We start from the raw sequence: 72,089 nt of genomic DNA on the forward strand, positions 1-72,089 counted from the left end.
CAGTTGATAGGCAGTGAAATGACTGTTAAACTCTCATAACTGCTAGCTGCTACCTGGTAACTGCTCACTGCTGCCTGGTAACTGCTCACTGAGTGCGTAATTCAGCTGCCTGTGGAAAACGTTCCTTAGATGTACCCATAGTTAAACTGCATAGGGATGGATGTTCTTGTTTCCTGCCTGTACCCTCTACAAGTACTCTTACCAAGGACTAATTTTGATTTCTATTTAACAGCTACTCTACAGCTATATGCCAAGTTTAGTTAAAATGCATCTTTGGTGTAATAAAAAAAAAAAAAAAAAGGAACGCTAATGCTTTAAAGTTAGTGTCCCAACACATTGTCCGTTTAATAAGATTTACTGGAACCTCGTATCAACTGGGATCAGGTGCATAGATTTGCCCCCTGGCAGACAATGTCCATGGCCTTTTCTATATCAGGTTTAGAAAAGACAAAGCTTTTTCTGCAAAATGGCAGGGCTGCACACTGGAACCCAGCAGATATGTGGCCCCGGGGAGTCTTACTATACAGACAACATACTGGGGCATTCACCTTTTGTGCAAAAAAAGTCCTGTATGTAGGCAGTTTATTTATAGTTTATGGTATAAATCTGTAATATAACTACATTAGTATATTTGGTTGCCTGAGGCTATATAAAGGTTGTCTTTTGAATTAAGAATACATGACCCTGAAGACCTGAGGAGATAGTGTATATTACCAGATGCATCCCAAACCATATGCTCATTCTTGTCTGGAGACTTTTAGGTACCTTGGCCATGAAAGCATTCTGGGAATGCTAAATATTTAACAAAGAATGTTAGTACTGCAGTGAATAGTGTTTCAAGCAGAATTAAAGTCAAAGGCCCCTAGAAAACAAGGTAATAATGTTTCTAAACTTTCCATTAAACATAACAAGGTTTCATAAAAAATTTCCAGAAACATCTGAGGAACGTTTTTTTTTTTTTTTTTTATATGAATATATGTTGCTGTATAACCTATCCCTCTTATGTGTGTGTGTCCTTTTCATCGTGTGTTACCAGATATGCACAATTTCAGTGTAGGTATTGGCAAAATTCTCCTACTTTGAAACATGGCTACACCTGGAAAGGCAAAATTGTGTTTTAAAATCACTGAACTCGTTAACCAAGCTGCTAGTTAACTCGCTCTTATACTAGATTCTGTGATTTGCTAACTTTGGCCTTTTAATTGGAACATAATATTATTATTATTGATTTATAAAGCGTCAACATATTCTGTGGCGCTGTACAAAGTAAGAAACGGACATGGGGTACATAATAATACAGACAATGGTTTACACCAATGTACAAAAAACTTAAGTGGTGACAAAATACAAAATCAATAAAATACAGAATTGGTGATGACCATGATGAAAGTAACATGATGAATAAAATGTGTAATGAATTCCAAGACACAAAGAGGGAGAGAGTCCTGCCCTTGCAAGCTTACAGTCTAGAGAAATGGCGGGAAACGAGGGGTGGGGTAGTATACAATAAACATATAGAGGTAGTGTGTTTTAGGATATCTAGTAGGAGTGCAATTTGGTCTTAGGACAAAGAAGAAGTGGCCTAAGGTAGAGCATATATGCTTGTCGGTACAAGTTAGTTTTTAGAGAGCGTTTAAAGGTAACATAGATTGGAGAGTGACAAATGTGTTGTGGGAGGGCTTTCCAGAGGATGGGTGAAGCACGTGCAAAATCTTGTAAACGCGAATGTGAGGAGGTAATTCTAAAGGAGGATAACAGAAGATCATGTGCAGATCTGATATTGCGTTTGGGCTGGTATCCGGAAATTAGTGAGATGAACAGGGGAGAGATTGTGGAGAGCTTTGTAGATTAGGGTTAAGAGTTTTTAAACTGGATCCTCTAGTTAATTTATAGCCAATGAAGAGTTTGATAGAGAGGGGCAGCAGAGGAAGATTGAGAAGAAAGATAAATGAGATGAGCAGCTGAGTTCAGTACAAATTGGGGCGGTGCTAGTCTGTTAGTTGGTAGTCCACAAAGTAGTATGTTGCAATAGCCCAGACAAGATTTTATAAGAGCATGTATTAACATTTTAGTTGTGCCTTCAGTTAGAAAAGGTCTGATGCAACATATGTTTTTGAGTTGGAGATGAGGAGCTGGTTAGGGAGTGAACGTGCGGAATAAAAGAGAGAGGATTCAAATATTACCCATAAGCACCGTGCTTTGGAACTGAAGTTATGGGAGTGTTATTAACATTTTGTTATTTCAGGCAGAGTGGTGGACAGCGATGGTGGAAAAATGATTAGTTATGTTTTACTCATATTAAGTTTTAAGAAGCAAGGGGACATGGAGGAGGGATGTAGCAGACAAGCAGTCAGGAACACGTGTGAGGTGGGAATTAAGATCTGGGGCTGAGAGATACAGTTGTGTATCATCTGCATACAGGTGAGATTGAAACCCAAATTAGTTTATCAAGTTGCCAAGACTGTGCACGTAGATGGAAAAGAGGAGGGGGCCAAGAACAGAGCCTTGAGGAACCCCCACAGACAAAGGATGAGGAGAAGAGATCTGATCTGAGTAAGAGACAGTGAAGGACCTTCCAGAGAGATAGGAAGATAACCAAGAGAGAGCGAGGCCCTTTATGCCTACAGATGAAAGTATCTGTAGGAGTAAGGTGTGGTCAACCGTATCAAATGCTGGATGTAGCTGTGACATATGCGCATATTAGGTGAATATTTTCTTATCTACTCCATTAATATTTTTGTGTTTAGTTTTTTTTGTTTTTTTTGTAGACCTCCAAAGCTCTACTAAATGACAAGTTTTAGTAAGGCTCCTTTTCCACTTGAATGCTGCATCCATAGAGCCGGATTTGTATTTTTTACCGCCCAAGGCCCACTCTCACCAGCTGTCCCATGATAAACCGCTTCCTACCTCTCTTCCCCCATACCACATACACACACAGGTCGGAACTCAGAAACCGGATTTCGACATGAATACCGCATTACCGCAACTCGGAAGCATTGGACCAATCAGAGAATGCAGAGTCAACTCAGAATCAGAGAGTGTAAGATCCTCTGGGGACAATAAGTGACATGACTGCAGGGATTAGATTGTAAACTCCTCTGAGGGCAGCTAGTGACATGACTGCAGGGTCCTCTGGAGACAGTAATGTGACTAAGGGATTAGATTGTAAATCCTTTGAGGGCAGCTAGTGCCATGACTGCAGGGTCCTCTGGAGACAGTAATGTGACTGAGGTATTAGATTGTAAATCCTTTGAGGGCAGCTAGTGCCATGACTGCAGGGTCCTCTGGAGACAGTTAGTAATGTGACTGAGGAATTAGATTGTAAGTCCCTCTGAGGGCAGTTAGTTACCATAACTGCACACTGCAACATCCCTTAAATGCTGCAGCCAAGCCCCTGGTCTCCATCGGTCGGCTGTGTTGGCAGCACACACAGATCTATGCTGCACTGCCTGCACAGTCCGGGTCTCCCTCTGCTCTGCTGTTCTGTCCACCCTTTACCGCTTTCCGCCTGCATACACAAGCAGACCTCCCGATCAGCGGCGGGCCACATGGATGAGAGAGGTGTGCAGTGACGTGACATATGACATCACTGCTCACTTCCTGTATTTAAAGCATACGGCATGTCACCGCTTATCTCTTTCCTTTCTCATCCTTGTGGCCGCCGATTGGGAGGTCTGACAGAGTGCAGGCAGCCAGTGGGAATAGAGAGGCTGGATGGTAGCGCAGGTAGAGGGAGACGTGGTGGAGGTAGCGTAGTTGGAGACCCAGCGGACTGGCAGCGCAGATCTGTGTGGACAAGCCACCTGGGCTGGGAGGCTAAAAACTAGTAATTGTCCCAGGCTTCCCAGCGCCCTAGGCTCTGGCCAAGTGGCCTGCCCTCAAATCTAGCCCTTTGCATCCATCTAGGTGACAGCCTATGCTGCTCTGAATTTGAGTGCAAAAGCAATTGGGATGCGGATCCGATTTCTGTAAAAATGCAGCAGGGATGTTTTTTGGGGGTTTTTTTCAGCACACCAATGGGTAGTCTATTGATCCCAATAGACTGTCATTTCAGTTCCATTTTTGTGTGCTGGGAAAACTAAGCAATTTGGCCCTAGTGGAAACGGGCCCTTAGAGTTCCTACAATGCAATGTAACAATGAGATGAGGCTATTTATTGCAAAACACTTTCTAGATTATCTCAGGACAGTACCCATGAAAAATGACCTCTGCATCCCATATTTACTGGAAATGGAATAAAATTAGTATCCGTATAAATAGTGCCTTCCCACACACTCAGTTAACTTCCTGCCTGCATAGGAGAAGGATCACTGGGCTGTCAGGCAGCAAGAGCAATTTTTTTCATGAAAACTTGTGTTGATGCAAGATACTAAGACAGACTGTGACAGGCTGCAAGGTCACTTCATCACATTGGTAGTACAAGTGCCCCCCCCCCCCCCCCCCTTATGATGATGAGGGTGTAGCTTAAGATCTTAAAAGCGATCTGAGCAGTATTATTTAAAAAAAAAAGTCAAACCTCCCCTTAAGGGAAGTTTGTAAACTGTGCACAACTTGGAGGATAAAGCAGGCATTTAATTACCTGGGGGGGGGGGGGGGGGGGGCTGCTCCGTAGCCCTCTGTGCCCATATAGAAGCCTCCAGTTTTTTCTCTCCTGCCACACAGCTGCAGGATCCTGCTGGTTATTTGTATGTCCCCAGCCATGCAATGCAGTGTAGTGTCTATTGATGTAGTTACAGATGTAACCACATCCAGCAGTATACAGTAACTAGCTGCAAACTGCAGATTGTGTGGCAGGGGGGAGAGAAAATGCCTGTTTTTATCCCCCACAGCATTCACAGTTTATAAACCACCCTTAGGGGAAAGTTTGTTTTACAGTTATTTTAAATACTGTTAAGATCCCTTTAAACCTGGTCTGAGGTCTGCTGAATGTGAACATTCTTTTGCCCTTAGATCCAGCTGGTCTTTCTTTCTCCTAGGATATCAGGCAATCTGGTTTCGTTACATTTCTGATAATCAGAAATCGTGTATGGAGGCTCCTTGCTTCCATTTCACTGTGTGGTTAATATCTTTTTCCACTGTATTGTTTACTTTGTCTTGCCAGCCTCAAAAAGATGCATAAAGCAGACAAGGTAGGAAAGAGTGGTATACACTTGTGTTCAAAATTATTCAACCCCCACTGAAATTGAGTGTTTTGGCCAGTTTGACATTGATTTTGATCATTTCAGTCATCTTACAATTAAATCAAAGAGGCACTTGTAAGTCAGACAAATATAACATTTATAATGAAATAACCACAAATGTCTTTTCTGTGCTCACATCTTTATCAGTTTTATTCACCCCCCCCCCCCCCCCCCAAGTGACATTCATTCTTAGCACTTAGTACAACATCCTTTTCCAGTTATAACAACTTTTAAACGTGAAGCATAGCTTGACACAAGTGTCTTGCAGCGATCTATGGGTATCTTAGCCCATTCTTCATGAGCAAAAGCCTCCAGTTCAGTCACATTCTTAAGCTTGCCCGCTGCAACTGCTTTCTTTAAGTCCCACCAGAGGTTCTTAATCGGATTTAAGTCTGGTGACTGCGATGGCCACTCCAAAATGTTCCAGCCTTTAATCTGCAACCATGCTCTAGTGGACTTGGAGGTACGCTTGGGATCATTGTCCTTTTGAAAGGTCCAACGTCTCCCAAGCCTCAGGTTTGTGACGGACTGCATCACATTTTCATCCAATATCTCCTGGTACTGAAGAGAATTCATGGGGTACCTGCAGAAGCAAAACAACCCCAATGCATGATTGACCTGCACGCCATGCTTCACAGTAGGCAAGGTGTTCTTTTCTTCATGGGCCTTGTTCTTCCTCCAAACATAGCATTGATCCATGTGCCCAAACAGTTCTAATTTTGTTTCATCAGTCCACAGAACACTATCCCAAAACTTTTGTGGTTTGTCCACATGACTTTTGGCATACTGCAGTCGACTCTTCTTATTCTTTGGAGACAGCAAAGGGGGGGGGGGGGGGGGTGCACCTGGGAGTTCTGGCATGGAGGCCTTCATTACGCAGTGTGCACCTTACTGTCTGAGCTGAAACTTCAGTACCTGCATCTGACAAATCTTTTTTTCAGTTCCTCAGCAGTCACACAGGGACTTTTCTTCACTTTGCGCTTCAGGTAGCGCACAGCATCTTCTTTCTGCCACAACCAGGTAGCGTTTCAACAGTGCCCTTTGTCTTGAATTTGCGAATGAGGCTTCCTATGGTGTCTCTTGGTATGTTTAACATCTTTGCAATCTTCTTATAGCCATTGCCCTTCCTGTGAAGAGAAATCACCTCTTCTCTTGTCTTCCTGGACCATTCTCTTGACTTCACCATTTTTGTAAACACACCAGTAAATGTCTAGCAGGAGCTGAGTATCAGTCATTTTAAATCTGCCTAATTGGTGCTTATTATGCTTGATTGCTGCTCTTTAACATCCACTGGTGTTCTCAATACCTGATCGACAACCCTTGAATGAACCTCTGTTCTTAAGAGTGGTAGTCGTTAAGGGGTTGAATAATTGTGTCGATGAAGAAATCACACGAAAAAACATTACTGTATTACAAAAACAATTTGTCATTTTAGTTGCATTTGGTTCAGTAAAAGAGTCGAGGAGTCGGGGCCATTTTGAGTACCCGGAGTCGGAGTCGTGATTTCATAAACTAAGGAGTAAACCCCTTTACAGCATTGGGGGTTGAATAATTTTGAAAACAACGGTACGTGCAACTAATCCAAAAGCCTCAACATCTAGACCAGTGCTGTCCAACTTCATGGGCATGGAGGGCCATTTTTTTTTCAGACCCCATGGTGGAGGGCCGAAGGTTCTTGCTAGAGCCGCAGACCCCCCCCCCCCCCCCCCCCCACGGAAAAAAATGCGATTAAAGGACAGTTAGATTGGCAGCACTTTTCACAAAATGCAATTTAAAATAACGGCTACGCGCGCCGCGCCGAAAAATGGGTGTGGCCATGGACCAGAATGCGGGTGTGGCCACGGGTGGAGGCAAATTTACATGAACTTAGCAATGTGGGACATTAGATTAGGACAGTGGTGGTAAACCTTTTGGAGGCCGAGTGTCCAAACTGCAACCCAAAAGTCACTTATCTATCGCAAAGTGGCAACAGCAATTTAAACTATGTACAAACGTTTTAACTCATACATGAACATTATGGAAAATCCAAGTTGAAAATAAACTCTGAAGATAAACAATTTCATCCATCCTACTCCTGAAAAATGTATTTTTTTTTAGAACCTCCCAGTTTTATTTTCCGTTTTAAAAAGCTAAAAAAGGTTTAATGCTATTGTCTCATGATGATGATTCAGCTTTTCCATAGTCTCGCAGTTCGCAATCATGTGACCCCCAACAAGACAAATTCAGCAATCATGAGGCCCCCAACAAGACAAATTCAGCAATCATGAGGCCCCCAACAAGGCACATTCAGCAATCATGAGGCCCCCAACAAGACAAATTCAGCAATCATGAGGCCCCCAACAAATCATGAGGCTCCCAACAAGACAAAATCAGCAATCTTGAGGCCCCCAACAAGGCAAATTCAGCAATCGTGATGCCCCCAACAAATTAGGCCCCCAACAAGACAAATTCAGCAGTCATAAGGCACATAAATAGAGAGCATTTCACATTAATAGGCAGAATGCCCCTTTAATATGGTAGACACCTCTTACCTGGCTTCTGTATTCTCCTCTACTGGCTGCTGTGCCTGGCTGGCCTGGCAATAGTGTTTTCGGCCAGATTGGTGATGTGTGGGCTGAAAGGCCTTGCGGTGCTGCTGTGGCCGGGCTGGCGGTGATGCTGTGGTGTGGCCGGATGAGGTAGTAACAGGTGTCCCCCCAGTTAGATAGTGACAGGTGTCCCCCCAGTTAGTGACAGGTGTCCCCCCAGTTAGATAGTGACAGGTGTCCCCCCAGTTAGTGACAGGTGTCCCCCCAGTTAGATAGTGACAGGTGCCCCCCCAGTTAGTGACAGGTGTCCCCCCAGTTAGATAGTGACAGGTGCCCCCCCAGTTAGTGACAGGTGCCCCCCCAGTTAGATAGTGACAGGTGTCCCCCCAGTTAGATAGTGACAGGTGCCCCCCCAGTTAGTGACAGGTGCCCCCCCAGTTAGATAGTGACAGGTGCCCCCCCAGTTAGATAGTGACAGGTGCCCCCCCAGTTAGTGACAGGTGCCCCCCCAGTTAGATAGTGACAGGTGTCCCCCCAGTTAGTGACAGGTGCCCCCCAGTTAGATAGTGACAGGTGCCCCCCCGTCACATAGTGACAGGTGCCCCCCCAGTTAGAGTGACCGGTTCCCCCCAGTTAGAGTGACAGGTTCCCCCCAGTTATAGTGACAGGTGCCCCCCCAGTTATAGTGACAGGTGCCCCCCAGTAAGTGACAGGTGCCCCCCCAGTCAGCGTCCATTGCCTCGCTCCTGTGCCCCGCTGCCTCACAGCTCAGACCTCACAGATCGCGGCGACTGAAACAAGCAGAGCGCGCGCATAACACCCGCGCGGCAGAACGTCACATGCGGAAGTGATTGATTTCACTTCCGCATGTGACGTACTCCGTGCGGGTGTTATGCGCGCGCTCTGTCTGCCTCCTGTCGCCGCGATCTGTGAGGTCTGAGCTGAGCTGTGAGGCAGCGGGGACACAGGAGAGGCCACACAAGAGAGAGCAGGCATGGCGCCCATAGCGCACGCCATGCCTGCATCTCGGGGAGAGGAGCGGGCCGCAACAGGAGGTCTGGCGGGCCGGATGCGGGCCGCCAGTTGGACAGGGCTGATCTAGACCTTCTTAATACAGATGTGTGGTGTTTTACCAGGATACCTCATTCTATAAAACCTTATGCTGGACTTAAACTCAGGAAGTAGTCGTCACCAGTAATCCAGGATCTTATGAGTTTGTTATTAAAGATTCCTGCCGTGGAACGTTTCCATCCACCACTTTTTTTTCCTATGGTAGCTGTAAAATTTAACCAAGAAACCATAGATAGAGAGGCTTCTTTTAGAAGAGAAAAAGAAGAGTAGGTAGAATCAAGAACACCTAAATTAGAAATTTTTTTTAATGATCACGTGGACAACCTCCATTGGGTCATGCACTTCATTATGGTGATTACAGAAGTGCAAACATCTTTTTCAGTGCTAGACAAGGTTGTATCATGCTACTGAGTACCGGGGTCCATCAATCACTGGTCAATGAGAATGTAAGGGCCCTTTTCCACTAGCAATCGCTAGCGTTCGCGCTAAAAGCTAGCGATTGCGATTCAGCAAAAGGAGAAAAATTCCTGGCGATTTCCTGCCGTTTGTGATTGCGATTTTGCTATGCTATGCAGTGCATAGCAAAATCGCGGCAAAGATCGTTCGCACGCTCTCCGCCTCTGTTAGCTTTCTCCAATAGGAAGCCAAGCCGCGACCCAGTGGCATGTAGAGGCTGACATATGAATTTCCTTTTAAACAATGCAAGGCTGTCCTGCTGATTATCTGTCTCTAGGACTTTTTGCCATAGACCCTGAACAAGCAAGATCATCAGGTGCTCTTTCTGACTGGTCTGATTCGATTAGCTGTTTTAGGCGTGTGATTCAGACTCTACTGCAGCCAAAGAGCTCAGCAGGACTGCCAGGCAACTGGTATTGTTTAAAAGGAAATAAATATGGCAGCCATCACATACCTCTCACTCCAGTTTCCTTTTAACTTAGCTCAGTGCAAACCAGCAGAGCTGTGGAAAGTAGGGCTGAGCTCTCGGATTCCGAATTTCGAGTTTGCCATCGGAATTTGGCAGTTCCGAGTAAGCTCTCGAAACACGAAAATTCGGCAATTCCGAGTACCGAATTCGTGTTTACATTGAAGTCAATAGTTCTAAATTCCATGGTTAATTGTAAAGCCCCCTTACATGCTATCATCACCGAATTTGGCATGTATGTTAAGCAGATGAGTCGGAACATGGTAAAAAAAAATTTTCTGGCTGCACTGCTGGCGGCTGCAACAAAAAAACAAAAGGCATGTACATGTGCCCATCCCCCTTCGTGATCATTACCTTGCCGCGGTGAAGGGGCTTGCGCATCACAATGAAGCAATGACCGCCGGCTATTTGAGTGTCTCGGGTGGGGGTGGCACACAAAAGATAATAAGGTCGTTGCTTCATTGTGGTCAGACCAAATTTGATCAGCTGGACAGTCACTATTGTTCTATCATTGAGCTACCACAGCCCGGCGACCATATGGGCTTGAAAAACGCCACGGCCTACACTCTGGCCACGGTGCGCACCAGTCCAGCACGGCCGTCACTACGCAAACAGCTGTTTGCAGTGCGTTACACAGTGAGTTTGGTGTGTCAGTGTGAAGCAGAACTCTAATTACACTCCCTAATTGATGTATACCCATGCAAGATGTTTGAAAGCACTTTAGGCCTGCAATTTAGGGCTGATCGGAACAGCTGAATTCCGATTTCGTCGAAATTTCGTGCACCGCATGCGAAAACCGAGTTTTCGTGTTCCGAATTTTCGTGTTCCGAGTGCATTTCTATTGAATTAAATAGTGTTAACTCCTGTGGTTAATTGTAAAGCCCCCGTACATGCTATCATCACCAAATTTGGCATGTATGTTAAGCAGATGAGTAGGAACATGGTAAAAAAAAAATTGTGAAAAGAGCTTATAGTTTTTGAGCAAATCGATTTCAAAGTTTCATAGGAAAAATGTTTTTTAAACTGTGTAAAATGACACTGCTGCAGAACAGGTTACTGCATTCCGAGTTCTGTATACATATTGTATACATTTCATGAAAACAGACAGCGTGGGGTCCCCCCTCCCAAGCCTCCTTAACCCCTTGTCCCCCATGCAGGCTGGGATAGCCAGAATGCGGAGTCCCGGCCACGTGGGGCTTCGCACCCTGAGCTATACCAGCCCGCATAGTCCATGGTATGGGGGGGCTCTGGAGGAGAGGGGCGGCCAACCTCCCTCTCTCCCCCAGAGCCCTTGTCCAATCCATGGACAAGGGGCTCTTCCCCACCTCCGGTGCCCCAGGAGGAGGTGGGGGCCGCCGACCTGGGGGGTTCATGGTGCCATCCGGGTTTCCCCTTTAACAGGCGGACCCCAGAAGCCGTCCCCTCCCCAGGAGAAATGAGTATAGGAGTACACGGTACCCCTTACCCATTTCAGCAGAGTTAAAAAAAGAAATAAAAACACGACAACGGAAAAAGTCCTTTATTGTTCTAAATTAACCAGGGATACTTACCTTGGGATAATCTCACGCCAGTAACCTCAGGAGTGGTCCCACGCCAGTATCCTCTTAGGACATCTCACCACCCTCCCACACTGACGAACTCCCACCACTGAATGTATAGCAGAGGCTGAGAACACGAAAATTTTGCCTTTAAAACAAGAAATTTCTGCAAACAGTGATGCAATCAAAATGGCCACTGGGAAATCCCCGATCGCTGGAGGCCACACTAGAGTGGCGAAACCAGTGATTTTTCACATAGATGGTGGGTCCAGGTGACCAGAGCAGGAGGTGCCCTAATCCCCTGGACCCACCCATTCATGTGAAATAACTCGTATTCTGACACTCTGAGGTGGCCTCCGGGGAACGGGGATTCCATGGACCATGCGGGCTGGTATAGCTCAGGGTGCGAAGCCCCACGTGGCCGGGACTCCGCATTCTGGCTATCCCAGCCTGCATGGGGGACAAGGGGTTAAGGAGGCTTGGGAGGGGGGACCCCACGCTGTCTGTATTCATGAAATGTATACAATATGTATACAGAACTCGGAATGCAGTAACCTGTTCTGCAGCAGTGTCATTTTACACAGTTTAAAAAACATTTTTCCTATGAAACTTTGAAATCGATTTGCTCAAAAACTATAAGCTCTTTTCACAAAAAAAATTTTTACCATGTTCCTACTCATCTGCTTAACATACATGCCAAATTTGGTGATGATAGCATGTACGGGGGCTTTACAATTAACCGCAGGAGTTAACACTATTTAATTCAATAGAAATGCACTCGGAACACGAAAATTCGGAACACGAAACTCTGTTTTCACATGCGGTGCACGAATTTTCGACGAAATCGGAATTCAGCTGTTCCGATCAGCCCTAGTGGAAAGAGAGGATGAGAGCTGTGGAGATCCCTGGAAGGTAGGTGATTGAAGAGCATCTGCTGCAAAAATAAAGCGAATCCGATGTAGCTACTATTGGTTCTCTTGGGGTACAGGTCCAGTTTATTAACATTAAATTGCAAATAAAAATTGTGCAGCACTGATGCATCATTTATAGGAATTTTCTTTTTATTGAAAGTGAAATTTCACTTTAATGTTTTCAAGTCACAAATGTATATTAAAGATGCATATTAGGTGATTTGACCCCAGTGGTTACAAACGTATTCTAGTATTGCGACTTCAGCAGGTACTTTTATGTTTGTCAGGGGGAGGGGGTTGCGTTATATGAAATATGGCATCCTCCATATTCCTATCAGCTCAGGTTTCCTTTAAGTGACACAATCACCTTTTCACACATAATGAAGTGAAATTGGCTTAGTCTGTCAGTACTGTCATTCCAAGGCCTCGTGCTCTTGTTCAAACATGTGGATCCAAATAGTTTAGGAGCAGGGCCTAAGCAAGGTGAAACTTACGCATCAGGCACAGAGATTACAGGGGCAGCATTTTTGTACTGCACAGCAAAACAAACATACACTACAGCGTTGGATTTCGTCTTCTCCTCTCCGTATAGCCACTAGCTGTGCTGCTTCGTCCTCTATATGCTCTCGATGCGGGTCACGTGAACCATAATGAATATGCTGCAGTACAGCCGGTGGCTGTAAGGGGAGGAGAGAAAAGCATCCAGTGCTGCCATATGTCTGCTCCCCTGAGAAGGGTCACTTGTTGGAAAGGGGGGAGGTGTTACACAGGCTGCCACACTTACAAGTATGGGAAAGAAGGGTTGACTGGGCACACTTTGCTGGGGTATGGGGGTGGTAGTTGGCTGCTTTCTGCTGCTTGAGGACCCAACTATATTTTACATTCTTTCAAGCAACCAGAAAGCACAAAGAGACTCTGTAACAAAATTTTCAGCCTTATTTCATCTATCCTTTAAGTTCCTATACCTGTTCTAATGTGATCTGTCTTACTGCAGCCTTTCCTAGTTGCACAGTGGCTGTATTATCTCTGTTATGTAATCTAATCTTCTTTCCTTTGTCGGTTCAGGCAGGAATGTGTTGCTCTGCTGTGATAGGTAGAAGTTATACACACCCTCTCCATGCCCCCTCCAGGCTCTGTATGAGTCACAGACTGAACTTCTCTCAGCCTATCACATGATGGTTAGCAGCCATGTTTTTTGTTTGTAAACACTGCCTAAAACTGGCAATTACAAGCCAGGATTGCAGCAGGGAGTGGCAGAAACTGCAAAGAGGGGCCCAGGAGAACATGAATAGAATGGTATGCTTTTTATTGTAAGAATTTTAGAGTACAGATTCTCTTTAAGCCTGGTACACACCTACAACTTTCATTGGCCAATGATTAGCCAATTGTACCACTTCCATGCAGTATGATAGGTTACCTACACAACCTGTTCATAGCATTCAAAATCTGTTGGCCCTCATACTACATGGAGGTGGTAAAATTGGTCTGTTGAATGGCCAATCGAAATTGGATGTGTGTATGCACCGTTGTCCAGTATGAGTCAAATCCCCCCTCTGTTTTGAATCTGTGCAATTTACTGTATTCTGATATCATACTGAAGGGAAGAAAATCCACTCCAGATCTGTAGGATTGTATCTGTTCTACTAAAGACTTATGTGTGAAGAAGTGAAAGGGTCGTTTTAAAAGCTGGCCATGTTAGGTGAGACTTCTCTGGGTAAGAAATGGCATCCATGCTTTTATTAAACATGTCTGTTTCAGGATGTAACCGTCGATTCAAGATCCACCATAGGGTCTGTTTCAATGTTTGTGCATTATCCGCTGTAAGGGCTGTGCCACACTGCTGAGCGCTTTTCAGTTCATTTTATTTTTTTATAAATGTTCCCATTGATTTGCATTATAATCGTGGCAAAATTGCAGCAACCATATCAGTGCATATCAGTGGGAGAGAAAACTGATCGAAAAGTCCTTGGTGTGTCTATGCTCTAAACCTAGTTGCACTTGCCCATATAAAGGAGTGTCTGGGAAATGAAGATGTAGGGCCCATTCAAGCTGGGGGGGGAATTCATGTGCGTTTACCGTGGATTTAAATAGCTAGTGTAATGTAAAGTATATGGCAGTGATCTCACTGTCACGATGGCTGGGGATTCGCGGTAATCGCAAATGTGTTGCATGCAGCACTTGTTCTGGTTTTTTGAATGATCGCGAAAACAATGAAAAAAAATTCTAAACGCGATTCCTCAATCGCGAAAATGTATAGTTAAAAATACATGTTTACTGCGAAAAAAATCGCTGCCTTAAAGCGCTAGTGAAAACCGCTAGCGTTTTGCAATCCCCAGTAGGAATGGGCCCTAAATGGCCAGCGCTGTTTTAAAAAGCTCTTCTAATAGCCCAAACCTAGAGGCCTCTCTCCAGCATATTATCTGCCATTATTGTTTTGCTTGTTGAGGCAGGGAAAAGGTATGTAATTAGCTTAATTTGCATTTTTCCTACATTCATCTTTGGCTAAGATGATATAACTTTTAACTATTGCTGTAGAAAATACATTAACAAAGTTATTTCTTTGACTGTAGAAAACACGAATGTATATGATAAGCTCTTCCAAAGGGTACGGAGTCCCTTTAAGTCTATAGAAAACAGCCCTTCTCTTGTTGGTCAATGTCCACTAGGCCTCTTCAGTCCCATTTGTGGAAGCGCGTGCTGCTCTTCTCTCCATAGCGAGCTGAATGTCCAGTTCTCTAAGCTGCTTCAGGAATCCACGATTAGGAAGAATGCAGCGATGCTTCAGAACTTGATCTATGGCATCAACAATGGTCATTTTCTCATGGATCATTAAATATGCCAATGCAAGTGAAGCAGAGCGGCTGCGTCCCATAGCACAGTGCACCAGCACTTTGCCTGTGGAAAGAGGGAGAATGAATTGTTAAACATTTTTGGTGACTCTTTTATGCTACCCACTGTATCTGCAAATGGACATATACTGTATTGCCTAAAAGCTAATTTCTAAAAGAAACTGGAAGTGATACGCCAGCCAAAACTTCAGTTTACTGTAAAGTGGGCAGTCCGGTTTTCATTGTGTAGATTCGCTCACATTCTTAGCTATTCATGATAATGGGGAATTAAACTGGATGAGGATTCAGATAGCAATAAAAACTTTTTAATATTAAGGATTCTTTTCATCTGATCAGGAAACAGTGGTGGAATGCAAGTTTAAATGATGGGGGGGAAGGGGGGTCAAATCTATACATTCATCTTCATTGATATCACAATACAACATCAGAGACCCTAATCGGAACGAATCAGTTCTTCATGTGACTGACAAGAGCATATAATCTGGCTTGATGCAATGAGCGAGTTATAATTTAGGCAACAACACAAGTACGTTTGGGCAAGGTATGCCCTTCATTAGAAGACCTCTGTGAAAAAAACCTCAGATACTCACCTAAGAAGAGGGAAGGCTCGGGTCCTATTGAGCCATCCCTCTCCTCTCCGGGTGCCCTCGGTGCTGCGCTGGCTCCCCCGTTCAATTCCCCCGCCGCGGGGACTTCGGAAGTCTTCGGGAGCCGAGTCCTCCCGAAGACAGGCGGCTCCATACTGCGCACGTGCGAGTGCATCATAGAGGGCGCTCGCGCGTGCGCAGTGTAGATCGGCCTGTCTTCAGGAGCACTCGGGCGCCCAAAGCATTTCCGAAGCCTCCCTTCGGCGGGGAAACAGCGGTATTTGACCGAAATGGTTGAATACCGCTACGGGGGAGCCAGTGCAACAGCGGGGACTGGGAGAGGAGAGAGAATGCTCTATGGGACCCAGAGCATCCCTCTCCTTAGGTGAGTATATGATTTTTTTTTTTTTTTTTAAAAGAGTTCCCATTAGCTTTAAGTGAAAAGACAATATGGAAGGTATCGGTGCTATATAAATACTAATAATAATGTGTTATGGCAGTGAGGCCTTTATCTACAGGTATATCTTATATTGCTGCTTGTTTTATCTTCATAAAAGATTGGAGACTTCATACTTTCTGTTGTATTTTATCGGTATAAACAACCTATTTTTTTGTGTGCCTTCATGGAAAAGCATGTCTGGACATTTATGGTGCTATGAGAGATTTGCAGTGAATATAGTTGATCAGCCTGGCAAAGCCTGTGTTTCATAAATGACTTTTTACAGCCACACAACTTCTGCATATGAATGAATAACAAACAGAAAAGACAATGACTGAGTCCTCAGGCACTGACCCCAGCCCCCGCGAACGGCCATTGTGGAGATGTCCACACAAGCTGAGAGAAGCCTGGTTTATCAACACAATGGTTGCTGGACCTGGCACATACCCATCCAACTGATACCTGAATGATCTCCCATGGAGGAGGGGTCTCTATACGTGTTGTATCCAGATAAAAGACAATTCTTGGGAAGCTCTCTCTCTCCAACATGCTGATATAGACTTGAGGTGATAATGGATTCAGGGCACAACTAGTGAATGCGGTGTGTATGGATTGTAAGGTTAGACAAAGGGTGCCCAATAGGTCGATCGCGATCTACCGATATTTGGTACCGAACGGCCGCGTCATGTTAAATTTTGCGGCTGGCAGCTATCAGATTCTGCTGCCGGCCGCTAGCCAATCGGAAGAGGCAGAGAGGAGAGGGGCGGTGCAGTGGGAATGGAGGACGCTGCGACGTCATAGCTGGAGGCGGCGCTGGGCACAATGCATCAACGCACGCTGCCCGCCTCCCCCTTTGCTCGCCGGAGTCTTCTTCTATGCCACGCATCTGCACTCTAGCCAGCGCGGCCGAAGGAGGGGAGACCAAGAGGAGCCCCAGACACCGCCGCTGGAACTGGACTGGCCAGTGGGGGGACTGGCCGGCCTTTCATTCAGTGATTTAGGGCTGGTCCAGTGCCTGGTGTATTCAGATTTGTTGTTAATGTGAAACACTGCGCTAGCTGATAAAAGTGCAATTTGAGGGCAGGCAAGCTGGTAAATACACACAGCATGATGCAGAGCTTGCCTGGAGGGTCCCTGGGCAAATATCTGTCTTGTCTCTCCCCATTGTTATGACTGCATATGTGGATAAGGTGTTAAACAAGTTGAAAAGTTTTTGACGGTCCCTAGATTCCAGGAGGGCTACTTTCTGACTTGTGTGAGAGACCAGCAGGGACAGTAGTCCTATTACAGGCAAGTAGCCTCTGTGTGATGTGAGACTGCAATACAGATGAGCGCTCTGCTCCATCTCAGGCTATTCTCAGTCTCTCTCCACTCCTCCTCTCTCTGGGCTAGTGCACGCCAAAATCGCAATAGCAATCGCTAGCAATTTGCGAGTGCGATTTTGTGAAGCGATTTTCAGAGCGATTTATGAATGAATCGCTCTGAAAAATGCTACATGCAGCATGTTTGCAATTTTGAAAAAAATCACAACGCTGCTGTGAGAATACCCTCATAGGGTAGCCAATCGCCTTTTAAATCGCTGTTGATTTGAAAAACGATAAGAAGCACTCTTGGTGTGCACCAGCCCTCCCTCATTCACCTTTGTTTCCTTCTTCCCCTAGTGCTGGGTGTTTGTGTCTTCTTGTCATACAGGAAAGCTAAATAAAAGTGCAATCCTGGTGAGACAAATACCTTTTTCCCTCTCTTTAAGCTTTTCTCTCCTCACCGGTTCTCCCCTTCTCTGCATAAGGGCTCAGACACACTATAAACACTTTTCTGAGTGATTATACAGCGATTGCAATTTTACTTTGATCTTAATATAAATCAATGGGAGTGTTTTTAAAAAGCTCTCAGAAAACTCTGATGACTAAAAAGTGCTCAGAAAAGCACTTATAGTGTGTCTGAGCCCTTAGTATTTGTACGCTGCGGGTGAGTTGGGCGCCGGGAGCGCCAAATGACAGCTCTTCCTGCTGCCACTAAACTCCCCAGCAGAGTTAAATACTATTCCCCCTCTGAGTCGTTGTAACTCAGGGATGTAAGTGAGGTGTAATTTGGGGTACGGCGATCACCGGAGCCGCAAATTACCCTTACGCGCCCTGCACAGCATATTATTGCTGCTATGGGGCTCCTGGTTTGGGTAACTGGTGCTGAACTCCGTGCACCAAAACCACCTGCATTGCCTTCTCTCTCCTCTCTCCAATCTTGTTATTAGAAACCATAATCTAAAGCTGGCCATACATGCATCAATTGTTACTAACAGATTCTTTCACTATGATCGAATCATAATGTCTTTTCCACCTGTCAGTACTAAGTATGGATGTGGCATATAGGGTTTCATGCTATAGTAAAGTGGGCCGTGGGCAGGCAGTGATGCACTGCCCACCAATAAATAGCAGTTAAGCAAAGCGTGGATGTTGGGGAGGGGGAGGAGTGAAAACAGTGATGGAAGGAGGGATATCGAAACTTTGGAAATTATCATTAGCGAGGCAGGGATCATGGTGCCAGGAGGGAGGTCAGTAAAGATGTTACCTGACTGAGGGAGGTGGTGGTCTGGTAAAGGGGAGGGTATATCCGAGATGGAAGAGGGGCTTGTTTGAGGGATTAATAGAGATGGTGTCGAAGTGGAGGACATAAGTGGTGTGGGGGGGGAGGAATGAGCCTTGGGGAAGTAAAGTGGCCATACATCTGTTAACTTAACAGACGATCAACCGTTTGATATTATCGAATCAGATAAAAAATTTGGCTGGAAATTGGTTGAATGTATCGATCTGCAATGTTGGGAAATCTCGGGCCAATGTGGTTGTCAGGTGCAGTAATCACGGTGTGCGATAACCATGAATGTTAGATACAACGTAAACCCCGGCCGTTGTCCCTAAACATGTATTATGTGCCCCCCGGTGCCTGTACTTTACCTATCATGCTGTCCCTTGTGTCCCGGCTGTATTTCCGCATTGGCGCTCCACGTGACTACTGGCATATACCACGTGGGGTGCGTGTGTGATGTCATCTGGGCTGCGGCTGCCATGATAACGGGCCTCTAGTTTGTTTTTCCCCCCAGGCCATAAGGTCCCAGTCCTCCCCTGAACTGGAGGGAGGTGAGTGGCACCTACACCTAATTACACTATACCTGGCTAACTATACTGAAGGCACCCACACCTAACTACACTATACCTGGCTAACTATACTGACGGCACCCACACCTAACTACACTATACCTGGCTAACTATACTGAAGGCAACTACACTATACCTGGCTAACTATACTGAAGGCACCCACACCTAACTACACTATAGCTGGCTAACTATACTGAAGGCACCCACACCTAACTACACTATACCTGGCTAACTATACTGAAGGCAACTACACTATACCTGGCTAACTATACTGAAGGCACCCACACCTAACTACACTATACCTGGCTAACTATACTGACGGCACCCACACCTAACTACACTATACCTGACTAACTATACTGAAGGCAACTACGCTATACCTGGCGAACTATACTGAAGGCACCCACACCTAACTACACTATACCTGGCTAACTATACTGAAGGCACCCACACCTAACTACACTATACCTGGCTAACTATACTGAAGGCTCCTACACCTAACTACACTATACCTGGCTTACTATACTCAAGTCCCCTATACCTAGCTATCTATACTTCAGGCACCTATACCTATCTACCTATACTGAAGGCACATATACCTAGCTACCTAAATGTTGGTAGATCTCCTGGACTCGGCAAATTTTAAAGTAGCTTGCGAGCCGAAAAAGTGTGGGCACCCCTAGGTTAGACTAATAATGCTCCTAGTAGTACTGTACACTGAGCCCGCAATTATGTAATCATATATTTTATATGCTGTAACTTGTACATATGTAAATAAACCCCTTTTATTTAACCCTTTGAAAGGACCTTGGGTGTCTGGTCATTTAATATAGAAATAAGTAACATAAGTTAGAGTAAATTCTACACTTTCTACATTTCTAAATATGTCTGTTCAACCTCAGTATAACGCTGGCCAATGGCGTCTACTTGAAGTATTTTATATTATTATTATTATTTCGTATTTATATAGCGCCAACCTCTTATGCAGTGCTGTACAGAGTATGTTGTCCCCTAACTGTCCCTCAGAGGGGCTCACAATCCAATCCCTACCATAGTCCTATGTCTATGTATTTATTGTGTAGCGTATATATCGTATTCCAGGGCCAATTTGGAGGGGAAGCCAATAACAATCAACACAGCAGCCTAACAAGTAGCTTTTTTATTATAATATTATTATTATTATAAATAAAGGCTATAAAGGTAGTGGCTATTCTGTCCCTGTCAGTGCAGACTTGCCTACCTACCTGTTTTTATAACTTGTAACTGTTTTACATTTGCTCCTTGCACTATTTATTGTATGACGCAGTCTAATATCCTGTTGCTTTTGCATAAGATAATACACTGATATTCTATCTGCAAAGATAAGACTACTTTCACACTGAGAAGTTGCATTGTGTTGGACAAAATCTCATAGCAAATGTGATGCAATGATATTGTAATGGAAAGTTCACATTGGCAGCTTAGCAGTGCAGCGGAATTCATTGGAATAACTGGTTCATGGTGCGCATTTACCTGACGATGTGTAGATTTGCAGTGGCATTGAAGCATAGTTTTGGTATATGGTATGCGTCGTGTCATACGGATAATGCACAATGTGACTTTTCCCTTTGTAGCATAGCAATCCTGTTTTTGTTTTTTTTCAGAATACTCAACACTGCAATGTGAAATTAAACTTTACATTGGAGCGGATTTCAGGTTTTCATGGCTTTTGTATAACCGCATAATTTTACAAAATCACAATCATATTTTAGTGGAGAAAAACATCTTTGATAAAATATTTGTAGAACAAACTTACTGCTGGGGCTGCTCAAGGCCTTGTGTATGAATTCCGCTGCTGGGTGGAAGAACTTGCTAAGATTGAAACCAGGAAGATCCTCTGCTTCCACCCCATAATATTCAATGGGCATATCACGGTAGTACTCTGCTCCTGTGTCCACATTCCATCGGCCGTGGGCTGCATTTAATACATGTGTAAAGCCAGTTTTCTCCAAGCCGTAGCGGTCTAGAGCGGTTTTTCTAGTAAATAAATGTTCATATTATACATGATGAAAACCTTAGTTTATCAATATTTTATTGATATTATGACCAGCTATGAGTTCAGCAATGTGATGTACAACACAGATTAACACACTTTCCTATTTGCAGGTGGTGATTTCAGGCAGAGCACTGCAAAGGAAATGTGATTACATATATCCTTGAATACAGGTCTACCTCGTCAACTCCAGTATTTGACCTGCTGGAATTTTTATTGACTCAAGTATAAGTCGACTTAGCAAAATTAATGGCTGAACTGGGGACCAGGAGGGGTTAATGACTGCACTGCATACAGTACTGTAGCCATTAACCCTTCCTGGCCCTTGGGTACAGCCAATAACTCCTCCAGGCCCCAAGTGCAGCAATTATTCACTCCCCATCCCGCAGCCCAGAATTATTTCCCCCTGCCCCTTTCCTTGTTAATTGTTGAGGCCAGGACTTTCAGACTTTATCAAGAAAGTATCACTTACCACTGGGTAAATTGCTGCAAATGTGAATGTGACTAATAGTAAACACGTCACATTACTCAGTGTGGTCAGTGTTGCTCAAGACTCATGTATAAGTCAACCCATATACTTTTATTTAATGAGTCAGACCTAAATTTTTAGACTTAGTCGAGTATATACGGTACATGGGATTCTCCTATTCTTCAGATTACATGATTTCTCACACTGGATGCACTGCTTGATTTATGACCCACTACTTAGTAATGTAGTTCGGATACACTTAATGTAATGTTTCATCGAAATAGCCTTCCTGCTGAATTATTAAGTTTATTATTACTATTAATAATTTATTATTATTATTGTTATTAAAAATTTAATTTTAAGTACTAAATATGGTATGTGGTTGCAAAACAGCACCTGTTTTACTGCCTGAGGAAGTGAGTGGGCGTAGTCCTACGAAACACGTCACATTTTTTGGGTACACAATAAAAGATTTTTGATGACAAATCTTGTGCTGAATCTTCTATGGAGATGGTAAATGATACTCACCCTTATTTATTTTAAAAGAAACCTGTAAGGTCTTAAACTTTTTTTTTAACTTAACCGGGACATCTACCAGCCCCCTGCAGACGTCCTGTGCCCACGCTGGGATGAAACGATCCTCCGGTCCTTCACCGTGGCTCACTTACGTTATCACAGACTTGCAACTCGACGGCCCCTGCGTGGCCTTGGCTACGCATGTCATCGTTTACACTCCCAGGGCTGGGAGTGTCCTGCGCAGTCACAGTACGAGAAAACCTCATACTGCGCCTGCGCAGGACGCTCCTGGCGATAGCGGGGAACTGGAGGAGTATTGTCAAGGTGTGGGGGCACAGGATGTTCGCAGGGGGCCGGTAGAAGTCCCAGGTAAGTTTTTTTTGTTTTGTTTTTTGTTTTTTTTTTAGTCCTCCATGGCGGTATGATTCCTTTTGATTTTAGGGTCTAAAAGTGGTATTTTTTTCATGTGCTTTTAGACCCCAAAATCATTTATTTATAAAACACCAACATATTACGCAGCGCTGGACATTAGTTTAGGTTACAGACCATATTTAGGGGTAACATACAACAATACAGGAATACAAGAAAAAACAGATCACGCAGCACAGAATGAGTACAAGGTAATGCTTAGTCAGTCGCTGGATGCGAGCATGGAGATTAGGCAAGTTGAGTTCACTCAAATGCATAGCATGGGTGCACAGTAATGGAGGTGCATGATCAGGTAGGACACAAAAGGAGGAGGACCCTTCCCGAAGGCTTACAATCTAGAGGGTAAGGTAGGGACACAAAACTAGGGGAACAGAGTTCAGCTGTGAGTTTAGAGCACTTGTGAGGGGTGGTAGGCCAGAGTGAAAAGGTGAGTTTGAGGGCCTTCTTGAAGATGTTGGAGAGGGCTGCCCTAATGGGTGCAGGTAGGATGTTCCATAGTGTTGAAGCAACTCTTGAGAAGTTTTGGAGGCATGCATGGGACTGGGTGATGTGGAGGCGGTCAGGCGAAGTTCATTGAAAGAGCGGAGTAAGCGGCTAGGTGTGTACCTCTGAGCAAGATCGGAAATGTAGGTTGGACCGGTTTTGTGGACAGATTTGTAGGTCAGACACAGTATCTTGAATCTGATACTGGACTGGATAGGAAGCCAGTGGAGGGATTCACAGAGGGGAGCTGCCATGGTGGAGCGATAGGAGGAGTGGATAATTCTGGCTGCTGCATTCATGATGGACTGCAGCGGGGCTATTCCGGTCATGGGGAGACCAGACAGAAGGGCATTGCAGTAGTCAAGGCAGAAAATTATGAGGGCATTGATGAGTTTGGTGGTGGCAGCAGTCAGGAAAGGGCAGATCTTGCAGATGTTATGGAGGTGGACGTTGCAAGACTTTGTGAGGTTGTGGATGTGGGGAGTGAAGGATAGTGCAGAGTCCAGGGTGACTCCCAGACAGCGGGCTGGAGAGGTAGGGCGAATGTTAGTGTGGTTAACAGTGACATGCACATCTGGGAAGTTCAGGGATGGCCGGGGTGGGAAGATCATAAATTCCGTTTTGTCTAGATTTAGTTTCAGGAACCTAGTGGACATCCAGGAGGAGATGGCTGATGGGCAGGAGGAGACCTTGTCCATGGTAGTGGTGGGTATGTCAGGGGTGTGGAGGTAGATCTGGGTGTCATCTGCGTACAGATGATAGTTAAAACCCATGGAGAAGATAACCTTGCCAATGGCGGATGTGTATAGGGAGAGCAGTAGGGGGCCAAGGACCGAGCCTTGGGGGATCCTCCCACCGAGAGGTGGTTGGGGGTGATTGAGGACTCATTGAAGGAGATCGTCAAGGAGTGGTTGAAGAGGTAGGATGAAAGCCAGGTCAGGGCAAGGTCGTGAATGCCCATGGACTGGAGAGAATGGAGGAGTAGGGAATGATCTACAGTGTCAAAAGCTGCTGAAAGATCGAGGAGGATAATGGAGTATTTACCTTCAGCTTTAGCTAAGAAAAAATACCAGCAGAGAGTCTGCAGCAGCCCCAGCACTTTCCTCCCTGGGCTCCAGCACTGCAGTTTTACCTCCGTCCTCCGGGTGGCACTGCAACCCTAAAGTGAGATTGCCGCCTGTCGTCTTGACGACAGACGGAAGCAGAGCCTCGGAGGAGCGGAAGAAGAATGGCGGCCGACGTCGGGATCCCCGGGAGTTTGGGGTGAGTTGAAACGCCAACTGTGCGCATTGCTCTACATAGAGCCTCTGGCGGCTACCCTGAGTGCAGGTCAGGGTTACTGCTCTGAGCTGTGGTTTTCCACCCCGACTGTAGCTCTGGGTTACTGCCAAGGGGTTTAAACACCTTACAGGTTTCCTATAATTTTGCTTTACCCGATTGGCACCTTTGCATCTGTATACTATTGATGATAACATTTTTCGATCTTGGGTAGAGATAACTAAACCTTTAAAATGTGGATCTTGGCGGTTTTTCTATGTTCTATGCAATTTTTATAAATTAATCAGATGAATGATCTGTCATGCTATATACTGTACTTACTCATCTCCAATGTAGAGGTTGGGATAAACTTCATCAACGTGTGAGAATTTGGCTGGTCCATGCCAAAACAACCTCTCCAGCTCAAATGCACCAGGGGTGATGTACCCAGTCTCTGGGTCTACGCTGACTGCAGCATAGGCATTACGCTTCTTCTGGGTAGCTGTGTCTGCTGGCATCCTCACATAGGCCGCTGACAGTACTGTATCTCTGTGGTCCCTACAGATGAAATATTTAAATTAGTTAGATGATTAAACTTGTGTTTATTCAATGGGCTCGCCTTCTGAAATAAAAGTGTAATAGTCATATGATACACTATTGGATGGTGAAAGGGAGCCTCCATAGGCGATCAGCTGACAATATCAAAGTGAATTATTATGGATAGAAGCCGGGATCGATCTCCCCTTATTCATGCGAGTGATGAGGGCATGAGGGAGGAGTCTGGACAGGAACCAGGGACCTGGTCTGTCCATTATAGATACTGGATCTTGGTTAAAAACAAAAGGACACAGGGACCGGGAGCCCGATCTGGTGTGATATCGTCAGGTCACCAGGAGGTGTATGTAGTAGTATATGTATTATATTAACAAAATTGGGTTGCTCTGCTTGCAACCACTCTAAGAGCATGTGGGGAAGCACCGTCCCCACTCGGCCTTGCTTCTGGACAGGGATTTTGTTGCAGCTCTGTGCAGGGGCGCCGCGAGGCATAAAGCAGACCACGTGGCCGCTTGGGGCCTCAAAATCTTAGGTGCCTCGGTGGCTCCGTGACGTCGGCGTGACGTCACTGTTTTCCCGCAGCCCCGTGGGGCTGGCAGAGCAGAGCAGGGCTACGGGAAGATGGCCGCCGCCGAAGCCCTGCTCTGGAGACTATTTGTCTCCAGTACAGGGCTTCGGGTGGCCATCTTCCCGTAGCCCTGCATTCAATCAGCGCGGGAGATTGGAGGAGGGAGGGAGCTCCGTGGGAACTGCGCGCCTGAGGAGCCGGCCAGGAGACGGGGAGAGAAGACTTCTGCCAGTGCCAGGTGAGTAAATTCTTTTCTTTTTGCAGCCCTAATTGCGTTTATCTGCTGAAAATGTGCCCTAATTGCGTTTGATATCTGCTGAAAATGTGCCCTAATTGCGTTTGATTTCTGCTGAAAATGTGGCCCTAATTGCGTTTATCTGCTGAAAATGTGGCCCTAATTGCATTTGATTTCTGCTGAAAATGTGGCCCTAATTGCATTTGATTTCTGCTGAAAATGTGGCCCTAATTGCATTTGATTTCTGCTGAAAATGTGCCCTAATTGCGTTTGATTTCTGCTGAAAATGTGCCCTAATTGCGTTTGATTTGTGCTGAAAATGTGCCCTAATTGCGTTTGATTTCTGCTGAAAATGTGCCCTAATTGCGTTTGATTTCTGCTGAAAATGTGCCCTAATTGCGTTTGATTTCTGCTGAAAATTTGCCTTAATTGCGTTTGATTTCTGCTGAAATGTGGCCCAAATTGCGTTTGATTTCTGCTGAAAATGTGCCCAAATTGTGTTTGATTTCTGCTGAAAATGTGTCCAAATTGTGTTTGATTTCTGCTGAAATGTGGCCCAAATTCTGTTTGTTTTCTGTTGAAATGTTGCACAAATTGCGTTTGTTTTCTGTTTGTTGAAATGTTGCACAAATTGCGTTTGTTTTCTGTTTGTTGAAATGTTGCACAAATTGCGTTTTTATTTTCTGGTGTCTGGGGTAACTGTTGTTGCATTTATTATTTAATGGTCATAGTTGGCTATATTTGCAGTGCTACGGTTAAGCTCCGCCCATACAATGTCATGGCCACGCCCATCTTTCAACGTTGCGCGCGCCTCAATCACCCCCACATCCATTTTTCCCCGCAAACAGCCCGCCCCAATCCGCCCTCCCGCCCCACCCACGTCATGGTCACGCCCACTTATGCGGGATAGCCACACCCATTTTTGCCGCGGCGCGCAAAGGATAGGGCCACTTGGCCCCGCCCACTTATGCGGGATAGCCACACCCATTTTTTGCCGCTGCGCGCGAAGGATAGGGCCACTTACTACAGTCCGCTTGGGGCCACAAAAACCTTAGCTGCACCCCTGGCTCTGTGACTCGGTCGCAGCTCCAACAGAAAAAAAAATCCTTTGGAGACCTTCCAAAGGAGCACTCCCCTGGTGGGGATGGTTTGTAGTTCAGAGAGGGATAGGAGGCGCCCTTGGTGTCAAGAGCTAATTTATAGGAAAACTTATACTCTGTTACAATAACCAAAATTGGTAAGAATACATTTTCTCCTACCTTAAAATAATTGTATTTTAGTTGTGGTATGTTTAAAATACTTCTTACTGTTTATTATTCATATAAGCACATATAGTCAAGTGCTTATATGAATAATAAACAGTAAGAAGTATTTTAAACATAATAGGAGAAAATGTATTCTTACCAATTTTAGTTATTATACCATAGAGTATAGTTTTCCTATAAATTGGCGCTTGACACCACGGACGCCTCCTATCCCTCTCTGTCCATTTTAGATGGCAGTAAGTTTGTGTTAAAATTGGTGTGTTGGAAGTATATTCAATTATATTATTTGAAAGCAGGCGGCCTATAGAATATTACCATATTTGTATGCAGGTAGTCCCCTGGACAACTGTAGTGAGAGGTATATGAAGGCTGCCATATTTATTTCCTTTTAACCAATACCAGTTAACTGGCAGCCCTGCAGGTCTATTTGGCTGATGTAGTGTCTGAATGACACCAGAAACAAGCATGCACCTAATCTTGTCAGATCTGACAATGTCAGAAACACCTGATCTGCTGCATGCTTGTTCAGGGTTGATGGCTAAAAGTATTAGTGGCAGAGGATCAGCTGGATAGCCAGGTAACTGGTATTGCTTAAAAGAAAATCAATATGGCAGCCTCTATATACCTCTCACTACAGTCGTCCTTTAACAAACGAGATAGGGACTGTAGGTTAATTCTTAACCTATATCCATTCTTAAGTTGGAAGACAGTGCCATCTCTGTCCCCTGTAACTCTCTGTGCCTCCGGTGCCCCTTCCCCCCCCCCCCCGTGTCACCTCTGTTGCCTGTGCCTACAGTGTTACCCTCTGTGCCACCTCTGTTCCCCTTAGTGTCCCCCTCTGTGCCACCTCTGCCTTCGCTAGGTGTCCCTCTGCCTTCACTGTATCCCTCTGTACTACCTCTGCCACCTTTTTCACTGCCTTCTATCCCCTTTTGTGCCTCTTTCTGTCCTAGTGAAGATTGTAATGTACTAATTTCGCTTACAGAAAATGTCATGAAAAGTTTTGCAATTACAATTATACGTAATTATGGTTTTGATTTTTTTATGTAATTCACCCAAACTTCCCGAGGGGGTCGTAGCGCTAGATCACAAGTTTGCTTTAAATTGTATAAAATGTGTATGCAGACCTGGCTATATAGTGCAGTGTACCGCAACATGTCCGTTTACCAAGTTTTAAAAAAAAATTTTATTTGCATTTTTTAAAATTGATTTTCTCAAAAACTACAAGGGCTATTTAAAAAAAACATTTTTTTTACTTCTTCCCACAGAATTACAGAATTCAGGCCATTCGTATCACTGGAGTGTTTGAAAGTTGGGTGTTCGTAAGTCGGGGACTACCTGTAGTTGTTTATACGAACATTAGTTTCTGTAAAATACTGTTAAAAAAATGCAGCTTAAGTTCACAATTTCTACTTATTTTTAAATGTATTAAGCAGATTTTACTCTGCTGAGTTAATAACAAAATCTGTCTAAATTTAAATTGTACATTTTTGCAAAATGTTGAAAACCCAAAGTGAACAATCCTTTGTTAAAAAGTATTTTACAGTTGCCATCAATGAACAACTGGATGAAAATTGTGAAGACATGGTGTCTGTTTGGGTAAGTATTCATGGTGGAAATTACAGTTGGCAATTGCTTATTAGGGTGTGCTATATTTATATCCATGATGCTACAGAACTGCAACTACAACAGCAGATTGGAAAAGCTGCAAGTAAAAGTTATGGATGACTTCACCTATCCAGGCATTGGTATATTAAAGCTACTCATTCTAGTAAAAGAGTCAGATTTTCGGCAGGGATGGATCAAGACCAAGTTGCGCCTGGGGCAAGGTCAGGTTTTGGCACCTAAAGATCAGGTTTTGGCGCCTAAACTGCCATTCATTTTACCGCCTTTTTAAGAATTGAACAAACTGCGCCTGGGGCAAGATACCCGCTTGCCCCCCCCCCCACCTAGATCCGTCCCTGATTTTCGGTGACACAATAGGGCAGTTACCGTGTATCCTTGAATATGTCGAACTCACTTATACTAAACTTGAGCTTCTGCAGCTTTAATTTTATGACTCATGTTGAAGTCTACCCAGAAATTTAATGGTTGCACTCGGGGTCCAGGAGGAGTAAGGAGTTTAACTGCAAAAGTGTTGCAATCATGAACTCCTCCCCCCGGTCCCCAGGGACTGTCAATAGCACCTCCAGAGATACCCATGTGCAGCCACTAAAGCTCTTGGTTCCCTAGTGCAGGAATAACACTTTCCAGTATGGGGCAAGAGTTACAAATCAAACTATTCTTAGAGGGAAGTTTATCAATAAATAAGGCAAATTATCAAATTCAAAATATGCGTAGTTCAACACGTATTGAGAAAATAGTGTAAATAAACAGAAAATAATTAAAAACATATAAAACCCAAGTGGTCTGGTTGTGTTCTTGATTGAATGTTATTTCACTCTGACTGGATGGGCACACACACACACACACACATTTAAAATGTATGTACACACACATACAAATAAAAAGTACATTTCTTTCAGAGTAAAATAAAGATGTGCAATCCCCTTTCCCACACAGCTAAGAAAAATTCATTGGTGTTGATGTTCTTCTCTTTCATTACTTCTGATTTATGTCCAGTTTCTGGCCTGCACAACCCAATACACCCTACTAGACGGCTTGCAAGTCTGGTGTCACACTTACTACCTATTGCTCCTTGCCTCTTTCCCTCCTTGGTATCCATGGACAGGCATGGGTAGGGGCATGTCTGTACAGTTATCAGCCTGAACTGTCACCTGAGGGATTGAGTCCCGATCCTGGCAGTTGGCAGTTCTTTTGTGTACAAAAAGTGTATTGACTGCTTTGATAGGCACGGTGTGATATGTCTATGGTTGATGCCCAAATTGCTAGACCTTAAAGTGCAACTGTCGGGCATAAAATAAAAAATCAATTTTTTATTTTATCTGTTAAACAAGTAATAAGGATGCTAATCAGGCAATCCAAAAGTTAAAATCTTTATTCGTTTTCTTGTTTATAAATGATCATTCCCCAGTTCACCTGACTCTTATTTGGTATGTTGCCGCAAAAAGGAAGTTGCAGGGCATGCTGGGTTGTCCTTTTTTCTTCTGTACATTAGTTAAGTCTGAGGGAAAATAAAGAAAAAAAGACAACCCAGCATGCCCTGCAACTTCCTTTGTGCGGCAACGTACCAAATAAGAGTCAGGTGAACTGGGGAATGATCATTTATAAACAAGAAAAGTAATAGAGATTTTAACTTTTGGATTGCCTGGTTAGCATTCGTATTACTTGTTTACCAGATAAAAATAAAGAATTGTTTTTTCGATTTTATACCCGACAGTTACACTTTAAGTTCAATTTACATACTCCAATAACGCTGGGGCACGCTAAGTTTTTAGCTCTAATGGGACTTCCATATAAACTCTGTGTCATAATATGTGGATGATTCAGCTCGAGTTCCGAGTGCTTGAGCTCACTTCATTCTCGCCCTCATTCATTTCACTCTCATTCATTTCACTTACATGTGTGCTGTAGCCACCAAACACCTGATGTGCTTATTTTGTATAGCAGACACTTGACACAGTTCCCTGAACTCAGCACTTGTCTCAAATTCCCATTCACTTGTGAGATCATTCTCTGGTCTCAACAGCTTTGTGAAGGCTTTCTGGAGGTCCTGAACTGATTACCGAATTGGTATTTTCCCAGCCAAGTCTTTCTTCAGTAAACGTGTAAGTGCTGTCCTCAGCCATAAAACACTAGCTCAACTGTCATGCCAAACGCTTATGGAATGTGTGCAAGCACCTCTTTGTCTGGGGAATGATTTATCCTCATGATATTTTTACTAAAACAATGTAAAAACTCAGACTCACTATAAGCTGATAGGAAATGCCAAAGTAAAGCAGTATTGTAATGAATACAGTCAAAAGATCCTTCCCAGAAGGAGGGAAAAGAAATGGACAAGACTAGTGGAAGTCATAGAGCAGGCATGGGCAAACTCGGCCCTCCAGCTGTTACGGAACTACAATTCCCACAATGCATTTGCCTTTATGAGTCATGACTGTGGCTGCCAGACTCCTGCAATGCATTGCGGGCCTTGTAGTTCCTTAACAGCTAGAGGGCCAAGTTTGCCCATGCCTGTCTTAGAGGATGTAGTCCAGTAGTATCTCATAGTAAACTCTGATATAGTAAATCTCTGGCGAATAGTAAACTCAAGTACACATGAGAGTTATTTCCTGGCACTCGGTAATGGTGGGTGATAAGGTCAGTGCACCTTTAAATATCCAATCTGCCCCGTTCCACACTGCACTGCTTCTCGGAACTTGCACAGAAAGCGTGCGTACAGACTTGTATGAAAGCAGCCAATTGATCAATATAGTACAGACAGGATATCCGTGCACCACTTCTATTGTTGCATTTATTTTCAGACCAGACACCTAGTTACAGCATCAGAGTCTAAACTCAGTGTGACATTATGGATGCATCAAAGCCAAAACGTTAGCGTGACATAGTGGATAGATCTGACCTTATCCAGGATCTCATGTGGCAAATGAGGGAAGGTGACCAGGGGAAGGGTGGACGGCGCAACAGCCGTTTCGCGCCGGTGTGGCGCTTGTTCACGTGCAGGAGTCCAGGGCAATGGCAGCGTGTCTGAGATTCCTTGATAAAACCAGGAAGCTCCGCACAGCACGCTCGCCATTGGTCCCTGAGGCTGGAGAGTGAAGGGTGAGTGGGAGGAGGATCGCCGCGCAGCAGCGAAAAGGATGCGTCACGAAGTGCTGTTGGCATATATCTTCAATTGCTTTCCTCTTTTTCTCCATGTTGGGACATATTAGGATTGGACCAGCCGATACGTCCTTTGCAGACAGAGGGCAAATGGCCCCTGCAGACCGTCAGTACGCGGTCTGAATGACGCGACAAATTGGGTTGGCCTGGACGACGGGTGCAATCTGGGAACAAATGGTCATTGGTTACATAGTGTCATTATGCCCAATTTTTGGGACTGGCTTTTCCCCTTTATAGTTCCCTTTCAGAGAATGAGGAGTTGAGAGGGTTGTTACCACCTTTCTATCCTTCTCTTCAGGGTGAGGGGTTTGCCCACTTAGATGTGCACCGCCTCCCAGGCCAGCTTAAGTTTCTAACCATGATTGGTGGTTATCGCCTGTCTGTGTGGTTTCAATCTTAGGCAGATCAATGGGATCTGATTTTGGACCAATTGATACATGCCAGTATGCCCATACATTCTCATATCTTGTTCCACTTCCTCCCTTCAGCACTCCCTTGTAGGTATCAGCAGGACTACCCCCAAGCCGTCCTGGGTTACAGAGAGTTCAATCGCATTGCAGCTGGATTGGCCGATCGCGCTAAGCGATCAGTTACAAGAATAGGTGACTACACCGCTAGTTTGGTCCTCTCTCAATTTTCTAATCCCCCTACTCCCCCCCGACCTCCTAGTGATTTTAATATAGGATAATGAGTGATTTTTAATAATTATTAATAAACATTCTGTTTTATATAGGAAGCAATGTGTGAATCAATGTGGCAGTGAAACCGTGTCAGCTGACATACACCGTTTTTGGTTTTAAATGCACTGAATGTTCACATTTGTATTAATGTTTTATATGCCACGGAGAAGCAGTTTCACGCGTTGTACTTGAGATCATTTGTAACTATGTAAGTTTCACGTATGTCACTGCAATGATGTAATGCAGCACTTCCTGACCCATCCTTTTCGCCGTTGCACGGCGAGCCTCCTCCCACTCACCCCTCACCCTTCACTCTCCAGCCTCAGGGACCAATGGCGAGTGTGCTGGGCGGAGCTTCCTGGTTTCATCATGGAAGCTCGGACACACTGCCGTTGCCCTGGACTCCTGCATGTGAACAAGTGTCACACCGGCGCGAAACGGCTGTTGCGCCGTCCACCATTCCCCCGGTCACCCTCCCTCATCTGCCACATGAGATCCTGGATAAGGTCACATCTATCCACTATGTCACGCTAACGTTTTGGCTTTGATGCATCCATAATGTCACGCTGAGTTTTGGCTTTGATGCTGTAACTATGGGCTGAGACGCACCAGAAAAGCTCCCCAAACGCTAGAGGTTTCAAAAGCTCTTCCCAATGTAATGCTATGTTTTTTTTTTTTTTTTTTTTTATTTTTTACAAAACCTCATCGCTCCAGTGTGCTCAGAAAAACTCCTCTGGTGTGCACCAGGCCTAAGTGTCTGCTCTGGAAATAAATGCAACAATAGAAGTGGTGCACGGACTATCCTGTACTATAGTAAACTCAGTCCCCAGGCCAATGGACAATGTATGACCAATACTGATATAACTACTTGGCCATGTCCCTTGAAGTTTACTATAAGATGATTTCACTGTATCAACTTTTTATTTTTTTTACAGTTGCCAGCAATGAAGAACTGGATACAATTGTGAAGACCTGGAGTCTGTTTGGCTAAATATTCATGGTGGAAATGAGTTGCCAATTGCTTATTAGGGTGTGCTATAGGCATAATCTTGTCATTAAATGTCCCTCAGAGAAGATCACAATCTAATTCCTTAGCTAGTCATTTTCATCTAGGGCCAATTTAGGGGTAAACCAATTGACTTATCTGTGTGTTTTTGGGATGTGGGAGGAAACTGGAGTGCCTGGATGAAACCCACACAGACATGGGGAAAACATAGAAACTCTATGCAGATAGTACCCTGGCTGGAATTTGAACCATAGACCCAGCGCGGCAATGGTGCCATCCAATATGCCACTGTGCTGTCTAGTGTTGGATTAGGAATGTTCTGCACCCAGCAGACGTATATCACACTGGGTTAGGCCTGATACACACTGGCTGCAATTTGCACTGTTTGGATTTTGAAAAACCATTTTACCACAATTCTCATTTAAGTGAGCACAAAATGCAGCCAGTCAGGCCTTATAGTGAACGATAGTTCAGCAGATAGATCAGTGTTCTCCTTCAGCAGAATGGCCAAGCTGCGCACTTGTTTCACAGTTTGGCATTTGATCTGCTGGCTAACAAGTGCCTTGCAGTAATTATGTAATTATAGAGCACTGGTGTTACAGTTTAACTACCTAAGGACTGCATCACGTCAATGGGCGTGAACACGGCGGCAGCCCCAGGACCACCTAACACCAATTGGCATCAGGTCCTGGAGCCGGCTACTGCAGGAGATCGCGCGCAGGCTGCGCGCGTATCTCCTGCTTGGGGGTGGAGCTCCGGTTTTGCCGTGTAATTAGCATCTACAACGCTGCAATCAGCAGCAGCGCTGTACTGGGGACAGCGGTGTGACACAGCTGTCCCCATGTAACTGCGGGAGTGATCCGCTGTCATAGGCTAAAGCTGAGGGGGGATTTATGAACATTTTAAAAAGCAGCAAATTTTTATTCAAAAATAAACAAACCATAATAAACAAATGTCTGGGGAGCGATCAGACCCCACCTGTTGGTGGGGAGAAAAGGGGGGGGGGAAATCACTCGTGTGCTGTGTTGTTCGGCCCTGCAGTTTGGCCTTAAAGCTGCAGGGGCCATTTTCACGAAAAAGGCCTGGTCTTTAGGGGGGTTAATCACTGTGGTCCTCAAGTGGTTAAGGCAGCTGCTTGTGACATAGTGTGCATAGTGTGGTAGGGATAACAGAGCACTGTTAAAACAGCGCAGGAGATTTGGGTGCAGCCGGTGCCACCATAGGCCGCAATAGGAATTACTGCTATAGCTGCTCACAGTGAGTAACTTCAGCACCATCGGAAGACGGAGCTAAAGTAACTTTCAAAACACTATAATTCCTCCGCCAGTATAGCTGGAAGACAAATTACATCATTCCCGTTCACCTGGAGGGGGAATAGTAATTAACGCCGCCGTGACTTGTGCAGGAGAAGAGTAAATTGTATGTCGGCTTTATCCTGTGCCCAAGTCTCCCAGTGGCCAATTCAGAGGTATGCGGGATAACTGCCTCATGACATGTCCAGGTGGGGCTGCTGCACTTACATGTGCATGCAGAGGACGGACACCACTTTAGTGACAGTGCTAGCACTTGGCAGGTCCGAAGGAGCAACGTCCACCGCCTGTCAGCAGCACATGTGAAAGAGACCTAAGAATAGTTTATGTTTAGGCTTTTAAGTTTGTAAGGATTAGTGCTAAGAATTTGATAAAGTTAACCTGCGGTGAAAATAGGTTAGGGCTGTTGGTGGGTTAGCAGTAGAATGTTGTTATACAGTAGCACCCCTTTATAGTAAACTCCAAGGGACTGAGAAGGTAGTTTACTATATCAAAAGTTTACAATAGCCGAAATGCTCATATTCAAGCATATACACTATACCGTAGTACTGTATCTTAATTCTGTGAATAATTCGGAGGTATTTTTTTATTTTCAATGCTTCAGCAAGTGAGCACAGGCAGTGTCTAAGCTAGATCAATATGCACAGTGCTCAATATGCAGGGATTTGCATGCAATAATCATGTAACAGCTTGCACAAGAAACCTAGGTCTCACCAGTTAATGCAGGTACAGTACTTATAGTGTGCTCCTATATCTACATTTCTGTGCAGCCTGGATGATACTGTAGTGTTGCAGCCATGCACAAGCAACAGATGACAGGCGAATCCCCCACTAATATGAGGTAGCAGCTTACACCGGAACCATAGGTCTCATCGGCTGGTGCATTTGAGTTAACCCATACAGGCCCAGAGTATTGTGCAGGTAGCAAGCAGTCAACTAGTGGCTGCCAGTCCGCCCACTGACCATGGCTCATGAGTCTCTAATATATGACGTATGTGCCTGCCTACTTTCCACTATAGCCGTGTACAGAATACCGAAGGTGCCAAAATACAAGTTTACAATAAAAGATCTATTATATCATGTTTACTATACCAGGTGTTACTCCCATATACTTATAATAGTGCTTGGCATGAGACCTGGACACTTAGTTTACTATACCCGAATGTTTACTATATCAGTTTACTATAATGAGATTATACTGTAGAGTCAATACAGATAAGGCTGGAGTACATTTTCAGATGCTGAGGTTATTCAGTTGAAATGGAAGTTCCTCTGCTGCAGGAGCTGCCACTGGGGCTTGGTGAAAATAGGCAAGCCCATTTGGCTCCGCGCTACTGCGTGGGTGCAAGCTGCCTGTGCAGTGCAATGGGGGGGGGGGTGGGGGGGGTGGGGGGGGTCCCAGGGCTGGAACAGCGAGGAGAAATGGGACAGGAGCAGTCTCTTGATTATCCAGAGGCTTCCCTCTACCTAGGTAAGTACCCATTTAGGGCACTTTTTTCACTACAGGTACACTTAGAGAATTTAGGCATTTGAATGCCAGATATCTCAAACTCTTGTGTGTCTAAAAAACACTTCGGCATTCTGGACCCATATGCAATTAAGTTCAATAGATAAAGATTTGGCTGTGTGGGAGATAAAATATTAGAATACTGTAGCCCTCCTGAGATAGTAAAAACTTCAGCTGAGTTAAGTTTTACATACAACATAATACTGTTACATTCCAGAAAAGCCTCTTTTAGGATTAGGACTATAGATGAAATTGTTTTTCTCATAATTTTTTTTTTTTTTTCCTAGGGCAGCTAGGTGTGATTTCACATCCGGGGGTTTAGTCTGAATTCCCTTATCAAGCTGATGGACAGGCCGCAGCTTTGACAATCACATTTTGACATCCTCTGTTAGTTTTATTTGTGGAGAGGCGGCATTTTATATGCACACAAAGGAAGGTAGGTAATAGTGTGTGGCATTCATCTGAGCAATGTGTAGAGCTTAATTAAGGAATTGCTTATTTCTCAATGAAAACTGAGTTCATGCAGTTTGTATACTTTGTTTTTCTCATCTTTTTATATGGTTAATATATTTAGTATATAATATTGCTAAATTTTCACTTCAACTTCACTTTTTTCTCTCTAATTCCAAATACTTTAACACGCTTTTCTGATTACTACTCAGGTTATTCATAGATGATTTGTTCTCATTATTCTGCTTAGTAAAGTTGTGCAGTGATTAGTTTTGTCTGTTCGTTACTAGATCTGCTCGCACCCCAAGTTAACTGCTCATTCTGCTGATCACTAAATATCTTATCCGGAGCCTTGTCAAGTGAGCAGACTCATTGGAAGAGACCTTGGAGTGTAATTTCATTCTTTACAAGCAACTGAAACCTGGCACTCCCTCAAACAGCTGTGTGACCCTACGAAACTTCTTTACATCAGCTACATTTTACTTTGACAATCCTGCTTTTACTGCTCTAGCATTCATGTACCCAGCAGATATCTTAAGACAAGAATTTGAAACTTTATTCTACAGGCCAGACATAAACCTTGCTCCAGTTCTTGACATTACGTGATCACAGGGCAGCCTAGGAAGAATCACCAAGATTTAGCGAAGTAGGGGATTAAAAGTACTAAAAACATTTCTGCTTAATTTACTGCAAGAAAAAGTACCATATTTTTCAGACTATAAGACACTCCAGACTATAAGACGCACCTAGGACAAAAAGCAAGGAAAACTGTGTCCAATTTCCCTCTGTGTCCAGTGTCCACCTGTGTCCTCCATCCTCATGTGTCTGCCTGATTGGTAATTTTCTACAGAAGGCCTCCTTACATTGTAGGCAGAGCAACAAGGCTTCTATGTAAATATGTGCACGGAGGACATAGGAGGACAGGGGGCATACTGGACACAGGGGGGCATGGAGACAGAGGACACAGGGGGAAACAAGACAACAGGGGATGGACACTGGAGACGAAGGCTTGGCACAGGTCTAAATATGTATTATTCGGCCTATAAGACTCAATGACTCCCCCCCCCCCCTCACCCCCCCCCCCCCCCTCACATAACACTGCTTTAATTTGCTGTGCTAAGGTGGGAATTAGAAAATGGCAAGTGAAACTGCAGACATGGTGTTTTCTTTTGCAGGAAAATGCAACTGCTAACAAGTAAACATTTATAGAGTGACCAGACGTCCCGGATTGCCCGGGACGCATCCCGGATTCGGGGTCCGCTGTCCCAGGCAGCATGAGGTCCCGGGAAACGTCCCGCTTTCAGCAGCGGGACGTCCCGGCCTCGGGACTCTGGCCACTCTCTCCTCAATGAACTGGCAGCGGCGTCTATAGACGCCGTGCCAGTTCATTGCCTGCAGCCCCGCTCCAGCCTCCTCTTCCGGTGTCTGTTTCCGACACCGACAGGCGAGCAGGGCTACGGCAAGATGGCTGCCGAAGCCCTGTACTGGAGACCTATTTGTGTCTCCAATACAGGGCTTCGGGCGCCATCTTGCCGTAGCCCTGCTCTGCCAGGCTGTCAGCGCGGGAGACTGCAGGAGAAGTAAGACGGTCCCAGGAGCAGCGCGCCAGAGGCCGGAGACTTCTGCCAGGTGAGTAAATGCTTTCTTTTGCAGGTGAAATGTTTGCCCGCATTGTTTCTTTTCCAGGTGAAATGTTTGCCCGCATTGTTTCTTTTCCAGGTGAAATGTTTGCCCGCATTGTTTCTTTTCTGGTGAAATGTTTGCCCGCATTGTTTCTTTTACAGGTGAAATGTTTGCCCGCATTGTTTCTTTTCTGGTGAAATGTTTGCCCGCATTGTTTCTTTTCTGGTGAAATGTTTGCCCGCATTGTTTCTTTTCTAGCGAAATGTTTGCCCGCAGTGCGTTTCTTTTCTGGTGAAATGTTTGCCCGCAGTGCGTTTCTTTTCTGGTGAAATGTTTGCCCGCATTGTTTCTTTTCTAGCTAAATGTTTGCCCGCAGTGCGTTTCTTTTCTGGTGAAATGTTTGCCTGCATTGTTTCTTTTCTAGCGAAATGTTTGCCCGCAGTGCGTTTCTTTTCTGGTGAAATGTTTGCCCGCATTGTTTCTTTTCTGGTGAAATGTTTGCCCGCATTGTTTCTTTTCTGGTGAAATGTTTGCCCGCATTGTTTCTTTTCTAGCGAAATGTTTGCCCGCAGTGCGTTTCTTTTCTGGCGAAATGTTTGCCCGCAGTGCGTTTCTTTTCTGGTGAAATGTTTGCCCGCATTGCGTTTATTTTGTACCGACATGTTGCCCGCATTGCGTTTATTTTGTACTGACATGTTTGCCCACATTGCATTTATTTTATACTGACATGTTGCTCGCATTGCGGTTATTTTGTGCTGACATGTTGCCTATTGCGTTTATTTTCTGGTGTCTGGGGTAACTGTTACTGCATTTATTATTTAATGGTCATAGATGGCTATGTTTGCTGCTTTGTGGTTACGGTATACTATTAGCATCACACAGTTTCTGCACACCCATGATGCAAAGTCTCGTTTGTCCACATCATGGCGTAAACACTGCTTTCTTATGCCTCGCTGTTACATCATTGCGTTAGCTCCGCCCATACAATGTCATGGCCACGCCCATTTTTTTCGACCCCCCCCCCCCCCGTCCCGTCCCAGGTTGGATCCACAAAAATCTGGTCACTCTAACATTTATGTTTTCAGGAATTTGGAGTTTGAAGGCATAGACCCTCTAGGTCTTTCTCAATTTCACAATTTCTTGCTTTCTTAAAGGGAACCTGAAGTAAGAGAAATAAGGAGGCTGATATATTTAATTTTAAACAATACCAGTTCCCTGGCTGCTATGCGGATCCTCTGCATCTAATACTTTTAGTTATAGGGGTCGATTCATAAAGCACCACCGCATCCGGTAATGCAGAAAACAGCTGACTTTACCGAGCACTTAGGGAAATGTCAATTCATAAAAGCTGTTACTGCATTGGAAAGCTGAAATTACCGAGCAGTGAGGTAAATTATCGACTTGTGCAGTAAATACTTCCACACCTGTCAGTAAATGTCAATTCATAAAGCAGACAACAATCGGTAATGACAAGAAACAATACTGCCTGCTTTGAAGTGGTGAAAAGATTGCGGAGACTGTGCTGGGAGCTGGGACACACAAGCAGAAGCAGTGAAGGCTGTGACTGACAGGAGCAGGGAGCCAATAGAAACAGCCCATGTTCTGCTGCAAGTCTGAATGATGGAATCTGATAGGACCTGCAAGCATACAGATCAGATGTCGCTGACAAAAATCTGACAAGATTTGCTGATGCTTGTTTCAGGTGTGTGATTCAGACACTACTGACAAGAATGATCAGGACTGCCAGGCAACTAGTATTCTTTAATTGTTTAAGAAAAAATTATGGCAGCCTGCATATACTTCTTCAGGTTCTCTTTTAAGAAGTTTAAAAAGGAAAACATTTTCTACTTATTCAGAGGCTGTAGCGGTGGGGCAAGATTTAAGTGAGCAGACATCAGAATTTGTAGATTTATTTGATGAACGTTTCTGTTTTGTTTTTTTTTAGTCACACAAGTTGTGTTAAGACATTTTCTGGACAGACAGTAAGAGCTGTTGAGGTTTTGATTTCTGTCATAGCAACAACTGCTGTCTAGTGTCTACATATCTGTGATTGTCTGGGCAACACTTAGTCATGACCACATCATCCTGAAATTACTGGCAAGGTCAATGACTTCTTTTCTCAAGTGTCTGACAATAATCCATCGCTGCAATCCCTGAACTCCTCTGTGCATGCTAAAGCATGTCGTACAATGTCTTTAAAGAGAATCTGTATTGTTAAAATCGCACAAAAGTAAACATACCAGTGCATTAGGGGACATCTCCTATTCCCCTCTGTCACAATTTTGCCATTCCACACCGCATTAAAAGTAGTCAAAAACAGTTTTAAAAAGTTTATTTATAAACAAACAAAATGGCCACCAAAACCGGAAGTAGGTTGATGTACAGTATGTCCACACATAGAAAATACATCCATACACAAGCAGGCTGTATACAGCCTTCCTTTTGAATCTCAAGAGATCATTTGTGTGTTTACCTTCCTCCCCCTGCAGCTATCATCCACTGAAGAGTGACAGGCTGATTGTTTCTTCCTGCAGACGGCTCTGTGTCTGGAATTCCTCAGTATGTGACAGCCCAGCCAGCTCAGGGGACGATTTATCCAGCTTGTAAAAGGCAGGCAGCTCTCTTCTCTCACTGACAAGAGAGCAGAGAGGCTGCCTAATCTAAATAACATACAACGGGAGTGTGGATAGAAGGGGCCTGGAGGGGGGGGGCGTGCATAACAGATCAACAACACTGAAGAGTTGGCAGCCTTCCAGACACAGGGCAACAAATCCGAGAGGAGAGAGAGAAGTTGATTTATTACAAAGATGGTGATAGTAGAAAATGCTGCAGTAAGCCAGAGCACATTAGAATAGATTTAGGAACTTGTAGGATAGTAGAAAAAAGGATGACATTTTTGTTACAGAGTCTCTTTAAAGGAAATCCGAAGTGAAAATAAACTGATGAGAAAAAACAGTTCCTCAGTCTCCTAAAAATGACTTTTTGTTTAGATATCCCACAGTTTTATATTATATTTAAATATAGTTTTTTAGTTTTTACGGTTTCATTGTCTCTGCTCAATGACATGTGCATTGAAGCATGCCAGAGCTCAGATTTATTAATTATTGACCCTTCTTATCTATTTCATGCTCTCAGAAACCATTTACTGACTGGAAATTGTTTTATGGATTTAATTACTTATCATTGAGTGCTATAGTCTGACCCAGTCCGACCCTGTCCCGACCCGGGCAGAAACTATGACTTGCACACCTGATGTTTAAGGCAGAGAAAGAAAAAAAGGAACACAGCCTAGTTATTTGTGTGCTTGGCACTGTACATACACATGTCTATCTCACCATGTCACAGGTCACCTCGTGTATCCTATAAGGGAAAAAGCAGTTGTCCTCTTTTAACATAATGTTTTTGTAAAGCTTTGTTCTTCTTCTTTTTTTTTTTCTATTTTTATTTTGTTCTAAAGAGTAAAACAAATGTGCTACATTGGGATTCTTCAGAACCCCTGATGGTGGGTATGTTACACTACAAGAGAACACCAGGATGTAGCAGCTGGACTTGCCTGAGTAGTAATGTGTCAAAATCTTCAGGAAGTGTGCATACTAACTGTGACACACCAGGTCCCTTTATGGCACCATCAACCATAAAGTTAGATTTGTAGTCTCCATATCTTGTATGAGGAGATTAGTATAGAAAGATGCCTGGCCTCTGTTTTCTAGCAAAAAGTGATCCTGTTAGGAACTCTGCTCTGGAAGTTCTCTCTTCCTGCTATATAGCTGGAACAAAATAGGGGATTGCGCAATGAACCGTTTCCTTCTAGTATTCACATTATTAGGCAAATAGTGTTGGGATGGGTGAGGTGAAAATGCTCACCTGCAAAAATTACGGTAGTCAGTTTGCGGCTGCTGTAATCAATTATTAGTCTAGGTCAGGCTTTCTCAACAAGGGTTCCCTGGAACCCCAGGGTTCCTTGAGTACTCTGCAGGGGTTCCTTGGCAATTTTTCCCATCGTGGGGGAAGTATAATAGAGCACATTATAATAGGTGGTACTTCAACAAGAAGCACTAAATTGGAGGGGTCAGGAGACAGTATAATGAGTGGCACTGTAATAGGGCATAGTGAAATAAACAGCCACACATACTTTTAAAGACCATGCCTTCTCCAAAATAAATGCAGGGGTTCCTCAAGATCAAAATATTGTTTGCAGGGGTTCCTTGAGATCCCAAAGTTATTTGCAGGGTTCCTCCAGGGTAGAAAGGTTGAGAAAGGCTGGTCTAGGTGTTGAGTATGAGTAACAAAGCCTCTTACCCAGTGCAGCTAACAGTTTCATTGCAACTGTAACTCCAACAGGGTAAAGACAGTACTGTTGCTAAGGCCCCCAAGAAGAGCAATATGAACTTGTTTTCAGTTCTGGAAATTATTAACTGGGTGCAGATTGAAATGGAAAGATTTTTTACTAACAGTACATTGCAAAAGACTCTTAGGCAGGGATCACATTTGGGAGAATTGCAAGCATTTTGCTGCAATGTGAAATTGCATGCAAGAAATGCTTTCCTATAAACATTTACTGTGATTTACTGTGATTTTTTTTCCCCCCATATGCAGGAGAAAAACCTGCTTTTATGCAATTCCTATTGCTGACAGTCAGTTGTTGTCAGCTAACGTGTACAGAAAATGCATGGAATCGTCCCCGGAAAACTGCAGCCGATTCCTGTGGATTTAAGTGTGATCCCTGCCTTATGCAGCATTGATCTACATTTAGATTTTTTTTTACTGTATTTGTAAGTAGAATTTCCCTTTAAAAGTTCTAAAGGTGCCCATCAATGATACAACCTTGACTGTACAATTTTACCAAGTCCATGTAGTAGAAGTCTAAACAGAGTAAATATATTTTGAATTGCTACATATAATATACAATTGGTAAGATGGCACAATAAGATGATATCATTAATAGGCACGTGGTCTGTTTAAATTACCGTAGGTCCACTGCGGACCACTTCCCAGAGCAAATGGCAGTGGTTCAATGGGAATATAGAACAGACCCCATGCTTCCCTATCAGAAAGCAAGAACTGTTCATACATTGTGTACAGATTTGTCTGTTGTATTTTTCAAATGCACAAACCTTACCTGCAGGATATTGTCAGACAGCAGATTGCCAAAGAATGGCATGTATCTGCTCCCAAGTGTAGTTGGTGCAGCTGCCGTGTGTATAGCTGGAGTAATACAGTGTATCCGTACTATACAGGTATGCCGCCACTCTCACATAATGTGAACTGAGCCTAGTCTATGCAAGTAAGAAAACATCTTTTATACTTTAACAGGTCCCTTATCTATAGTCATAAATGTAAGCTATATTAACGATGTATCAATGTGGTCACATAGTCACAGTTATTCTTAATTCTAATAAATTCAGGAATGAAAGAACTATAGATGCTGACTACATTTCCCAAGCAGCTCTTGCATTTGCTTCAGGCTAGGAAAAAGGCTGGTTTTCAGAATACTGCATACTGTCCGCCACACTACTGGTCTCTGAATAGAGTTCCAGAGGTCTGGCTCTAAAGGAACCACCCACAACACTTAAAGGACAACCGAGGTGACATGTGACATGATGAGATAGACATGTGTATGTGCAGTGCCAAGCACACAAATAACTAGGCTGTGTTCCTTCTTTCTGTTCCCTGCCTGAAAGAGTTAAACATCAGGTATATAAGTGACCGTTTCTGACCAGGTCGAACTGGGTCAGACTATAGCATAACCCTCACTGATAAGTAATTACATCCCAAAATATTTTCCTGTTAGTAAATGGCTTCTCAGAACAGAAAAGAGATAAAAAGGGTCAATAATTCAAAAATTTGAGCTCTGGCATACTTCCACAAAGGTGTCATTGAGAAGAGACCATGAAACAGTAAAAACTTAAAAACTATATTTAAATATAAAATAAAACTGTGGGATATCTAAAAAAATCATTTTTAGGAGAAGGAGGATAGATACAATTGTTTTTCTCATAAGTTTATTTTCACCTCGGATGTCCTTTAAGATATTCAGCTCACATAATGCTTTGAAATGTGATAACAAAAAATATTAAAATCTGATACCAGTCCAGTAAATTCAGCAGCCGCAAATTACTGCTATTACTAAGAATGGTATTGCTGAAAGGCAGGAACCCATGCTTGCTGGTGCCACCTCCTACTAAAGTGCTAGCCTGCAGGAGCAATAGGACATCAATAAGGCTTGGGGGGAACACTTTTTTTTGTTGTTGCTGTTTTTCTGTATAATATTTGTAATAAAGTAAAATAAAACAAACCGCAATTAACTAGAAAGGTAAAATTTGCTTAGTAAGGGCCTGAGCCCACTGCTGCGTTTGTAAAAACGCATAGAAATGCATGCGTTATTTAAGCGTTTATGAAATGCATTTGAATGCGTTATAACGTTTTCAAACGTGTTAAAACGTATTCAAACACGTTAAAAACGCATTTCAAAATGCTGAAGGAAGGACGTCGTAAGGCAGACACTACATGGAATATTATACTATAAGTCTGCATGCAAAAAAAGTGCAAGATTGTCTGGTATGCAACTTGTCATAGATCATTTATATTAATCTAAACTGCACATAATTTAGTATTGCAATATGGTATTAAATAACATTGCTGTTTACCCATGTTTGGTGTTTTCTGCATTTCATTAGCATTACCTGCTTGATATTGCTGTGTGGTGTTGGTCTTATCCTCTTGTCATATTTATTATGTGACTATTATATTATTTGCATTTTAATTTTTTTTTTACATTGAACATTTTTACACATTTCAAAGTGTGGCACTGAGCAGTAATGTATCATCACATCAGATACAGCACATAACTAACCTTCAGTCACATACATTATGCACTGCCTAGACTTTGTGACCACACTCACTTATACAGAGGCTAAGCCTCCGTAGAAGCGCATTTCTGCATGAAACGACCGTCAGGCACCTGTGCCCTGCACCCACCACCCACTGGCTGCCCACTTAGGACCGGTATGTGCACCAATGATTGTATTTGTTGCACTGTCGAATACTTTTCATACTGCTGGTAGCATTTTAATCTTGGAATAAACTGATTTGCCTGCAGTGCTGACCCTTGAGTCTCTTCTTCTATTTAACAGGTTTTATAACAATGCAGACAAGTTAGGTCCTGTTCAGACTGTCAGCATTTGTAGAACGCCGCGTATAAATTCAAAGAAACGCAAGTTGAAAAACGCATGACATGCGTTTTTCTTGCGTTTGAATGCGTTTTCTATTGCGTTTTGCACACACACGTGACCCGGGGGAAAATTTTTTTTTATGGGAACCGCAGAGGGAAACGTACGCTAAAACGCAATAGTACGCATTTTTGATACGCGTCCATAGACTTTCATTGCGTCCGTTTCTGTGCGTGACGCAATGCGGATGAGAAACGTATGCGTCTCATACGCATACATGTGAACGAGGCCATTGGAGAGGATTGCTAGGCGTTTCTATGTGTATATTCTACCTGTACGCGTTCCCTCAAAACGGCTAGGAACGCACATAGTCTGAACAGGGCCTTAGGGACATAAGTTCACCACCTGTTCCTGAACCTATAACAGCTGTTATGCCTATTACTACACCCTGTACTACACCCCGTCTGGTAATAGAGACCACTTAGTAGTGTCTGTTACCAGCAACAAAGTTGCTGACACAGAGTGCTGATGAATTGCACTTGAGAATGATTCAGAGAAGAAACACTATTTGCTTAGTATCAGTTTGAAAGCAAGATTAGGCTAAACCCATTTATCATTTGGAAACCATTACAGCCCAACTAAACCCAAAACTGAGCAAGGCAAATTCTAACAGCATTCCTGAATATTAACAGTGTATAGAGGCAAACTGATGAATGGGATTACCATTTTGTGGGCCAAACAGCTTCCCAGTGCGGTACAGTTAGCTTTCTCTCCTTTCTGGCTGCAGCTTGTGGGCGAGTTAGTCATGTGTGTCCATGTGACACACAAAGTAGGAAGAACAATATATGCCTAACTACATTTCCCAAAATACCAGTATTGCAGTAGAAACTATTTGCATATATCAAAAGGTAGGATTTTATAGTTCAAGGAATTTGGAGTTACCAGTATTACAATCGCCACTCAGGTAACCGGAAATAACTGCCTCTAGTGATCCAAAGTCTGTGTGGAAGGTACACAGCTGGCACACACAACTACAAAGAGGATTTTCATTTTAGTTTGAAAAGTTCAGTTCAAAAAGTTAATACTGGATGCAAATGCAGCCTGTCTTGGGAAGCTCTGCCACCCCTATCTGCTGTCTAAAAAAAAATGTAAGTTTACCTTCTTGCTAGCTTTGCCCATCATGTTTGCATGATGCATCATCTCATTATTTATACAGATACCGCTGCTCTAGTGTATAGTTTAGCATCTGTTTTGAATACAAGGTATGTATTTGCCTTTAGGAGGCTCTGCACGCCTCTGTTGGTAGTTATTTCAGATGTGGCCTGGTTTTTGGATGCTTTGCCATGCTTGTTCGGTAATTAGAGCAACCAAGCAGCTTGGGGTGACCCCAAACCACTAGGAAAGTATAGGGAACTAAAAGAGACCAAAAAGCCCTCCTACTAAAAAGCAATGCTGGGTGTGGTTCAGTCATGTACTGAGGCGGACCGAAAGTCTGAAACAGGCTGTGGGGTTGATGTGGCTCTGTAAAATGTAAAGCTATAGGCTGGCTATACACCAGCGGTTCTGGATGCAAGCCTGGCTTCAGGGGTATAAAGAGATAATTTTCATATTCAGTAGCAGTGCATTGTGGGTAACCACAGATGTTCACTTAAAGCTGAATTATCACAAGCACATTCTGTTTTAAGAAGGCAAATCACACCAAGCATTGTTTGGTAATTAGAGGTTAGGGTCCCGTGCAGAAGGATGGCCTCATTGCAATGGAAGGGTCCAATACGGAACATTCTAGATGCAAACTGTTTGGGGAAGCTAACATCCTGCATTAAAGGAAATGTGGTGCATCTGTTTTGCATGCAATATGTGTGTCCTGCTTATAAATTAGGCTCTGCACACCTATGCTATTAGTCATTCAGATGCAGCCTGTCTTGGGAAGTGCTGCCACTTCTCTCTGCTGTCAAAGTTAAAGGGATACTGTAGGGGGGTCAATGAGCTGAACTTACCTGGGGCTTCTAATGGTCCCCCGCAGACATCCTGTGTTGGCGCAGCCACTCACCGATGCTCCGGCCCCACCTCCAGTTCACTTCTGGAATTTCTGACTTTAAAGTCAGAAAACCACTGCGCCTGCACGCCCGTGTCCTCGATCCCGCTGATGTCACCAGGAGTGTACTGCGCAGACACAGACCATACTGGGCCTGCGCTGTGCGCTCTTGATGACATCAGCAGGATCGAGGACACGGCAATGCAGGCGCAGTGGTTTTCAGACTTTAAAGTCTGAAATTCCAGAAGTGAACCAGAGGCGGGGCCGGAGCATCGGTGAGTGGCAGCGCCAACACAGGATGTCTGCGGGGGACCGTTAGAAGCCCCGGGTAAGTTCAACTCATTTTCCCCCGACCCCCCCCCCCCCCCCCCCCCCCCCCCCCTACAGTATCCCTTTAATACTAATTTACTCTAATCAACATTATTGCTTTCCAAAATTCATATTCATTGTTGGATTTAGTTAGACTTTAATGGACAAGTCTCCCAGTCACTAGTAGCCAGTATGCATCTTTAGAAAAATGTCTTAAGCTGTAATGAAAATAAATGTTGTGTAGTCCCAATGGAATGAAGGAAGTTTGTTACTCAGATTAAGTGTACTTGAAAGAGTTATGTGCACAGCAGTTTCTTCTCTATTACACACTGTGCAGGCAACACTGTCACTTTATACTTAGAAGATTATTAATATATTTAAGTCTCTGTTATTTCACTTAGCATGCATAAAATGAAGCTGTATTCGGTGCTAATCCGTTTAATTTCAGATTGTCATAACAAACATATTAGAACTTTGTCCATCAAAAAGTGGCCATATGATAAAAACCTACAGAATTAGAGGCTCCTTTCAATGACCACTGTATTGGGCCAGTTCATAACGAAATAAGCATCATTTTTTATTTTTAATTGCTTTGCATTTTATAATTATCCCTAAATTAAATGGAGCTGTAGCTTGCATAGGGAATGGACCAGATCCCAAAAAGGAAAGAAAACATTGTAATGTGCATGTAATTTGCTTGCAGATTGCAGCTTCTAAGACCTCTTTTCCACAGACTGCTGATAGGCAGTGAAATGCCTCTCAAACTCTCACAACTCCTCACTGCTGCTTGGTAACTGCTTGTTACTGCCTGGTAACTGCTCACTGCTGCCTGGTAACTGCTTGCTGAGCACACAGCTCAACAGTCCATGGAAAAGAGGCCGAAAATAATTGTTTGCTTGCACAGAGGTAAATAGACTGTTTGAAACCAGGGGAAGCCCATACCCACTACACGATTTTTACAGCGATTTTTCTGACCAACGATTTTTTTGAGCGATCGTTTCCGTGATCTCAGGACGTGGGTACAGGCACACTATTACACAAACAACATTTGGCGACGGCACAGCGATAATGACCGGCACAACAGATCGGATCTTTAAGATCTCCATCGACTCCCGACGATCGTTTCAACATTTGTTCACATCCACCATGTGGTGTTGCATGTAGGAAGATGGATCGGGGAACCTCGTTTGTCGGGAGACGTCGCTGATCCATCTGCAGGTGAGTATTCAGTTTACCCTTGTTCCCTATTTAAGTCTATGGCATTTCAAAGTGGTAAATCCCATTCTGTGATCTACGAAGTAGCAATCAAGTTAATGATTATGGTTTTTATGATTAAAGGTGGCCACACAAGATACAATAAAATGATTTTACAGCAATTCGATAAACAATTGGATTTCCTAAAAAATGTAAAGTTTTTTTTTTTTCCTTTATTCGAGGTAGAAATCCAATCGTATTTCCAGTTTTAATGTATTAACCGCTTCAAGACCACAGGCTTACACCCCCCTAGTGACCAAGCCATTTTTCACAACAGAGAGCTGTGCAGCTTTGTCAGCGTACTGCACAGCCCTACAACTAAGCACAAAAATGAAATTTTCCTCCTTTTCTTGTCCTCAATAGGACACTTTTTAGGAGGTCTCTGATCGCTGCAGTCTCTTTTCTTAATAAAAAAAACAAAACAAAAAAAGGCTTTTCCCTCCCTCTTTCCTGCCTTATCCCCCCCCCCCCCCCTTTGCCATCCTAAATCGCCATAGGATGACGATCGGCTCTCTTCCCCACCTCTCATAAGCATGAGCCTATGAGAAGGCACGCACTAGGAGCCACTCTGAAGGACAGCCGAGTGTTCCCCGTACAGCGCTGCAGGAGATTGCAGCGCTGTACAAATGTAAACAAAGGGGATTTCTTTCCCTTTTCAGCTGAAAACCGTCTGCTAGCGGAGCTCTGTGAACAGGCAGGGAATGATCGAGCATGTGCGCACACATTCCCTGGTAAACTGCAGCTCCAGGATTTGATGCCAATCGGTGTTAGGCGGTCCTGGGGCTGCTGCCGTGTTCACGCCCATTAGCGTGACACTCTCGTTAGGTAGTTAAATATTAGAATAATTAAAACCTATTTAATTTGATGTAAGTCGATCGGGAATGGTGGATTTTTCTGATCAATTTTTATGAAAATTGAATGGTGTATGGTAGATTGTCAATCTATTAATATATACACCCAAGCAATTTTCTCAGTTTTCAAAAATTGTTTGCAGAATTGAGGAAAACCCAACCACCCCCTCCCCAGTATATCACTTTACTATATGTCACCCAGAACCTGTGCGTAATTCCCTGTCCGCAGAAATCACTATTAGGTGGTGGTCCCCTCCACCTTTTCTTCATAGCAGTATCAGACAAACTTTGTTTTGCAAGATGTAGGTGCAGCCTCACCCAAATAACTGTTACATTGGTCAGATTTTTCAAATGTTACAATCAATCAGAAAAATTGATTGTATTCATTGAATTGGAAAGAAATTTAAAAGAAATGTATGGTGTGTGGCTACCTTAAGAGCAAGGTTGGTGGGGAACAGGATGGAAAATTTTGCACCACCATAAGCACATGCTGTTTATTGGGCACCGCGGGCGGCCTTTTTTCATGTACGCATGTTGGTGACCTCAGAGAATGAAAATCATCATCAATCCTCTAAGATGATCCCCTCTTTCATATAGATGGCCATCTACAGGCTACCACCGATAGGCTACCGGATCTAATTGATCAACAGATGTCCTGATATTGAAGTCAAACTATATATAACAGTAAAGTGAACTTTCATAGAGATCACCGGCTTTTCTATTGGTCAATGATGCATTCGAGGAAAAACATGGAAACATTAGAGGTGGGTTTACCATGATTTCACTTTTACAGTAAAGTTTGAAATCTGCATGTTAGTTCAGCGACCCACATGTCTAGAATTGCCATGACTGATATTCACCACTTATTTGATTGGATAACAATATGTCAGTATTGTTGGCTATATGCATGGGTTAAACCCATCATAACTGCAGTTGCAATGTCACCCATCTGACCAACATCTGGGACAGTAATACCCAATAGTAGCTCATTAGGCCTTAGAGATATATATAATGCTTTGCATGGAAATGTGATCCAGAAACCAGTACCATAGCAGGCTGCCCTTTCATGAAGCTCAGCTGTGTAGCTTGTCACCTGAATGCTATGGTTTCCAGTGTCTAATACAATCTATGGTTTTTATTCCACACTTCTGAGACATGTATTTTTTATGCTTGCTCTCCTACACTTTTTATTTACTGTACGATCGATTTTCCGATCATTTTCCATTCACTTCTATGAGAAATCGATCAGAAAAACGATTGAAAATCAGATCAGACCTGTTGGAAATTATCAATTGAATCAGAAACAGAATTAGAATTTCTTGCGCCAAGTACAACAAGAGTTGTACCCAGAATTGATTTTGGCACAAATACATTGAACCGTCTATCTGCCAAAACATCTCATGGTGTATTCCCAGCATTATGCTGGGCATACATGGGTCGATCCAGTGGCCAATTAGCCGCCGGATCGACTCCTGCCGCGTCCCCGCACTTCCGCGCGGATTGATTACTGCGGCGGGGGGATCGAGCGTGGAATCTATCTGGCAGGTCATCGGACCTGTCGGATATTATCAATCGAGCCATCAGCGGCTCGATTGATGAGGACAAGAAAGTCCGTGTATGCCCAGCATTAGACTGTCAATTATCCAGAAAATGTGTAATGGAAGAATGACTATTTACATGAGCGATGTAATAAAAGGACATTAGGGGGGTCCACTGTATGCCTTGTGGAGATAGTGAGGGGCATTAATAAAAGAGGGCATAGAAGCACAGTGGTCTTTCAGGTGAAATGTAAGACAAATAGTCAATTGTGCCTAAAACTCAAAAATATATATCATTTTGTTGAACTGTCCTAAAAGTGCCAGACTCACAGGTCCTCCGAACTATGAAAAGTCATTGATCATTAGCAGCAGAACAATTGGTCCAGTCATTCAACATAAATGAAGTACAGTAGAGGAAAGGTTAGACATACGTGACAGTAACCGCTCCAGATAGGGACCAAACTACACCATCCCCAAATACTTATTGAATCAGAAACTGTAACGTTATACCTGTTTACATAAATAACTGAAGCCCAATATGGTAATTGTATAATGCATAATTACAATATCCTATCACTGTATATTTTCTCCAACAGTAGATTTTTGTGGAGTCCATGGGGAACTGAAGTCTAGATAACGCGATTTAGCGTCCAAAAGGAGTATTAAACTAAGCAGTCCAGAATCTGTATTTGGGGATAAGTGTTTCTTCCTTCCCATCTGGACTAGTCATCATTATGTGGCTGTAATACTGAGGACTAATGTTCTCCAGGGCTGCCCTGTAACAACATCAGTGGTCCAGTAAGCCAGACTTGAATTTATAAAAAATTGTCTGCTATTAGTGAAAATTTGCAACTGTCACCTGGGTAATATCAGAACATAGCAAGAATTACTGCATGCGGAACAAAATTAAAATATCATGGATGGAGTACAAGAAGATAAGCTGTCTATCATGAGTCTATGTATCTCAAGAGTATATAATAAATTCCTTTCCTTTAAACACTACACTAACATTCTTTTTTCTGTTTAAAAAATAAATAGCGGTAATGAAGTACACCTGGATGACAGGTTTTGTTTCTTTACATAACTTGAGTTATCTGTAAAAGGAAAGCCATGACAGTACAGCAAACACATGTATACATTTGTATTTACAATTTGTACCTTTTTTTTAGGTTTAGGTGTTACAATGCGCATACTAACCTAAGTGATCAAACAAATCTCATATACATTTGTTGCTAAGTGGCAGCTCATATTAGCCATGTGGCAGCATTCCCCTGCTTCTGAATCTATTTCCATGACAGACAGCGTTCACGCGGAGATTAATATCTCCATCCTGGTTTCATGCTGGACTTAGGACATCATTATCACCATTAAAATGTGGACATGCTATGCTGCAGTAAATGTTGGTCATTGCTGAGAAAGCACATATTATATCTGAAAAGGTACCAGAAAGGAAAAAAGCAATGAAGGTTACAGTCCATAAATCCTCTACTTATCCTGGTCCACTTTCCCCTCTAAAGTCCCAGTTTTTTCCCACCCCAGCAAGACCCCTTCATGTGACAGCCATGTACCTGAGTGCTCTGCAGACCTTCGTCTGACTGAACCACGCTGTAAAAACATTCACTCACTGGGAGCAGAGCTATTTTTAGGGTGGGATTTGCTGACTGTGACCTTGCTGGTGGGTTGGAGCAGGCTGCATACATGGGGGTCAAGTCTTTCATCTGCTGGTCATACTAGAATGTGAGGGACCAACACAATCTCATACTGGCTCATAGCACAGCCGTCCAAGTAATAATTTTAACCCCTCTCTTTCCAGGATATGCATAACGCAGAGGTTATATAATACACTATTAAGAATGTACATGTGAACCTGATTTATACAAAGTGGGCCAACTGTAAAACGTTTTTTAGTTTGTGTTTTTTATGTATGAACTGCTGTGTGACCGATTGATCCAGTTTTTGCACTACAAGAACCTATTTACACCCCTAGGTCACTTCAACCTAAAAACTAGAGATGGCTCGAACCTCCGATTTTCGGTTCACGAACCTCGAACGTGAACTTCCGCAAAAAGTTTGGTTCGCGCGAACTTTTGAAACCGCAACAGACTTCAATGGGGAGGCGAACTTTGAAAACTAGAAACATTTATGCTTGTCACAAAAGTTATGGAAAAGATGTTTCAAGGGTTCTAACACCTGAGTTTTTACATTGCGGAGTGGGATACATGCCAAAAGTCCCAGGGAAAAATCTGGACAGCAGTGTTTTAAAGGCAGGAATCACATTGCATGCTAAATTGGAGGCCTAAAGTGCTTTAAAACATCTTGCATATGTATACATCACTCAGGTAGTGTAATTAGTGTACTGCTTCACACGGACAGACCAAACTCGCTGTGTAACGTACCGCAAACAGCTGTTTGTGTAGTGACGGGCATGCTGGACTGGTGCGCACCATGGCCAGAGTGCAGGCGATAGCAGTTTTCAAGCCCATAAGGTCGCCGGGCTGAGGTAGCTCAATGACAGAACAATAGTGACCATCCAGCTGATCGAATTTGGTCTGTCCACAATGAAGCAACAACCTTATTATCTTGGGTGTTCCCCACCCCCCGAGACACTCATATAGCCGGCGGTCATTGCTTCATTGTGATACGCAAGCCCCTTCACCGCGGCAAGGTAACGATCACGAAGGGGAATTTACACATGTACATGCCTTTTGTTTTGTTGTGCAGCCACAAAAATTAGGCAGGCATGTACACACACCAGAAAAATTATTATAGCAACCACTGCTAGCAGCGGCCTTAAAAATTCAGGAATCCGCCTGGAGTCCCGAACCCTGTTGGTGGTGGCAGAGAAGGCAGTCAAGCAGCCTGCAGGCAGAGATGCTGTGTGGGGAGCGACTTAGTCTTGCGGCAGGCAGTCACACGGCGTGCAGGCAAAGATGCTGTGTGTGGGGACTGACTTAGTCTTCGGGTGGGCAGTAGCCCTCCGGGATCCATGCCTCACTCATTTTGATAAAGGTGAGGTACTGAACACTTTTGTGACCTAGGCGACTTCTCTTCTCAGTGACAATGCCTCCAGCTGCACTGAAGGTACTTTCTGACAGGACGCTTGAGGCAGGGCAAGACAGAAGTTGGATGGCAAATTCTGACAGCTCTGGCCACAGGTCAAGCCTGCACACCCAGTAGTCCAGAGATTAATCGCTGCTCAGTGTCTACATCCACACTTAAGGCCAGGTATTTGGCTACCAGCTGGTCGAGGCGTTGGTGGAGGGTGGATCAGGAAGGGCTAAGGCGAGGCGTTGGACTAAAGAATGTCCGCATGTCCAAAATCACCATGAGATCGCTAGAGCATCCTGTCCTTGCCTGCGTGGACATGGGAGGAGGAGGAAGATTTTACTGGCAGTGGTACCTTTATTCCGTTGTGCTGTGACATCACCCTTAAATGCACTGTAAAGCATAGTTGCCAGCTTGTTCTGCAAGTGCTGCATCCTTTCTGCCTTCTGGTGATTTGGAAACATCTCCTCCACTTTGTGCCTATACCGAGGGTCTAGTAGCGTGGCCACCGAGTACAGCTCATTCCCCTTGAGTTTTTTTATACGGGGTCCCTCAACAGGCTGGACAGTATGAAAGACGCCATCTGCACAAATTTGGATGCAGACGTACTATTCATCTCCTCTTGCTCTTCCTCAGTGATATCTGGTAAGTTCTCCTCCTCCCCCCAGCCACGAACAATACCACGGGAAAGTTGAGCAGCACAAGCCCCCTGCGATGCCTGCTGCGGTTGTTCTTCCGCCGCCGCCTGCTCCTCCACAAAAAAAAAATAATAAAAAAAATAAAAGCACCTTCCTCATCATCTGACTCCTCTTCTCCACACGACTCTTCCTCTCCCTCCTCTGCGCTGCCGCAGGTGTTGAGGAAACATCTGGTTCTGAGAATTGATCCCACAACTCTTCCTCCTGTTCCTGTTCACACTCCTCCACAGCTTGATCCACCACTCTACGCACGGCACGCTCCAGGAAGAAAGCATATGGGATCAAGTCGTTGATGGCGCCTTCACTGCGACTCACCAGATTTGTCACCTCAAACGGCTGCATGAGCCTGCAGGCATTTCGTATGAGTGTCCAGTACTTCGGCCAGAACATCCCCATCTAGTCAAGCAATTCAGTTCCACCTCCAGAGATCCCAATGGTCTGTTCTTTTACTCCTAAAGAGTGCCACTCAGTGCACCATAAAAGAGGAGATCAGGGATTCTCTCAGTGGAATACTAAAGGACAAATTTATTTGAATAAAAATTCTTCCAAATAAATAGGCAAAATAAAATAAAACTCACAGAGGGTCCTACTCCAGTAGGGACCCTCTTGGCAATATTCGCTTCCCACTCTATGTGGTACTGAAGTACAATGGCAGCAATCAATGGTGTATCATTGCCCACTCTCGTCCCGTCTAGTTTCGGCCTTCCGCCGTCATCAGGGGATACGAGAGTGGGCGGGCAAGTTACACAAATATATAAGTAATATAAAAATTGCGAGCAGACCGGCAAAACTGCACTACTCCAAAAAAGGAGGGCTCAACCAGCCTTATTTTGAAACCGTTACATATATGAACCCTGGATGGCCCTTCATGTGCTTAGAAAAACTTTATTTATACAAAAATTGAACAGACCACACAGCAGCTGGGTTCCCCTATTAAAAAAAAAACTTAAAATCAAGTACAGAACTGGAGGGAGCGCTCCTTCCCATTATATTTCCACCTCTCACTATCAGGTTATTGCAGCCAACTGATCGCCCAGCCAAAGCCTATGCCAACCGTGTCTGCCACCAATATAGTGAGTGTGTAGGTGGACCCACCACCGACGCACACCCTGAGGCCTCTAGGGTGCTGCAGCTACACTGATGTCAATGCACTTCAAATGTCCGTGGGCAACTGTCCTCTGGTTTTGCAGATCAATCTGCGTGGTAATAACATCTCCAACAATTGCTTACTCCTGACTCAATCGGCACAATGTCCCTTGCATAAACTGTTTCTAATCTTGCAGAGAGATAATAGTGTGAATCCAGGTATAAGACAAAAGTCCACGGTCACAGTGTACGGCATACAATTCCCCGCAGGGCTTTGCGGTGTAACTCACGGCTCCCTGAGTGTTGTGCTTCCAGAGAGGATCTCCACGTCACTTGGCCGTTGTCTTGTCTGGCGTGTCACGCTGCCTAGTCTGCAGAGCTCCAGCTCCTAAGAGCGAGCCTCTGTCAGCGCTGGCCCGGCGTACGCGTGTGTTCTCACTTCCGTGTGCGGCTCCCAGTCATGACGTGGGATTCGTCCTCCAGCGTCCGGGGTGATGTGAGCGCTCACTGCAGTTCTGGCTCCTCCCGCTGACGCGTTTCGCCCCGCCCACGGGGCTTTATCAAAGCAATGGAGAACGTAGTATAGTTCAGATAGTCCTTTTATATAAAACCTCAGGAGGCTGGACCAATCAAGTGGGACGGACCTTCTTGAAACACAATATCTAATAGGACTAATTCTATCCACCACGCAGTTCTGCTAAAATCAGCATACATAGGTCCTTACGATTGTGCTTCGCCTGCCCCACACACATGAAGCAGAGTTCTCCCTTATTGCTGCTCAAAACAAAGGGACACATCTTCTTTATCGCTTCAGTTAAAGCTGATTCCGCTGTATTTAAAGGAGAACACTTCCCATTGACAAGAACCTGGTTCACACTACTTTTTCAGGGATATACAGTACTTCCACGCATACCAAAACTACAAAAAGTATGCTAAATTCAGATCTTAATTGAGGCCCTGAGGAATTTTTGTTCCCAATCTGTAAATCCAAGTAGCTTCTATTTTCAAGAGATCATTCTCAATAGCTCCACCTCTCTTTGGGACTTTTTGTTTTAATATTCCTTTAAAACGAAGGCCAGCAGGTCTCCCTCCGTGAAAGTCTTGGAAGTGCTGCCCTAATGGGCTTTCCTTGTCGGCTTCCTCAATATTGGTAAGATGCTCACCAATACGTTTTTCAGAGCTTTCTTTTGGTTTTTCAAACATAGAGTAGGCCGCAGGGGCACTCAATACAGTAAACCACTCTTTCGGTGGTGCAGGTTATCAGGTCCCTAATCTCATATGTTTTGGTGTTATTTGCATTTCTAAAGACCTTTGTTCTTTCAGCATAACTGCAAACCCTGCAATTACCACAACTGAACATCCTCCTACTTTTTGGGTAGTCCTTAAGCCAGGTTTCTTTCTTTTTACTGTTATACTCCGATCTTACCAATTGATTCTTGAGGTTTGGGGCTTTCTTGGCCTTGGTCTTTTTCAAGTCATCACCTTCCCTGCCAGAAAAAATCTATACAGGTGGGCAGTTTTACAGATTGAGACGGAATTGTGCGGCAGATGATGACTTTGAAATTGAGACAAGAACTGCAGAAAAGATTAGTAGCTAGGGGCTATCCGATAGATCTCCTGGAAAGGGAAAAAGATAGAATAAAATCGAAACCAAGGGCGGAAATTTTGGAGAAAATTAGATCAGGGTTCAAGATGGACAATAACAACAAAAAGGAACCCCTAAGATTTGTGATCACCTTTTGGCTCTCATTGGTCTAGCCTACAAGAACTCTTACAAAAACATTGGTACGTGATTGTAACGATTGGTGTCAGCAACACAGATTTTTCTGATTATTGGTGATCTGCAGTATCACCAATAATACAGATGCTATACATGATTATGTGGTGATCTGCAGAATCACCAATAATACTAGTATAGCTAGACACAGGACACCTAATGTGGTATTGTGTTTGGTGCAATACTGCAGCCAAGGATCCCCTGAGGGGCAGGGGATTCAGACTGCACTGCAGCCAGTGGACACCTGAGAAGCAGGGACCACTGACTGTTTGAGAGTATGATCACCTGAAGAGCAGGTGATCAAGACTAAGCTATAGCCTAGGATCCCCTGAGGAGCAGGGAATACAGACTGTACTGTAGCCAAGAATTCCCTGAGGAGCAGGGAATGCAGATTGTACTGCAGCCAGTGGACCCCTGAGGAGCAGGGACCACTGACTGTGCTTCAAGATGATCTACTGAGGAGCAGGTGATCAACAGACTCTGCTTGCAGCTAGCAGGCACCTGAGGAGCAAGTGTCACAGACAGTACAGCAAGGCTGATCACCTAAGGGTTAGGTGACAGCCCTTAAAGGAGAACTGTAGTGAGAGGTATATGGAGGCTGCCATATTGATTTCCTTTTAAACAATACCAGTTACCTGGCTGCCCTGCTGAGCTATCTGCCTGCAGAATAACACCAGAAACAAGCATACAGCTAATCTTGTCAGATCTGACAAAAATGTCAGAAACACCCGATCTGCTGCATGCTTGTTCAGGGGCTATAGCTAAAAGTATTAGAGGCAGAGGATCAGCAGGCCTGCCAGGCAACTAGTATTGCTTAAAAGGAAATCAATATGGCAGCCTCTATATACCTCTCACTACAATTCTCCTTTAAAGAGAACCCGAGGTGTGTTTAAAGAATGTTATCTGCATAGAGGCTGGATCTGTCTATACAGCCCAGCCTCTGTTGCTATCCCAAACCCCACTAAGGCCCCCCTGCACTCTGCAATCCCTCATAAATCACAGCCGTGCTGTGAGGCTGTATTTACATCTGTAGTGTCAGTCTCAGCTGCTCCCCCGCCTCCTGCATAGCTCCGGTCCCTGCCCCCATCCCTTCCCTCCAATCAGCAGGGAGGGAAGGGATGCAGGCGGGGACCGGAGTTCTGCAGGAGGCGGGGAGAGCAGCAGACTGACACTATAGAGATAAACACAGCCAGCTCTGACAAGCTGTTTGTCAGCAGCGTGGCTGTGATTTATGAGGGATTGCAGAGTGCAGGGGGACCTTAGGGGGGTTTGGGATAGCAACAGAGGCTGGGCTGTATAGGCAGATCCAGCCTCTGTATGCAGATAATATTCTTCAAACCCACCTCGGGTTCTCTTTAAGACATCCCTCACTAGTGGCAAGACCCACTAGTGAGGGCAGAAAGGTCAGACAAGCAAGGTCAGCAACGAATGGACAGATATAGTACAGAGGCGGAAGATTGATTCGGTATCAAGGTACAGGCAGTGTCGGCAACAGTTATCAGATAGGCAGAAGTACCGAATCAGTAAGCAAGAGAGTAGTCAGGAAGGCGAGAGATCATAACAGATAAACAGTAGTAATATAGCAATATCCTAGTCTAGGTGTGAAGTCCTTGGTTTCAACACCTGGGAACTAGACTAAATAATGGTACACAAGTCTTACAATACAATAGTACTTTAAGCTATCAACGGAATCTGACTAAGTGTGAATTCCCAGCTCCGGCTGGTTCTAACACACTGTAAGATCTGACTAGGGTCTGAGTGCTCACACGTAAGCATTCACAACAGCAGACAACTCGCAACTGACAGGCAAGTCCTATAAATACCCAGAGCGCTCCACAGCGCCGCCCCAGTCACTCAGCCAATCCGGAGCATAGCTGGAGTCAGCTGACCGGCTTGATCAGCTGACTCCCTTTTACTTGCATAAGGGTCCTTTCGCCTGGCGCGTGCGTAGCTCTTAATCTGTGTGCACTAGAAGGACCAGGCGAACCAGCAGCATGTAGCTGCGCGGCAGAAGCCGCCGGCTGGAACGCAGAGATGGCCGCCATGCCGCTTGCCCATGCGGCGGCATCTCCGCTATTCTTTACAGTGATGATGTTAGATAATAGACTAAAAGCTATAGTAGGGAAAAGACCATATATGACTGCCAAGAAAGCCCCAAACCTCAAGAATCAATTGGTAAGATCGGAGTATAACCGTAAAAAGAAAGAAACCTGGCTTAAGGACTACCCAAAAAGTAGGGGGATGTTCAGTTGTGGTAATTGCAGGGTTTGCAGTTATGCTGAAAGAACAAAGGTCTTTAGAAATGCAAATAACACCAAAATATATGAGATTAGGGACCTGATAACCTGCACCACCGAAAGAGTGGTTTACTGTATTGAGTGCCATTGCGGCCTTCTCTATGTTGGAAAAATCAAAAGAAAGCTGGGAAAACGTATTGGTGAGCACCTTACCAATATTGAGGAAGCCGACAAGGAAAGCCCATTAGGGCAGCACTTCCAAGACTTTCACGGAGGGAGACCTGCTGGCCTTCGTTTTAAAGGAATAATAAAACAAAAAGTCCCAAACAGAGGTGAAGATATTGAGAATGATCTATTGAAAATAAAAGCTACTTGGATTTACAGATTGGGAACAAAAATTCCTCAGGGCCTGAATTAAGATCTGAATTTAGCATACTTTTTGTACTTTTGGTATGCGTGGAAGTACTGTATATCCCTGAAAAAGTAGTGTGAACCAGGTTCTTGTCAACGGGAAGTGTTTCCCTTTAAATACAGCAGAATCAGCTTTAACTGAAGCGATAAAGAAGATGTGTCCCTTTGTTTTGAGCAGCAATAAGGGAGAACTCTGCTTCATGTGTGTGGGGCAGGTAAAGCACAATCGTAAGGACGTATGTATGCTGATTTTAGCAGAACTGCGTGGTGGATAGAATCAGTCCTATTAGATGTTGTGTTTCAAGAAGGTCCGTCCCTCTTGATTGGTTCAGCCTCCTGAGGCTTTAAATAAAAGGACTGCCTGAACTATACTACGTAACCCTCCATTGCTTTGATAAAGCCCCGTGGGCGGGGTGAAACGCGTCAGCGGGGGGAGCCAGAACTGCAGTGAACGCTCACATCACCCCGGATGCTGGAGGACGAATCCCATGTCATGACTGGGAGGCGCACACGGAAGTGAGAACACACGCGTACGCCGGGCCAGCGCTGATAGAGGATCGCTCTTAGGAGCTGGAGCTCTGCAGACTAGGCAGCGTGACACGCCGGACGAGACAACGGCCAAGTGACGTGGAGATCCTCTCCGGAAGCACAACACTCAGGGAGCCGTGAGTTACACCACAAAGCCCTGCGGGGAATTGTATGCCATACACTGTGACCGTGGACTTTTGTCTTATACCTGGATTTACACTATTCTCCGATTGAGTCAGGAGTAAGAAATTGTTGGAGATGTTATTACCACGCAGATTGATCTGCAAAACCAGAAAACAGCTGCCCACGGACATTTGAAGTGCATTGACATCAGTGTAGCTGCAGCTCCATAGAGGCCTCAGGGTGTGCGTCGGTGATGGGTCCACCTACACACTCACTATATCGGTGGCAGACATGGTTGGCATAGGTTTTAGCTGGGCGATCAGTTGGCTGCAATAACCTGATAGTGAGAGGTGGAAATATAATGGGAAGGAGCGCTCCCTCCAGTTCTGTACTTGTTTTTAATTTTTTTTAATAGGGGAACCCAGCTGCTGTGTGGTCTGTTCAAGTTTTATGTAAAGTTTTCTAAGCACATGAAGGGCCGTCCAGGGTTCATATATGTAACATACACAAATATATAGTATGATAGCCATAATTACCTGTCTAAGCGTCAGCATAGTGCCGAGTGGGTGCCACTCGAGACTATGCTGACGCTTAGACAGATAATTATGGAACTGAATTGCTGAATTGCTTTGAGGCTGACCACACAGCGCTGCGGTTTTCTGTAGAACATCCCCATCTCCCCAGAGTGTGTCCTTCTACTGTAGTTGTAGAGATACTGGTTGATGGCTTTCTCCTGTTGTAGCAGGCGGTTAAACATAAAGAGGGTTTTAATACCAGCAAGTCTGGCTATCGCAAATCAAACATCTCACCGGCAAGTTCTTTCTCCACTGAATATCGGCCAACGTGCCATGGCCGTGTAAGATCACTTGAAATGCCCACACAACTTCCAGGACTGCTTCAGGGCGTCCTGTAAGCCTGTGTACTTAGACACAAATCTCTGAATTATTAGATTCAGTACATGTGCCATGCAGGGTACATGTGTCAACTTTCCCAAATTCAAAGCCGAAATGAGATTGCTGCCATTGTCACACACCACGTTGCCGATCTCCAGTTGGTACGGGGTCAGCCACTGATCCACCTGTTTAAGAGCAGCCATGAGAGCTGCTCCAGTGTGACTTTCCGCTTTGAGGCAAGACATGTCTAAGATTGCGTGACACCGTTGTACCTGGCATGCAGCATAGGCCCTGGGGAGCTGGGGCTGTGTAGCTGGAGAGGAGATCGCAGTACCAGTAGAGTTGCACTGCCACTCAGCCAAGGAGGAGGAAAACAGCGAACAGGATGTAGCAGGAGGAGTAGGAGGAGAAGGAGAGGAGGTTGCAGCAGGCCTGCCTGCAAGCCATGGAGGTGTCTCAACTAGGTCCGCTGCACAGCCACGTACTCCCTGCTTGCCAGCGGTCACCAGGTTGACCCAATGGGCTGTGTAAGTAATGTACCTGGCCTGACCATGCTCGACAGACCAGGCATCCGTGGTCAGATGGACCCTTGAACCAATGCTGTGTGCCAGAGATGACACCACTTGCCTTTCAACTTCGCGGTACAGTTTGGGTATTGCCTTTTTTGGAGAAATAATTGTGGCCTGGTATCTTCCACTGCGGTGTCCCAATGGCCACAAATTTTCGGAAAGGCCTCAGAGTCCACCAGCTGGTATGCTAATAGTTCCGCCAAGCCAGCTGTCAGACGCCAGGCAAGGGGGTGACTGGCAGACATTGGCTTCTTCCGCTCAAAGATTTCCTTCACGGACACCTGGCTGCTGCTGTGGGCAGAGGAGCAGGAACCGCTTAAGGTGCGAGAGGGAGTGGAGGAGGGTGGCTGTGATTGTGAAGGTGCAAGGGAGAAAGTGGCTTAAGATGATGCACCTGAAGGATGAAGAGAAGGAGGAGGGTGGCTTTGCTTTTGTGTGCTTCTTTTCCTCAGGTGGTCTTGCCATTGCAGTTTGTGCCTTTTCTCCATGTGCCTTCGTAAGGCAGTTGTCCCTACGCGGGTGTTGCTCTTTCCACAGCTACGTTTTTGGCGGCAGAGAGAACAGATGGCATTGTTCTGATCTGAGGCAGACGCACACAAAAAATTCCGCACCGCTGAGCCCAGTGATGTGGGCACTATGGTGGCGTCAGCAGCTGACATTGAAGGGCATGTTGGCTGGGTGGCGATGCATGGCGCCGGACACTGCCACCAGCTGTTTCTGACGACGAGTTCCCCCTGCTTCTTTCAGCAACTCTACTCCTCCTACTTCTCTCTGACTCCCCCTCTGAACTGTCCCCTTGGTCATCTTGTCTATTAGGATCCCACGTGGCATCCATGGCAGTATCATAATCATCCTCCCCAGCTTCGCTTGCATCAGACACCTCCAAAACTGCACCAACAGCAGGTCCATAGTGTCGCCTAACTTGACATATGAGGTGGTGTAACTTGCTTAGCCCCTTCATCTTGTTGTAATAATAATGGCTGTGAATCAGTTAATTCCCCACCAAATAACTCCTGCGAAGTGTCAAATGCAGCGGATGTGGTGCTTATAGTAGCACTGGTGGCTGCAGAAGATGAGGTGTTCTGTGTTAACTAGTCAACCACGTCCTGACAATCTTGGAAGTTGATGGGACGTGCCTTCTTCTGAGCACTATACTTTGGTCCAGAGCTGCACAAAATCATGTCAGCACGACCTTGAACTGACCTGCCCAGTGGCCTGCCTCTGCCTGTTGTTTTGTCAATATTGGAGGGGATGAAGTGAAAGGTATGCACTGACTTGACTAATACAATGTGCAGTCACACAAGTGCAGTGAAAAGGTATGCAGTGACTGGTATTACAATACAATGTGCAGCTGTCACACAGGTGCAGTTAACAGGTATGCACGGACTGGTATATTACACAGCGTACGGTCACACAGGTACTGTGAACAATTATGCAATGACTAGTGTTACAAATGTGCAGCTGTCTCACACACACAGGTACCGTGAGCAGGTGCAGAGACTGGTGGTATATAACACTGCATGCACTCAAGTAGGTAGGTGCACTGAACAGATAGGTATGCAGTGATTGGTATTACAAATGTGCAGCTGTCACACACAGGTACTGTGAACAGGTGCAGTGACGGATATATAACACTGCGTGCGCTCAAGTAGGTAGGTGCCCTGAACAGGTAGGTATGCAGTGATTGGTATTACAAATGTGCAGCTGTCACACATAGGTAGTCACTGAGTGTGCTGGGCCTGGCAGTGGCACAGTAGGAATTACCAAGGGGCCAAAGGCCAGCTACGACTGACTGACAGGGCTGTATATGCAACACAAGTGTCTGTGGGACACACACACACACACACACACACAAAAATAGATCACAAGAGCTACATTAGTTCTCAAAAGAGCTGTTGAGGGGTGCTTGTTAGCAATAAGCATCAGCAAGGAGCAAGCTAACAAGCCTAACACAAGAGCCTAACTAAGCTTTTCCTAAGTCTACAGCAGGTTCTCTCCCTACTCTAATTACTGCAGCCACACAAGTCAGTGGGGCTGATGCTGCCTGACTTTTATAAGGGGGGGGGGGGCTCCAGGAGGGAGTGTAGCCTGATTGGCTACAATGTGCCTGCTGACTGTGATGTAGAGGGTCAAAGTTGATCCGAATGATGTAGCATGGGGGCGGGTCAAAAGTGCATATAGTTCTGCGAACCACCAAAGTTTGCGCGATTCGGTTCGTGGTCGAACCGTGCGGGCCATCTCTACTAAAAACTGGAAAATGTTGGTCGCTGTGTATAATGTATGTGAATAGAGCTAGAATGCAACGATTCACACATCAATTAAACTCTATATTAAATTGTAGACTTCAAAACACTTAAAATATTGAAAATGAGAAAATCAGGTTTTTTTTATGACAAATAGATGCTTATTTTCAAGTTCATGCCTGAATCTTGTTTAAAACAAACAAACAAAAAATAGTTTGGAGAGAGACAGCAAAAGACTGGAGAAATGTGTAAGGGTAACAAAAAAAAAAGTACTTTAAAGAGAAATTCCGACCAAAAATGTAACTTTATCCCAATCAGTAGCTGATACCCCCTTTTCACAAACAGACCATCAGGGGGTGCTGTATGAGTGATATTGTGGTGAAACCCCTCCCACAAGAAACCCCTCCCACTGGAAAAGTACGTACTTTTTGGGGGGCAGTTTCCTGTCTGTGAACCTTGTTGCATTGTGGAAAATAGCTGTTACAGCTGTTTCCAACTGCCAACACTAAAATGTTCACTGGAGTTCTTCTTTAATGGAACATTTCACAGCTAATTAGGCTAAAGGTCAGTAATATAATTGTGTATCAAAGAAAGCTACCTATAGAGGCTCAGTTCACTCTAGGTCCACTGCCCTGCATCTTCCCAGTATCTGTGAACTGCAAATGGATGGGTCGAAGACTGCAATCACTTTCTATGCATATCCATTTAACATGTCTATTGTGTTAATGCAATGGGCATACCTGACTGATGGACAGTGGATGTGTTGCTATTTATCTGATGAATGTCACACCCCTGCTTAGGAGTGGCAGCAGACCCCACGATGATGCAGCAAATTTGTACAATACAGATACAATACTGCCTCAGCTTGGTCTTTTACATAGTGAACTGAGTCAACTCTTTCAGAAATAAAGATGGGGAAGAGCTCCCCACTCTGTGAAATATCACACTGGTAAATACTGTAGTATAGCAATTTAAGAATAGCATGTAAAGTTGCAAAGCTTTTGGGGTTTTTTTTAGCCATAGTACATATCACAAAAAGATTTAGAATCTCTCCATCATGATTTTTGGGCATTGGCCTCAATTCACTAAGATCATGCTGGAGATAAGGCAAGAGAAAACTTACCTCCACACAGTGAGAGAGTTATCTTATCTCTTCATTCCTTAAATTGACCTCCTCTTCAGTTAATTTACCTCCTCTGTAGTTATTTTCACACGCAGTTAATTAACAGCCTGTCTTTAAGGCCCAGTGCACACCAAAACCGCTAGCAGATCCGCAATACGCTAGCGGTTTTGGGAGCTGATTTCAGAGCGATTCAAGGTATGTTTAGAGAGGTTTTCTAAACATACCTAGCGGTTTTGGGTGCGTTTTTGTGTAGCAGATTACACATATTGTTACAGTAAAAGCTGTTACTGAACAGCTACTGTAACAAAAATGCCTGGCAAACCGCTCTGAACTAGCGTTTTTCAGAGCGGTTTGCGTTTTTCCTATACTTTACATTGAGGACGAAACGCTTCCGAAAACCGCAAACGCGCAGCAGGAGGCGCGTTTGCGGCTTGGCAAAAACCGCAAACCGCCGGTGTGCACCATCCCATTGCAATACATTAGACAAGCGTTTTTAGAGGCGGATGCGGCCGGCGGATCGCTCCAAAAACCGCTCGGTGTGCACTGGGCCTAACTCTGGAGTTATTTTAAGGATTGGAGAGTTAACTTAAAGACAGAAGAGTTAACTTTAGGTTTGCCTGAGGTAAAATGTTTCCTGAATACTACATGCCTTATCACCATGGTAACAACTCTAGAAGAGTTATTAAAGACAGGAGATAAGCTTAGTGAATTGAGGCCATTGTGTTTAAAAACAGATATGATTCTGTAGCAAACTTAATGCATGAGCTTATATACTTTCAAAAAAAACACTTTTTGTGAACACACTTCATTGCTCCATCCACAAATGCAAGTTAAAACTGAACCTTGCGATGAAGTAACAGTTTGAGACAACATAGATTGCATACTCCTCTCAAACAGCAAATTAAATTAGTAGTAGTATTGGTATCCACTAGTGTTTTTATTTTCTTTTATTACAACCTGCGTCCTCCACCAACGCCACTTTAACCACTTAAGGACTGCGTTGTTAAACCTCCCCCCCCCCAGTGACCAGACCATTTTTATAAAAATAGGCCACTGCAGCTTTAAGGGCTCGCTGCAGGGTCGTACAACTCAGCACACAAATGACTCCCCCCCCTTTTCTCCCCACCAACAGAGCTTTCTGTTAGTGGGATCTGATCGCTCCCACGTTATTTTTTTTTTATATATAAATATTTATTATTTTTTATTAAATTTTACACTTTTTTAAAATTTTATTTTGCCCAGGTTCCTCCCTCCCGGCAGCAGCCTATGACAGCGGATCGCTCCTATCTCCCCCAGGGAGACAGCCGTGTCACACGGCCGTCTCCAGTACAGCGCTGCCTTAGATTGCAGCGCTGTACAGACTCATTAGACAGCGGTTTCACCGTCTAACAGTCTCCGAGCGCCACTGGGAGACTGAAGGTGGAGCGGAGCTCCGTCATCAGAGTGGAGATGCGCGCACTCTCCTGCAATCCCCATAGGAAGCCATTCACACCAATTGGCGTGGAGCAGTCGGCAAGAGGTTAAGGGTGCTTATACACATCCAATTTTGATTGTCCAATCATTGGCCAATTTTACCACATCCATGTAGTATGAGGGCAGCAGACTTTACATTTATAAACAGATTGTATAGGAAAGCTCTCATACTGTATGGTAGTGGTAAAAATTGGCTGATCAGTGGCCAATTAAAATTGGATGTCTGTGTTCTGAGATTTAGTGCTTATTATTTAATTATTTTAGTACTTCCTAGACACTACAGATGAAGCATCTTTATAATAATGAGACAGAGCCCCAAAGTACACTATAATCAGCAGTGCATGGCAGTAGATGACTCCTCCATCTACCATAGGCATTGATAATTCTCAGATTTTTTTTTCTGTTTTGGAAAGCGCTTCATGTTCCACCCAGCTTGTTGGCTAAATGCTTAAAGGACAACTGAAGAGAGAGGTATACAGAGGCTGCTATATTTATTTCCTTTTAATCAATACCAGTTGCCTGGCAGCCCTGCTGGTCTATTTCTCTGCAGTAGTATCTGAATAACACCAGAAACAAGCATGCAGCTAGTCTTGTCAGATCTGACTTTAAAGTCTGAAACACCTGATCTGCTGCATGCTTGTTCAGGGGCTATGGCTAATGGTATTAGAGGCAGAGGATCAGCAGGGCTGCCAGGCAACTGGTATTGCTTAAAAGGAAATAAACATGGCGGCCTCCATATACCTCTATCTTCAGTTCTCCTTTAATCCTAGTGTGTATTTTTGTGTGTGTGTGTGCACGTGTGCGTGCGTGCGTGTGTGTGTGTGTTTCATAAAATACTATTAAAGCGGAATAAAACCCTGACATAATAATCATTAAAAACATGTTTTCCTACTTTTTATATGCCATACGGTTATCATATTTGCTTTTGTGCATAAATATTAGTATTACACTTTTTTTGCTCTGAATACTGACTTTGCATTTTATTTATAACTGCTTTATTCATGTTCTAACTTAAGCAGAAATTTTTGATTGTCTGACTTTGTACAGCAGAGCCTGCAGTGTCAGAGAAGTGTTTATTTACCTTCTTCACTTGATAAAATTAAACACAAGATAACATTATCTCAAGTTCCAATGCGTCCAGCTTTGCTGGTAGGGAGCCTTCTAAGTCCTGTTAATGTTGGGAGTACACAGCTCGATTCTGAGCAATTTAGATGGCTCAATAGATCATTTTCGACATGTCCGATCTCCCGCCCGATTGTTTCCGAGCTCGATTCTACATTGAGGACAATGGAAAAAGAAAAGAAAAACTAGTGGAAGATAAGAGAATCGCCTGCGGAATCGAGTGGGGAATCCATCTGGCGGGAGAATCAAGCGGCAAAATCGAGCTGTGTATGCCCAACATAACCCTTTGAATGCTGTTCTAGTAAAAAAAAAATGCTGGTTGTATATAATATGCTGTAAATAATCTATTAGAGCAAAGAAAAAATGCTGGGTTTCATTCCGCTTTAAGTGTGTTTGCAATATAATTAAGGTAGCTACAGGTGCCCCTTAGTATTAGGTAGCCTGAGGTAACCTCTGTATTAACCACTTGCCGACCGCGCACTCATAACGCGCGTCGGCAAATTGGCAGCTGCAGGACCAGCGACGCAGATCTGCGTCGCCGGCTGCAGGCTAATTAATCAGGAAACAGCCGCTCGCGCGAGCGGCTGCTTCCTGTCAATTCACGGCGGGGGGCTCCGTGAATAGCCTGCGGGCCGCCGATCACGGCTCGTAGGCTAAATGTAAACACAAGCGGAAATAATCTGCTTTGTTTACATTTTTACAACGCTGCTAACAGTAGCAGCGTTGTACCAGATCAGCGATCCCCGGCCAATCAGCGGCCGGGGATCGCTGTCACATGACAGGCAGGAGCCTGTTAGAGGCTGCACAGGACAGATCCGTTCCTGTGCAGCCTCTGATCTCCGGGGAAGGGAGGAAGAGGGGGAATCCTGCGGTGGAGGGGGCTTTGAGGTGCCCCCCCCGTCAGCCACACACAGGCAGGAGCGATCAGATCCCCCCAGCACATCATCCCCCTAGTGGGGAAAAAAGGGGGGCGATCTGGTCGCTCTGTCTGGTGTTTGATCTGTGCTGGGGGCTGTAGAGCCCACCCAGCACAGATCATCAAAATCAGTGCTGGTCCTTAAGGGGGGGGTAAAGGCTGGGTCATCAAGTGGTTAAGTAGCTAGAGGTTCCCACAGGCATTAGGTAGCCAGAGGTACCCTTGGTATTAACCACTTCAGGACCACAGGCTTACACCCTCTAGAGACCAGGCCATTTTTCACAATGGAGGGCTGTGCAGCTTTGTCAGCGTGCTGCACAGCCCTACAACTCAGCACACAAATGAATTTTGCCTCCTTTTATTGTCCTTAATAAGACACTCTGCCTGAAGTCTCTGATCACTGCTGCAATCTTTGTTTTTTTTTTTGTTTGTTTTTTATTAAAATAAGGCAGGCTTTTCCTTCCCTGCTTTCCCCCTCCCTCCCCCCTGTGCCCTCTTAAATTGCCATAGGATGGCAATCAGCACTCATCCCCGCCTCTCATAGGCATCAGCCTATGAGAGGCCTTCATTCCCCAGCCAATCCGAGGGACAGCCGAGTGTCCACCGTACAGCACTGCAGGAGAACGCAGCGCTTAACAAATGTAAACAAAGGGGATTTCTTCCACCTTTCGGCGGAAAACAGCGGAGCTCCGTGAACCAGCAGGGAACAATCGCGCATGCGTGCGCACCTTCCCTGGTAAACTGCAGCTCCAGGACTTGATGTCAGTTGGGGTTAGGCGGTCCTGGGGCTGCCACTGCAGTCAAGAAAACTGGGCATTTTTCCTCTGATGCTGTGCAAAGCATGATGGGATTTCTATTGTTGTTCTTCTGCTGTTTTGGCGCAAATTTGTTTTTTTTTCGAATTTGATATTTGAAGCCTAGTGTACGCAACTAGGAGGGGTGATCAGGGCACAGGACAGTTGGAACTGTGTCTCATGCTCCCTGTCACCTCCTTTTAACCAAAAAGATGGCAGCCCCCATGAAATCACAAACATTTGCCTGTTCTTTTCAAACAGGGTGGGTAAGAGATAATATTACCTATCTATTTTAATTTACATAACTAATGTAACTTAAAGACAGTACGTTTGTTTAGGCTGAAGTTCCCCTTTAAAGAACAAGTGACACCCATGCTAACCTAGAAATAAAAAAACATATATATAAGTAGATAAATACTACTTCTACTTACATATAGAGATGTAGCGAACGGTTCCAGGCGAACTTAGGGGGTTCGCGTTCGCCTGCACCAGGCGAACTTTTGCGGAAGTTCGATTCGCCCCATAATGCACTATGAGGGTCAACTTTGACCCTCTGCATCACAGTCAGCAGGCACATTGTAGCCATTCAGGCTACACTAAGCCCTGGAGCCCCACCCCCCCCCTTATATAAGGCAGAGTCTGGCGGCCATTACACTCACTCGTGTGCCTGCTAGAGAGAGGAAAGGGACAGCTGCTGCAGACTTGTTCTCCTAGGGACAGATTAGTTTGGTTTTAGGCTGCTTTGCTTGCTCCTGACTGATTATTATTGCTTTTAAAGCACCCAGCAACAACTCTTTTCAGAGCTCATCCTGTACATTTTTTTTTCTTTTCTGAGTGTCAAACTGACACTTTTGTTGCATGCACAACCTTGCTAATTGATATTGTGTGTGCCACTGCCAGCAGCCCAGCACATTCAGTGACTACCTGTGTGTGTGACAGGGAGCTGCACATTGTACTACCCAGTGCTGCATATACCCCAGTACCTGTTGTGTTTACTTAACCCACCTCATCACTGCATATACCTAGCTTTGTGTTGAGTGAACCCAGCTCACTGCATCTACGCACAGAGGAAAAAAAGGTGGCCAGGCCCATAAAAAATGCCACACTCAGACTCAGTCCAACTTCAGGGACCCACGCCCATTCAAGGGAAAGAATTTTCCAGCGATCTCCAGTGATGTGTACTGTAAATCAGAGGCTGAAAGTAGCAGAAGTTACCATGACCCTAGTCAGAAATGCAGTAACACCCCGGCAGTGAACCCAGTCGCCAATGCTAAGCCCCATGCAGTCACCGCATTGCTCTGCAATGCCCGCTCTATAAACAATAAGACAGCCATTATTGCGGACCTTATTCAGACATGCGATTTTTCATGCATCACTGAAACCTGGATTGATGCCAATGCGGGCCCCACATTGGAAGCAACCATCCCATACAATTACTCAGTCCTAAGTGAGGGAAGACGAGACCGCAGAGGAGGGGGTGTAGAAATTTGTGGCAAAACAACTCTGCAGCTCAGGGCCCTGAATGTTGGCTCAACAAAGTCTTTTGAATGTA

At 44.5% G+C, this 72,089-nt stretch overlaps 1 protein-coding gene and 1 long non-coding RNA gene across 3 annotated transcripts; one reads left to right on the forward strand and one right to left on the reverse strand.

Moving 5' to 3' along the window:
- Window positions 1–13,438: 13,438 nt before the first annotated feature.
- Window positions 13,439–53,154, reverse strand: LOC137534055 (dual specificity phosphatase 29-like). 2 transcript variants are annotated; one of them, XM_068255382.1, is made up of 4 exons: window positions 53,068–53,154; window positions 24,705–24,920; window positions 20,972–21,192; window positions 13,439–15,044 (listed from the first exon to the last, which is right to left on the reverse strand). In XM_068255382.1, exons 2-4 carry the CDS (start codon window positions 24,878–24,880, stop codon window positions 14,812–14,814), a joined length of 630 nt encoding a protein of 209 aa, XP_068111483.1. In that variant the 5' UTR covers window positions 24,881–24,920; window positions 53,068–53,154; the 3' UTR covers window positions 13,439–14,811. The 2 variants fall into 2 exon arrangements, with proteins under 2 accessions (XP_068111483.1, XP_068111484.1); XM_068255383.1 differs by lacking the exon at window positions 53,068–53,154 and adding an exon at window positions 52,697–52,846.
- Window positions 36,572–37,390, forward strand: LOC137534058 (uncharacterized). Its single transcript, XR_011024297.1, has 2 exons — window positions 36,572–36,706; window positions 37,011–37,390. It is a non-coding gene; the product is annotated as an uncharacterized lncRNA (long non-coding RNA).
- Window positions 53,155–72,089: the final 18,935 nt, after the last annotated feature.

The sequence above is a fragment of the Hyperolius riggenbachi genome, chromosome 10, assembly GCF_040937935.1.
Source record: "Hyperolius riggenbachi isolate aHypRig1 chromosome 10, aHypRig1.pri, whole genome shotgun sequence".
Lineage (NCBI taxonomy): Eukaryota > Metazoa > Chordata > Amphibia > Anura > Hyperoliidae > Hyperolius > Hyperolius riggenbachi.

What these genes read in the sequence shown, in the direction of transcription:
- LOC137534055 (XM_068255382.1), bottom strand. Translation starts at nt 24,880, where the DNA reads ATGCCAGCAGACACAGCTACCCAGAAGAAGCGTAATGCCTATGCTGCA. An exon ending in AACCTCTACATTGGAGATGA is followed by an intron (nt 21,193 to 24,704) that starts GTAAGTACAGTA and finishes TTTATTTACTAG; the next exon opens with AAAAACCGCTCTAGACCGCT. An exon ending in GGCCTTGAGCAGCCCCAGCA is followed by an intron (nt 15,045 to 20,971) that starts GTAAGTTTGTTC and finishes CTCTTTCCACAG; the next exon opens with GCAAAGTGCTGGTGCACTGT.